This window comes from Cygnus atratus, chromosome 13 (assembly GCF_013377495.2).
Source record: "Cygnus atratus isolate AKBS03 ecotype Queensland, Australia chromosome 13, CAtr_DNAZoo_HiC_assembly, whole genome shotgun sequence".
Classification (NCBI taxonomy): Eukaryota; Metazoa; Chordata; class Aves; order Anseriformes; family Anatidae; genus Cygnus; species Cygnus atratus.
Genome location: NC_066374.1, coordinates 10701232 through 10768861, shown reverse-complemented (window position 1 = coordinate 10768861; position 67630 = coordinate 10701232). Strand labels below are relative to the sequence as shown.

The 67630-nt window shown below is 49.9% G+C and overlaps 1 protein-coding gene across 1 annotated transcript; it reads right to left on the bottom strand.

Annotated features, from left to right (window-relative positions):
- Positions 1-16694: 16694 nt before the first annotated feature.
- GABRE (gamma-aminobutyric acid type A receptor subunit epsilon) lies at positions 16695-44306 on the bottom strand. Its single transcript, XM_035541635.1, has 9 exons — positions 44248-44306; positions 39496-39644; positions 39228-39295; positions 23215-23435; positions 22522-22604; positions 20855-20992; positions 19311-19463; positions 17628-17830; positions 16695-16988 (listed from the first exon to the last, which is right to left on the bottom strand). The coding sequence occupies exons 1-9, from the start codon at positions 44304-44306 to the stop codon at positions 16695-16697; spliced, it is 1368 nt and encodes a 455-aa protein (XP_035397528.1).
- Positions 44307-67630: the final 23324 nt, after the last annotated feature.

The following is a 67630-nucleotide window of genomic DNA, read 5'->3' as shown; positions in this document are numbered from 1 at the left end:
ATGTACTGGGTCTGCTGCAGTGGCCACTCTTGAATGAGTATTGCAATGCAGCCTATGGACAATGCAGCCAGAAGTCACAACACTTGCCTTGTCTGAAGGCAAATCCAACCTTGCAATGCCCAGCAAACAGCAATCACTGACACAGTTTGTGTGTCTTTGCTCTGCGTCTGCCGGGGCTGGGGAGAGGGGAAATGCCTGTCCCAGAGACTCAACCCAAATGCTGGCCAGCCTGGCCCCTAAATGCAAACTGGAGGTGCTAATGTGGCCATCCAGGTTAAGGGTGAAATAGTGGGTGGCTTGTAAACGTTCCCTGCGTTTTTCTAAATCACTTTTCATCCTGATTCACACATGAAAGGAGTGTGGGTGAGTGTGAGTAGGCAGAGAGAGAGGGATGGGAGGGCTGCATGAATTTGGGTAAGCACATCAGCTATCAAACATTGTGCAAAATTGCTGTGAAAGCAAGGAGAAAAGATAAGTTTCATGTCATTTTTTCAGATGATGAGCTACTGCTGTTAATGTTTTCTCTGTTAGTGGAGTTAAAGTTATTCGCTTGGATACTGAGATGAGCAAGGGGTCTTCTGCACCTCATATCTCCTTATCCTAACCCTTTCTTCTTTTTTCTCCCCACTGCTCCACAGTTATATCTCCCTGGAACAAGTCCATGGGTTTTTCCTATAGAACCCGTTGCTTTTTCAGCCCTCGAGAAAGTTCTTACAGAAAACATGCCTAGTCCAAATAGCCACTTCAGACTTGTTACATGAGAGAAGGCAGATAAACACCAGCTACAGAAGCACGTGCCAGCCAACCCCAGGAAGTTGATCAGAGAGGCCAGACCTAGTCTGGGAGATGGGGCTCTGCACACCCTGCCCAGGTGGCCCTGTCCCAGCTCTCAACCCTACAGAGGAGTCCTGCAGCCTCCTGTGTTGTTCAAAGTCATTCTGCTCTGAGAGGCGGGCATCAGCTCCTGTGTGGGCAATACCTCAGCAATCTCAATTCACCCGTTTACAAATAAGATATTCTTCCTTGACTGCTATGTCCCAGTGACATCTCCAAGTCAAGCTGTGATCTCCATGTCCTGTGAATCATCGCTGATAATGGCGATCCTGCTGGCTGACTCCGACTTTTGCCAGCTGTACAGCACCAGAGATTGTGGATACACCTCACACCTACTTCTCCTCTAACTGGGGTCTGGATAACAATTCTGGGGCTGTGGCAGGAGTCTGGAGAGCATTTTCCTTCCACTTTTAATACATGTAGGGCAGGCAAATAGTGGGAATATGGGCATATGTAGTATGCTGCTACCACCAGGAGCTGGGGATCCACCTGTGCTTGTGCTGGGGGCACAGCTTCTGAAGGTGAGGCTGTTTTTGCATGGATGCTATGCTCCCCGTATGCTCAAGGCTGCAAGAACAGCCTGAGGAAGAGTGAGGCAGGGAGAGGTCCCTGGTGCTCAGGCAATGGAAAAAGTCTCTTCCTTCTGGAGCACAGATTGCTGGAGGGATGCTCTTACGGACAGCAGGGTGGTACAACTCACTTTCCTGTGCCTGGAAGGCATTCCTGCCTCCCTGTCCCAGCCTGGGGAATAACTGGCCTCTCTCTTTCCCTTCTTAAACATTCATGCTTTCTCCTGGTGCCAAGACCAGCTTAGGTCTGATTTTTCTCCCCTCTTGCCTTCAGAAGTGTTTACTGCCTGGCCTAAGTTCAATTGTCTCAAGCAAAAAGTGGAAAACTTTGGCTATTTTGGGGCTTCAATATCTCCTCCTGCTCGTCCCTCTGCATCATCAGCATCTTGGTCTCCATCCCTGGGATTTTTCCCTGCCTGGTTCAGAGCTCATGTAAGTTCTCTGCTTGCTCTGTGTCCTCTTTTCCCTTGCTGCAAATACGTTGCTCTTCATCAGAATGAAAATAATATTAAAAACTGTGGGGCTTAGCTGCAGGAACTGGCACCAGCTAAATCTTGTGGTGTGAGAGACCGGAGCCTGAGCATTTGCTGTGTATTACTCAGATGATGCTGGAAGGACTGGCTGGTCCGTGAGGTGTCTTGGGTCCGCTGCCTGCCTCGGCTACATCCGTCTGGTGTAGCTGACGGTGTGCCATTTAGTCGCTCTGCATCTCCCTTACAGCCAGGATCACAACACCTAGTGGGGGTGAAAGTAGATGTTCATTGGCATTTGTCATCTACTCCGCTGCAAGCACCCAGGGGAGACCTATAAATAAGTGAGGGGCTGTGATTCAGCAGCAGCTGGAGAAGCAGCAGCTGCCACCATGTCCGTTTCATGATTACTTCAAAACCCTAAACTCTCTTTTTGATGTGGGGCAGGGAAGGCGGTCTGCTGTGGCTCCAGGGAGGACGGTGTGGAGGTAACCACTGACATAATGACGCAGCCCAGGGGACTGATTGCAGGCTCACCACAGCACCCTCATTTCTTATTGATGTGTACCTGCTTTCATGTTTCTTTCTTCTTGTTTGCCAGGATGGGTTTTCCTGATGCCTCTGGTCGCTGGGCAGAGAGAGGCACTAAAAGAAATTGTTTAGGTCAGGCTTGGGGAGAAGCAAACAGGTATCTGGATGGGCTTTGGAGGTAGCAGCACTTTTGTGTCTGCAATGACAAGGATGGGTTTAGTACGAAACCGAGTGAGCTGAGCAAAAAGCAGAACTGTGTACACCTCAAGGCTCTGAGCAGCAAAATTGCAGCTTGGATTTAAGTTCAGATCGCTGAGTTCAGCTTTGCTTATCTAATTCACTCAGTGCTTTGGGACATTATTGACAGTCACGCTTTTGTAAAGCTGTATGGGCCTGTGTCTGCTGCGATGTGCTGAAGGAAAGATCCTTTTCTGTGCTCACACGGGGGGGGGAGGTGGGGGGGAAGTGTCTGTGTGTGTATGACCTTCCGTCATCTACAGCATCTCCATTTGGGAGGGAGGATATGTGTCCCTTCCTTATGTCAGAGTGTAAGTGCCCTCAGAGTCTGATGAGGTAAAGCTTGCCGAGCAGAGTTGTCTGTTTTCCCACTGATGAAGGTGGGAAGGTGTCTCATGGGACAGCAGGAAGGGGAATCAGTTGGCCCAGAGGGAAGTGAACAGTAACCCTGAGAGCAGGCAAGAGACCTGCAACGCCCTAGATGATCCTGGTGATCCTCCACACGGACCCAACCACAGCAGCACCAACCTCCACCAGTGGCTCAGAAAAACCTCGGCCGTCAGTCCCATGACGTGTTTGCTCCTTGGTGAATGAAGGTGTGCTCTCTACCCTAGGTGAGAATGTGGGGAAACAGCCACAGAGGCATCGCACAGACCGCTTGCTGAAGCAGGGCCAGCAGGGAGCGAAAAGCTCTCAGCCAGGTCATCCTGTGGCTCTCACCCTTACTAATGAACCCTTGTTCCTGATGGCCACTCAGCCCTTCTGCTTTCAATCCAACAAATTACAAAAGAGGTAAAAAGCAAAGAGGAGGAGAAAAAGACAGAATGATATATTTTTGTGCACACTCTCCCTCTCCCTCTTCATTCCTTTGAGCCATTTTTAACCTAAGCTAATTCAGCTGGAAATATTAATAACCCTATAAGGACGCCACCTCCTTGTAATGAAGTGTAAAGGTCACTTCTGCTCAAATCACACAACTCTTTCATTTTGTTCTCTGCGAGGAACAGCTCCTCTCTTTAATTATTCAGTTTGCTTTTATATTGCAGTCGCTGCTCTCTTGTCTCTAATCTCTGACACTTTCCCATTATGCAAGTCCCGGGGAGGCTGGGCGAGGAGGCCTGTGGGCTCGCCCCAAGCACTGAGGGTGCTCCGAGCAGCAGCTGGGACCTGTCCTGGGGGAGGACGGAGAGAATGTGGAGAAAGAGAGGGGGGGGGGGTCTTGGTTTTCAGAGTTCTTTCTTTGATGCTGTGGGCCCACCAGTGTTTCTTCAGGGCGTGGGCGTTGTGAAATTTTTTAATGTTGTGTGGAATTAAATCTTACTTGTAGGGGCCAGTTAATGGAAGTTGGGCTGGAGGGAAGAGGGGGCATTCCTGTCCTCTGGGTGGGACGTTTGGGGCTGGGAAGTGACCTCCGGCTCTTGGCTGCCCGCTGAGGAATACAGTTGCTGACAAGGCCCTGAGATGATGCAAAAACTCTGGCATCAGCACAATGCCCACAGATGTTTCCTGGCCCATGGCTAGGGGTGACAGAGTGAGAGCTCACAGCAACGTGCTACCAATGTGAGCACTCCTAGGACAGGCCATGGGAGTAACCAGCACAAAAATGGATGGTGGATTTGGGGAAAACCACTCTCCGGGGATGATTTTGGGGTCACAGGCAAGATATTCTTGACAGGTGCCCAACAGAGGGCTGGGGGACAGGGCCGGCAGGACCAGGCCACAGCTCCCCATTGCTCCCAGAGGGGCTTACTTTAGCAGTCCCTCAGTGTCCCTCTATCCTGCATGGGAATCTGTGAGGCCCTGTGAGATCTTCAGAGGCTATTTCAGTGGCTGAGAAGATTACTTTGCACTAATTATTACTGTAGCATCCTAAATAATTAATGGCCATAGTTAATTGCATGGACACGAGGGGCAGAAACAATTTTTGTGGTGGCTGTAAGTCCTCCCTCCCCCAAGCATTGCTCCCTCCCTTCAGAACTTCTCCACGGTGTTTTATCTCCGTTAATGTCTAAATGATTTGAGCAACGTGGGGTTTCCTCCATTTCCCTGTGGGACTCTTCATTCTCTGGTCTAATTGTAGCACCACGGCAGCTATTAATGCCCACAAACACACGCAGGCCCTTGGTAGCTGGATGAGTTAAGGTTTATATAACCATGTGAAGAACTGAGAGCTGAAAAGCTTTCCTCTGTGCACCGCATTAATCATTTAACAGGAGCTCAACTGATGGTTTTTACATGTGTGTGTGGTTATTTTCTTTTCTCCCCACTCCCCATGGAGGCCAGCTGTTGCTGGCTGTGTATGGTGCACTTAGCACCAGCCAAGTCATTGCTAAAACCCAAATGATTTCTGCAGACTCGTGTTCACATTAATCTGGTGAGTACTGGTTAGAGAGCCAAATCATAGTCTGTGCTGGTAGTAAAGGAGCATACCGGGACCTCTGATGAGAACATGTAAAGGTTTTGCTTGTGGATGGTAAGAAGTATTTCACGGTCTAAGAAGTTTGATACTGAAATGACAGAACTGGCATGGTTAACTCAAGCTACCATTCTAAACTTTCTTCTCTCTTCTATCAGTCTGTCTTCTCTGATGCTGCCTGAACACTGGACTTCAGCAGCTCCCATCCTTGACACAACTAGTTGCAGAGAATAAATATTGTCCATACCATAAATTTTGTACCAGTACCATCCCTCCCTCCCCTTCCGTGACTGCTCCTGCAGGCCATTAACAGCAGCGCAATGTGCAGTGGCACAGACTAGACTGGGGCACAGTTTGCTCTGCTCAGAGTCCTACAAAAGTAGCTTGGTTCCACCTGCATCTCTACAAAATCTGAACTTAAGCATACTCCATTCATTCATTCAAAACCCCACAATGACATAAAATCCAGAGTTCAAGAGCTGTGACTTCCCAGAGACAGGAGAGGAAAAAACAGCTGTGAATTTTTAGGTGAAAAGCCAGAAACGTTTGACTGTGGTTTTGCAGGTGTGATTTCTGTGCTGCATCCAGGATGAGCATTGGAGGTTACTTTGTGAAGTGTGTGACACCTCTGCTCCCACTACTCCCTTACCAAGCTTGCAAGCATGGCTTGTGGTAACAACATTTGGGGATAGCAAAAAGTCCCAGAAGAGGTAAGGAAAGAAAACTGGGGACAGTGTGCTGACACGCAGGGATGAGGCTGAAAGAGTGTGTGGGGACTATTGCCAGGGTGGAGGAAGTGCCACTTCCCAGAGTCATCAATAAAGCAAATAGAGTCTTCCGACTGAAGATGTGAGCTGTTTTACAATGAAGACACTGGGATTAGGAACAGAAGCTGGGAGAACAAGAGGACTTGTTCATGACTGTAAGTAGCAATGCTCTGGGTAATTCATGTCCTAAACCTGTTTGTTGGAAAGCATCTCTGCTGAAATTGATACGGCAGGTATTCCTACGGTAACCATATGTTATGGTGCCTTCTGGCCCCAGCCAGAGGCATTGCAATTAAGGAAACAAATGCTGTCTTTTTCTCCTGGTCTTGCTTAATACTCCAGATGTCTGGTGCAGCAGTGTCTTGCTCTTTGGTAGATGGTCTGTGCTGCACAGTGACAGCCCTCACCCCAGTGGAACTGCTAAGCTCTGGCATGCAGGGGCTAGTGTAGCTGTCTGTAACCTGAGGGAACAGATGGCATGGCCTGACAAATGCAGACTGTCACCCCCCTTCTCTGCTCCTTTCTGCTGCAAATTGAGGCCTTAAAAAGGATTGATGGGGCTAACAACAACCTCATCTAGGATGACTCTTTGGGGGATTAACGACTAGTCGCTGGGGAAAGGTTTAATGGTCCAGAGAGATCAGCAGTCTCAAGCCAGTTTATTAATCTGCTGGGGCTAAGGCCATTATAGCTTAATGGCTCAGCTTGCAAAGGGGCAGAGGGGCAGCAGTGATCCATCTCTGCACAGAAACAAACCAAACAACGCAAGGAGATCCCTGCAATCCACTGCAGACTCACTGGTGGGGAGGCTGGCTATCCAGCCAGCTTTGCCCCTAGCCATGGCCACTAGCAATGGCCAGTGAGGCAGCACCCTGTGCAGTGGCCTGGACAGTTGGGAACTATTACTGGGAGAGGAATTTTCTTTAATTTCTTTCTAACATGTTGTTCAGAGATCAGGTTTTTGCCCTGCAGCATGAACACTGAGGTTCTTATTATTTTTATCACAGCAAGTCAAAGTACAGAAGCTATTCTTATTCATACAAATGTCTAATCCTACTCTGATTCCTCCTGAGCTGTTGCATTTGCTTTGATTACTTTTTCCCAGTTATAGCTAAAATAAATTTTGCAATATAATAATCTGCCTTTACAATGCAGCAGTCACTGGGATGAGGAGAGAAGGCACTGAGCAGGTCCTGCTAAGGACCGTGTCCCACCTCTGGCTGCCCCAGAGAAGTTAGATGCTATTTGTATGGAGGAGGGGGAAGTGCTATGCCTGGATGACCTAACACAAGGTCTCAAAGTCCGAATCTAATATTATCTCTTCAATCTAGACCCTTTGCAGACAATCTAATTGCTTTGGGTCAGGTTGCCTGAATACAGTGTACAGATTAAGAGATTTGCCCTGGAGCACAGTGTGGACCTGTGCTACTATTGCTGGGGAAAAAAAAAAAAAAAACACAAAAAACTGCTCCAAGGTGCTTGTGGTCTCTGGAACAATTTTCAATTGCCTGTGTGCAGTGGGATGGGGTAGGAGTTGCTGCCTTCTTCTGGCCAGGGGTCCAGGAAATATCACAGCATGCTAGTATGTGCAGCCTAGGGTCAGCAGGCTCTTTACTTGCTTGAAAGTGAGGTCCCCATTCTTCACACTCGCAAGTCTGTTTTAAGCGGCCTACAAAGAGTTTGATCGTCCAAAGAGAGGCCTGGATTTGCCCTAGAATTAGATCACAGTGAGAAATTGCTTCTGTTCTGACATGTTTTTAGGTGGTCAAAATTTTACATTATTTTGGGATATTTTTTTCCTCCGCTTGCTTCACCCCAAGTCATAAACTACATGTAAGAGCAGATGCTTTAACTGCTTTTACCAGAGGCCTTTTGGGGTAAAACTTCTTCTGAACTCATATTTTGCTCTTCCTGTAAATTCATGTATAATTTATATACATTTCTGCTCCCTTGAGAAAGAAGGCAGGCACTAGGGACAGGCTGAATTTATGGGCTTCCTTTTCCGGAATGCTGTGCATGGAAACTGTTGTTTTTTCCTATCTTTTCACTAGTGGGATAGTGTATGTGGACCCAGTTTTCTGTATATTTGGAAGCCAAGACTTCCAAACTAGTTGTGTCTGTTGCTTGAGCTAATGAAGAAAGGGGATCACTGTGTGTCACGCCATGAGCTGTGATCCTACAAGGTCAATAAAAACTTGGTTATGAGACTTTATAACATAAAGTGGCAGGGCTTTATACCACTAGCTCAGTTTACAAGGTGACTGTTCATGGTCTTGCTTTTTATGGCTGTGGAGACTCATACTATTGAGTCTGATAATGATGCTGGCACAAAAACCTATCACTGAAATTAATCCAATATAAAATCTTCTGTTTTTTTTTGATTCTTGAATACCAACACCTATAATGACTTGGGGAGCTGTAGGAGCCACCAAGCAATTTCTTAACATGAGCCTGAAGTCTCTATGCACTCAGTGGAAGTGGAATAGCAGAGCTTCCTCAGACGAGGTATATTCATCCTGCCCTTAGACCAAAGAGGTTTCCTGGGAGACAACAAACCCAGTGAGGAAACCATGTTAGAAATATGCTGAACTATATTTCAGCCTGCCAAGTTTTCCCCTAATATAAACACGTGGACTGGTGCTGAATTTAAATTCAAGTCCTAAGCACTGTAAAAATATTGGCTATGTATAGACCACATAGAACGGTGACTCTGTAACCCCTGAAACCAGCAACATGAATTAATGACTTATCTGAAGTCTCTGTGGCAAACAATTCAGTCTCTTCAGCCAGGGAGAAGTGGGCTACTTTGTGAATATCAATGCAGATCAAATAAAACTTATCTCAAGGACAAATGTATTTGTTCCAAAAACTTGGCTAAAGAAATCAGAAATATTTCTTTAAAATGTATCAGCCCAGAGTAAGTTTTTATCTTCCTTTTTGATCAGTAAAAGATGGTGACCAAGCCAAAATTTGAAATATGTGATAGGATATAGCAAAATCAATGCCGCAGAAAATGCCTTGCAGTTTAGACACATGGATCTGAAGGTCTGACAAAAACATGCTGTCTGTTCTGCAGACGTGCTGTTCTTCATTTGACTTCATATTTATGTAGCCACCCTGGCTTGCTTTGTACTGCTCACAACTGCTTTTGTATTCTCTTTGCTGTATTCACATGTGTGATGTTTGTCTGTTTAATATTGGGCGTAACAGCGAATGTTTAGGGAAAGGGATGGTTATTTTATTTCATGCACTTGGCATAAGTGGGCCGTCAAACTCAGAAGAGCATATACAAGGTGGATAAGTAGAGAGATACAAGTATGCAATTGCTCTTTTCTTCTGTTACTTATGTAAAATGAAAGTAAAAGTCTAACTGTGTTTAAAAAAAAAATCCTCTTTTCTCCTCTGGAGTGAAGTGGTTTATGCCTGCAGCAGAAATAGGTACCTTCTGGCTCTAGGCTGCATGGAGCAGTCCTGGGGCTATCAGCAATGTTGGAATGGGAGAGGGAAAGGAAAGCTGAATGACTCTCAAAAGTTTCCCTGTCTAATTTTGTTTTGTTGCTTTGTGTTCTCTGGATGGTTTAGGGAGAGATGCTTTTCCCTCATCTATAATTTGTTGCTAGATGAATATATTGAAAACAGAATATTGAGAGATCTTGGGAAACTAATGGGAAATACCTGAATAAACTTAGCATGTTCCTCCACTGGGCTGTAGGCTTTTGTATTGCAGTGTCAGAGGGAGCACGCAGGGACTTTGAAATGGTTCCACAAGAGCTATGTGGTTTGTTTTGCTTTTTGGTTTAGTACCTGCTTGGCCAAAGCACTCACACCTGGTCTGACTCACAGATGTAGTCACCTAGCATTGTACATGTTCCTTTTTTGAGGTGTAATAGTTCTAGCTCACAAAATTCTTCCTGCAGCTTTTTGTTCTTATACCTTGCCTTGGCTTTCTTCCCTGAGCTGTTGATCTCTGTTGGATGCTGCTGGGGGCTGGCTGAAACTGTGCTAAAATGATTGGTGAAGGGCATTTACATGAGAGGAACAACAGAAGATCTCCATTATGGCAAGGACAGGTTGCAGTGTCAATGCCTGACTTGGTGCCATGGGTATGTCTTTGACCAGACCTAATGTGTTTCTCCAGGAAGAGTGATATGCAAGGCAGCTGGTACTGCTCTCCCAATTGGGAAGTTTTGTTTCCAGCTCAGCTCTGACTTAGGTAGTGATTTACCCTGGAGGGGATGTAAACACCAGGAAAAGCAGAATAATGTGAGGGAATTGTCTGTGTTTCACCTTGCATCTGGAAAGGGGAAGTGTCAGAATGGAAGGCCTTAGGATGTTTGTCAGGGCCAGTAACACATAAGAGACACAAACCAGCCCAGCGACAGCCTGGGAATGGCGCACTTTCCCCACAGTCTGTTTTACTTGTGTGTGACAGAAGCTATTGCAAAGTTGGCTTCCTGTATTACTGTTGCACATAAGGCACATATTGCCTTCCTTGGGCCTTTCCTGGTGCAGACTAATGAAGAGAAGGAAGCTTATGAAAAAAAAAAAAAAAAAAAAAAGACATTTTCCAGCAGTTGCAAAACACAAGTTTGTTTCTCCCTTGTTTCTCCCTGGAGTCTGTGACTGGGCTTGAAAGAGCATGCTGACAACCATGGGTGCATTTTCTTGTCCACAGTGCTTGCTTTCTCTTGGAGCTCTACAAACCTGTTATGACATATGTATCATCCAGAAACTTCATTTGGGGTTAGCCACCATATGTCCTGTGGATTCACACCATGTGCAATATGCATTGATAAGAAGGGCCCATGCTTTTCCCCCTGCCCCTGTACAGCTAACTGGAACATCTTAGACCTGACGGCCATCTGAGTTTGGCAAAGTGATCTGATCACAGGAGATTGCTGCAGTGTCATGCAGGAGCCAAGGTAGGAACCTTCTATTGTGGTTAACCAGATGGCTCTGCCATTTGATGCCAAAGTTGTCTGCCTTGACATGTGGTGTCCTGTGCCTTGATTTAGAAGGCACTCAAGAGGCCTTAGTTCTCGCAGATAAATGGCTCAGCTTGGAGCACTGTGGCTTGATGTTCCTGAAGCTGCTAATCCTAATTAACAGCTTTTCTGAGTCCATTTTATACCACTCTAGCAGCCCAAGTGGTCTTTAAAGTGAATGGAAATGACCCCATGGAGAGCTCTCTCTGGAGATGTTGCTATGCCGACCTGCTTACAGCGACTATTAAGGTTTCGGTTGCTCTCTCCCATCCTGGAGTGTTGTTACTGTCATATGGGCTCAGATGGTGCCAGAAGCGTGGCTGGGATGGATGAAACCTGGCCTCTATTATTTACTTTTTTTGGAAGATGTGGGGAGAAAGGGGAAAAAAAAGTAAGAGGAGTAAAGTCATGGCAGACAATAGGATAAAGACTCTGCAACAGGAGGGAAAAAAAAAAAAAAGCTGCATAGAACTGAGATTCCTCTGAAAAAAAAAAAAAGGGTCAATTTTTTCTTGCACAAATTTTTCAAAAAAACATTTTTTTTCCTAAACACACATCTTCCCTGAAGGTCTGCAGGCAATAAAGCATTCCTCCTGGTTTCTTTACCCAGTGTGATGGGAACATTGGGAGCTTAGACATGTTCTCTGCAACTTCAGAGTGCACCTCCTGCTACTAATGGGCTGCCATAGGTTGTGCGGTGCTGTCAGGCAATGAATGCCCTTTCTCCAAGAGGAGTTTCTCTTGCTGGGAAGAAGAGGTCATGCCACCTCTCTCCATTGACACATAGCAGCAGAGAAAACAAATATAATGCTGTGGTGTAACAGTCATCTGGACACAGGTCTGGGTTGGCAGCACCCGTCCCAAACCCTGTCGTGCTTGCAGAGGTGGAATTGTTTCTGTCTGCCTTCTTGCCCTGCAGTACAGAGCTTGAAAAATTTTTGGCCATGCTTGTTCTCCTCAATTCAATCTTCCCAGAGCCCATAAATCTGAGCTATTAAGAGGAAGACATCACGAATATATTTTAGCAATATAAAAAGTAATGACTTAATGTAGAGTTCCCCCCCATAGTCTCATGTTTTTAACATTTTGCGAACTGTCAAAGCTTGAAGTCCTGAAGTCCTGTAATGTGTGCCAGAGAGAGAGAAAGGAGGTTTTCCCTTCCTGGGATGGTGAGAACTGAGGTTGCAGAGAGTTTCTCCCCTTCTTCTCAGTCCTGCTAGATCAGGAACAGCCGGAACTAAAGACCACCGGCAAGTAAGGACCATGTGTTGTGCCTGCTCTGCTTTTCTAGGGTTGGGTAGAAAAATAGTGCATTTCAGCAGAAAGGGAAGAACATCGTTTTTATCAATGACCTCCCTTTGTATGAGGCACCATCTGTGCAGCCCTGCCATGCTGGCCTGGCATTAAGGGGAAAAAGAAATTCACTTGAGAAGTGGCCATGAGCTGTGGGACCCTTTGCCCTATGTGGGCCTGGCTGGGGCAAGCAGGCCACTGGCAACTGCCAGGGCATGTGGGCAGCCCGGCCTTGCTCACAAACTCAGCACTCCCTTGCCGCAATTCAAGTAAAAATAACAACACCTCCTGTTAGCACTCAAAAGGTGGAGGAAAAAAGAATAAAAAAACACGTTAGAAGCACAATGATTTTATAGTTTGAGCACTGGCAGCAGCTCCTGGGCCTAATGGTTTCCATGACGATGGGGAGGCCCTGCCGCGGCCCTGCTCCGCACGTGGGAGAAATTGTCCTGGGGATGGCAAAATGCACACTGACGTATCGGGAAAACTCTGGGCAGCCCGGGAGCGGTGTGGGGCAGGAAGGAAGCCAGAAAACAAGTCCTATCCCCAGACAGGCCCCATGTGATGCTTTCTGTGTTAGGATGATTTTGCTGTGGTGTTTTGGGGGGAGAGCTTTTCAATTAGCATCAATACTCCCTTTCTTTCAAAATTCCCCCGACTACCAACATTTTCCCCCACTTTATAGTAAGAATTTTTTTTTTTTCCTGGGGAAATGAAAATATTAATCACCTCCAGTAATTACAATGGGAGGGGAATGGGGAACACCTTGTAGTCTTCTTACACCATGTGGATAGACAGTATTCTTGGAGACAGATAGTCCATAGTATTGTTTATTATCTATAATAAATAGCATCCCAAAAACTCCATTAAGGATCAAGCCTTAGAGTACCAGGCCCTGTACAAACATACAATAAGAGAGTCCCTGCCCTGAAGAGCTTACAGTCTAAAAATGGTCCCTTATCTGGTATAATTTGGAGGGAAGGATAGGAATTGAAGACTGCGATATGAGAAATCAACTTTTTTCTTTTTTTCCCCCTGACTTATTTCATCTTCTAAACAAAAGCCATAAAACATAAATGCTGAGATAATCATTTCCAGTTCCCCTCATTAGCCAGATGTTCTCAGGCTGTGTCCCCTGGAGCAAGCTAGTCAGACTCTGGTGAAAAGGCAACATTTGTCCCGGTCTGAAAGATACTACAATACCACAACCCCCCCCCCACTGTGATGGCAGAAGCTACAGCATGCAGGGAAAGGCAGGTGGCTGATGCAATTTTGGGAAGGGAGCAGTGGGGCTCGGCTCCCCCTGCCTGGCTGAGCAGGGCCACGCATGGCTGCTGAGTGTCTCTGTGCCCTGAATTCCTTACACCTGTTTTCAGAAGACTGGAGCTTTGCAAAGTAATTTCGAAAAATGGTGGCATTTTCTTTCTGTCTTTTCTTGGCTTTCCTTTTTTGAGATATTGTTGAAACTTAACAACATACTTGAATTCATGCATGCCTTTATTTATTGAGCTATTTATGATGGGCACAGATTTCCCTAAGCCAAAAAGCCCCCTCCCTCCTCCTTCCCCATCCTTAGTAATCAGCTTCCTTGTGCTCCAGCCCACGCTAGGCTATTTTCCTCTGTCAAAGCCTCCATCATTGGTTAAATTACCTAGGTGTGTGTTGGCTTTATCTTTTTTTGGGGTGAAATCTTATAATCTTTCAAGTCTACTTTGCCCAAGTCCCTGTCATCCTCTTAGGTCGCTTGTACACTGTGCTTCTCTCCTGACTCATTTTGTTAAAGGTCTAATTTCAACGTGCTGCTGCTCTCAAGGCTGAAGTCTTTCCTCTGGTGTCCATGATGATCATCTCCATCTATCAAGGCTCCCAAGAGCTCTGAGGCTCCAATGAATTGGAGATGTTTGGACTCTTTTGGACATGTACATTGAATTTCCCCTTCCAGCAGTCCTTTCTTGCATGTTACCTTTCCAGATTTTGCTGCCTGCGCTCACTGCAGCCTACGTTGCCTGTACACCTTTTATGCCATCGTACTGTTAATGAGCGTACTTGGCACAGGCCCTGGTTTACCGCCAGGGCGTCCCCTCCCACACACACACCAGCAGCTGCCTTCTGACATGTGGAGACACGCTTCACTCAGAGGCTGTCATGGGAGCCAATTTTAATCTAGGATGCTCTTTCCTTTTGGCTCCCTGCAGAGATCACAGGTCCCTGTCTAATCCAGCTCCCTGTCAGTGTACAGTTGAGTCATAGGAGGCTTTTCTATTGCCACATCTAATAGCACTTTGCTATCAGGAGCAGAACATCAACCCGCCTGGCTGGGAGTCGGCACTGTCACCCAGCAGCCCTCCTTGTCTGGAAGTTGTTTTGATTCTTTTCTTAGACTTCTCCCTCTCTGTCTCTCTCTCTCTAAAACATTAATTTCCTCTAATTAGAACCTCCTTAACAATTCTTTTTCCCCCTCTCCTCAGTTAATTTCCTCTAATTAGAACCTCCTTAATAATTCTTTTGCTAAATCAATTTCCTCAGTTAGAACCACCCGCCATAATTTCTTTCCATCCTTTCAAAAGCTGTCGGAGTAGCTAAGCAAATTATGCTTCTGGGTAACCTTTATCTCTTACTTGGTATTTTAAAAGAACTGTAACAGGTTAGACAGGCACAATTTCCCTTTCCAGAGCTATGCTGGTCTGACCCCATTAGGTTATACTTAGCTGAGTGTTGTACTATTGTATGCTTAATTAGGCGCTCTAGCTGTTCCTCTGCAACCAAGGTAAGGCTGTATTTATGAATGAATTAAACATGACACTTCATTATTCAGATCAGATTTAACAGTGTCAAAATCCATCTTTAAAACAGATCAAATTGCTGTCTAAGAATACATAAAACCTCCTGCCCCTGTTAGATGTCCTGCAAGCCAGCCGTTCCTAACTTTTCTTTGCAGCCATGCCAGCTTTCTTCTCACAACAAGCCTTTTAAGTAGCAATTGTTTCTAATATGTGTGTTTTAAAAATAATGTTTTTGTCTGTAATTTACACAGCAAGTAAATATTAATGTCACATTGCTTTTCACAATCATGCTGTGGGCCACATCAGCAGTTGGTATCAATGGGGAGGCAGCTGATGTACACATTATGGACCTTGGACCTGAATTTGCCTTTCCACATTATACGATTTCAAAATACAGTTGAGTCAGTATTTTGCATTTCTCTAGCCCTTTTCTTTGGGGTTGTTGATGAATCCTGTTGCAGTGGACAGGGTCCTGACAAGCAAACGAGACCACTAGGAACCAGCTCTTTCTGTCAGACCTTCCTGAGAACTACCACGTAACACTTGCTCCCCTTCCTGACTTTGGGAAGAAAAGGGGTAGGACTTGGTGGCCCTCCAGCTGGAAGGAGCCATACAGTTTTATTGAAGTCTATCTTTTCTTTTAAATATTAAAAAAAAAAGATAATCTGAGCTGCAGGAACTCTCTCTCCCCACCACAAGTAGGTGCAGCACTGCTGATAGTGTTCCCTTCTCAAGTACTGCTTTCTCAGGTTAGCACCTATTATCATGCACAGGTCTGATGGTTTCAACAAGTGTCCTCGTGAAAGAGAGCACTGCCCCACCATGATGTATGGTAGAACAGGGCCCAGCTCACACGAAACAGGCCAAAGACAGCTAACACTCAATGGACTTACGAACCTGCTTCTAGTCTTCACAGCATAAGGAATTTTCTACAAGTTTTGGCTATGCTGAACATAAACTACATACCCCACTCCAAGTCCTGATCACAAAGCAGAATACCAGCATGGGCCCTGAAAAGTCTGCTCCAGTAAGGCAGATAGGCACTCCAAACTTATGAGGTGCTTTTCACCACTGTCTGAGGAAAAATGCCTCACTGAGTGGATGCCTTGGTTGCTGCTTGGTACAAGTAGTGAAGCAATCCACGAGCGATATCTCCACAGATATCCTATGTGGAGCTGGTGGAGGCTTTCGGCTACTCCATTCTTGTCTGTGCCACTGTCAGCTTTCTGGGCAGGTTCAAAACATTTTCACCAAGCCCAGCTACTGTGGGAAAGCTGTATTGCCACCCTCATTCACCCCCCTTCTCTCTTTCTGACCTAGAAGCCCCCAGGCAAGCCCCTAACACAAAGTCTATTCTGGTTGAGATGGTCCAGAAGTTGTAAAATCTGCTTTATTTCCTTTGCAGACTTAGCTATGCAGAAAACTCCATTTATAATCATTTCCCATGAATTTTTGCAGTGGGAGTGGATGGAAAAAAATAAACATTAAGGATTTAGTTCTTGACAAAATCCCTAATGTTTTGGGAAATAGAACTTTCTGGGCAATCTTACAAGGAGTAAAATGCTGGTGGTGCTGGAGAGAGGGTTTTTGGGAAGGGAAGATTATCTAAAGAGATAGGATTGGGGGCTAAAAAAAAAAAAAAAGCCGTCTGGTTCTTCTCAGAAGAGATGAGAGAGCAGGATGAAGGAATTCACCAGGTTGGATTGTTCAGAATGACAATCGACTAAATGGAAGAGACACCGTTCTCTATGCTCCTTGAAAAGCCTGTCTTCTGGCTTCCAGTCCATTCCAGCTGAGAACAAAGGACAGCTAGAGATAGAGATATGCAATCCAGTAGACAATGTTGAAGAGCAGGAAGGCGGTGGGGAAGAAGACACGGGAGTAGGAGTCCAGGCGGGAGATATGAATGCGGACCCTCCCCTCCCGCCACATCCCTGTCTGACAGTCCTCAATGCAGCAGAAGAACCTCTCACATTCCTTTCCTTCCAGGCACGGGGAGCCAGGGTCTTCATCTTCATCATCCTCTATCTCTGGGGGCCAATGCATGATGTTGTTGATGTTGATGGCAGTGAAGGATGGCATCACCTGTGCGCCAGCAGGTGGCTGTAATGAAGAGAGATAAGTGGATTAAAGAAAAAGGCAAGAGATCACGTTTTAGACATCCAAACTTATGCAACTGGCAATTAGTTCATAACATAGGCACAGTTCAATGGAGGGAGGTGACTGATCCCCTCCCATCTCTGCACCTGGTTGTAGATAACCACCTTGGCATGCTGTGAAGATTTGGCAGCTCCCTGCATGAATGCGAGTTTCCTCCCTGGCATCCTAGGGCATGGCTTTAGGCAGCAACTTGCTCTGATTCCCCAGCTCTGCCACTGATAGTCAGCAAATGGGCTGTTTGGTTTCAGCTGTGCTAGCCTCCTCCTTCATTCCTCTGATGTCAGCTATCTCTGAAGGCAGAGCACACAGTGCATATGTCTTCTGGTTGCTCTCACCTGCTGGGGCCACCTCCTTGTTTTATGGGAGCCTTGGTGTTGTTTTGTTGTTGTTGTTTGTTTTCGTTGTTGTGGCTCACTTTCAGGTGCTCTGACCCAACACACACGTTGGTCTGAGGACTCTATGAACACAGCAGAGCCCACACACTAAACAACTTCAGCAGTTTCCAGTGCAGGCTCAGGAGGGATATTCCTAAATGACTTGGGGTTGTAACAATAACTAGCTCTGCTAGCCCCTTCAACCTACCAGCCTAGCTTTCCTGCTGTTGTGCTCCAGTGGTTTCTTGTTTCCCACCAAGTAGTTGAGTGTAGCGTACTCCATGAGAGCTGCGAAGACGAAGATGAAGCACACGGAGACGAAGAGGTCCATGGCTGTGATGTAGGAAACACGGGGAAGGTGCTTGCGGGAGATGGTACTCAGAGTGGTCATTGTTAGCACAGTGGTAATACCTAAGAGGAAAAAGAGCTGGTTTGGGTAATGAAGAAGAACACTTCTGTCTTCTGCATGCACCCAGTCCCCAGAACACCTCCATTTCCCTTCTGTGGGAGAGAAATGCCTCTGGCTGTCTGGTCCCTTTTTTTGCTCTGCTTAGCCAGACTGCGGTCCTGCAGTGACCTCTGACCATGCTCCACTGTTTTTAGGATGTGGAGGAGCAGCAGCAACTCTTCCCGCACTCTAGCACTCCTCTAAATCCACCTGCCACCCATTTCTGTGCTCACCCCAATGGCTCTGGGTAGGGGCATAGCAAGAGCTTTCCGTATTTTCCTGAGGTATTTGCATTAGCAGCTGCGATGTGACTTCCCATACATTTGAAATGCCAATGGAACCGGTCCGGTTCACATCTCCCTAATGCAGGCTGACGGGCTTCAAATGTGCCAGGGATCATTTATATAAAGTACAACAGGGGCTGTTGAGAGAATACATTACTCTTGATGTGCAGAGGTCACTTCCCACAGAGAGGGCCTGCCTTCTGGGGGAGCCTGCCTGTTTTTTGAGTCATGCGCCACAGTGGTGTCTTTTTGCCTCTTGTTGTTCATTCCTTCCCCAGCCATGGACTATGACATACCTTCACCTCCATTGGAAACAACACCCCAGTTCGTCTCCTGCCCTATTCATGGACACAAAATGAACTGGTTTTGATAGGGAGGTGAGGATGGCTGGTCAGAATGGATGGACTCCGAATAGCCCTGCCTGATGCTGACAGCCCCTCTCCCTCCCCGCAGAAGCCTGCAGGCAGGCTGGGAATACAACCTCCAATTAAGGGAAAGTCAGCAGGGCTGGTGGGAAGGGCAGCGCTAGGAGGCAGAGCTTGCTGCAAAATTCAGATAAAGCCAAAGCGCTTTAAAGATTTGTAAAGCCCTCTCTAGCTCCTATCAGAGCAGGATTCAATCAACATAAGCTTTATTCTACCTCAAAGAGCCACTGCAGATTGCAGAGCAGATCTAAGCAATAGGTAGATCTTCCTACCAGGCTTGCAGCTCCTGCCGGAGCTTGGGACTCTGTGGATATGGCACAGCAACTTTGCTCATTACCCTACAGCCTTCATGTCACTGGACCTACTGAGCCCTTGGGAAGTCACGAGGAGACACAGAACACATGCATGTGTCAGGGGCCAGCATTGCAATGCCACAGCACACTCCTTCCCTCTCCCCTTTGGAGCATGAGAACACCACATTGTCAGCTTGGAAAAGGCCATGTTCAGGTCTCAGATCAAGAAATGAGAGTCTTGTGCCATCCTGAAATAAGCCAGTAGTCCAAGCAAGCACAGCTAGGGATTTAGTTGAGCTTGAGAACATTGCTACAAACAGGTGGATGAGTGGTACTCTTTATGAAGCTGAATAATGCTGAAGTGTTTTAGGAGTTTCCATACTCCAACACTATCAGTCTGCTAGCCTTGCAGCAGTCAGCATGCAAAAATCTGTCTCTTACCCAGAGAAGTCCTGGCTGGTGTAGAGTCTCTCTTGATCCAGAAGGAAACCCAGGAGAGAACAACAGTCAGGATGCAGGGAATATAGGTCTGAATGGCAAAATAACCCATACGTCTACTTAGGTCAAAAGAAACTGTCATCACCATGTATTCCCCTAGGAAAAAGTGACAGAGACATTGGAATCATAACACGTGGCTTCCTAAAACACAGGAATAAGAACACTTCAGAATTTGGAGTGTTTCTGTGGCTACCTGTCTGGCAAGCTGGCTCTGTGCCTGCCTGACTTTCTGACTTTGTGACCAATTTAAGAGCTGACTTTGTGCTTGCCTAACTGTCTAGCTGGTTGTGTGGCCACAAGGCTGCATTTGTACTGGCCTTGCTGTGTATCTAAGCACACTGAACAGCACACCGAACAGCACACCATCTGGGAAAGTTTCAGGGAAGAAATTGAAGAGAGTATTCAACCTCAGCTGATCGCTGCAAGGGCTTCTTTTTTTATAGAAAGCTATTTAGCTGTAGCAGACTACATGGCCTGACTTGTCAACTAACTACCTGAGCTGCGACAAAGGAGACGTCCTTCAATCACTTCCATTGACTCTGATTCTATCCTTGGAAAAGACATATGGTACTACACATCCTAATTGCTCATTTGGCAACTTACAGCTGAGGTTCTTCCTCTTTTTCAGACTCTTAGTGTGTATTGAAAGAAAGCAACCCGACAGCTCTAGAGTTAAGATGGAGCTTGCAAGCAATTACCAAGAAACAGAATTACAAACATCAGACAAACACTAATGCATTCAAGACACTTTCACTGCACCACTCCTATTCTCAGTTTGTGCTGCCCAAGTTAAAGGCTGGCTGCCAGCGTGGGCAATAGCAACATTCTCTGGGTGGGAGAAACACTGCTTGAACTTGCTCCTTCAGAGGGCTGAAAAATATAAGCCAAAATATGACCCCACCTGAAGGAACCCAAAGAGGCTTTCCCCAGTAGTCTGTAGGAGGGAAAGGGGATGTGAGCTACTATGAGGAGGAGCTGAAGGGCCCCCATCACCTCATTTCTTCACCCACACAGCAATGTTTTTGGCTCTTAAATTACAATTCAGGTGCTTATCAGCCTCACACCACTTTACATAAGGAAAGACTGAGACAGGATTAAGACCTGCAAGTTCTGATTTCTCAAGACATGTTCCAACTACAGTCACCCAGGGATCTACACAGCATGCACATACTCCAGCTAGAGGGGATCTGAACTCCATCTCCTCTCCCTTCTGACCCTTTGATTAGGGATTCGTTCACATCAGCATTGTCACCCTACAGTTCACAGATGTCTGTAGTTCCGACCTACACCTGCTTCAGCTTCCCCTCACCTTTCATCTCCATTACTTCTGCTCCTTCTAGCAAAGGTCCATCTTTTCACTCTTATGTTCCTCTAACTGTGCTCTTGTGACCTCTCTTCCCACCCATGGAGCTGTCTGGTGACTCCTCTGCATCCCGCGAGGTCTCCGACACACTGCTGTTTCTGTGGGCTGTCTCCCTTTGCCTCACCTGCCCCAGTCCTGAGAACTTCCGAGGTGTTCCTCAGCCCCGTGAAGTCAAACTGGTAGAGCCTCCAGGTGCGCTGGTCAGAGACCTCAATGGAATAGCGCCGCCAGCGATAGACAATCTCCTCACGTGGGTAGCCATCTGGGAAAAGGGGCAAGGACATAGAGTACATTATAGAATCACAGAATAGAATCATGTAGGTTGGAAAAGACCTCTACGATCTTCGAGTCCAACCATAAATCATGTGCAACCATCCCCTACACCACCCTGATTACAAACGCACTTGCATCTCCTTCCAAATGCTTTGCTAACATGAAGTTTTGAGGCAGGTGTTTCTGATGCCCTTTGGTCAGATTACCTTAGGCATCCCCACATGCAACGGGAGCAGGGACTGCAGCTCCCTTTGGGGGCCACTTTGAGTCCTAGGGAAGGGTAAAATAATGCTGGAAACGGAGCCTTTCTAAGGACTGCAATGGTGGGAAGTAGACTCGGGTTGTGTAAAAGGACTCTGCCAGCCCGAGATTTTTAAGTGTTTTAGCATCCTGAGGCAGCAAGGGGCTGCCAGTCCTCATGGCTACCCTTCCTTCCCAGGCATGAGTACACCAAGAATACAAAGCTGCAAACATGAGAAGAAGCATGGCTGGGTCTGCTCCGACAGTCTCTGCACCTCTCACCCTGGGAGCTGATGTTTGTAAGGAGAAGAAGAGGTAATGCACCCCGGATTTGCTCCATGGAGAAAGAGACCTGGCTCCTGCAGGCTGGAGCATGGCTTCTCCTGGCTCTGGCTTTCTTGGCAAAGACACGAGCCTACTGTCAGGCAGGGACCTCAACACCTACAAGAAAGCTCCTCAGAGGAGGGAAGGAGCAAAGCTTGGCAGCTAACTAAAAGTGTGCTTCTAATTATCAAGAATGTATGGCGTGCACTGTTAATTAGCAAAGAACGAGGGGTGGCGGGAGATGCGGTGGTGTTATCTCCTCAGCATGCTGCCTCCCTCTGAAGCACCTCAGCACCATGTGAGCTGCATCTCTTCGGTGGCAGGGGAAGTGGGAGCGGCCAAAACAGGGCCACTGTGACTAAATCAGATTTCCAGCCAACGCACGAAGGCAGGAATCTCTTGGTGCAGAAAGGCAAAATTACCAGTGGAGATGTGCCAACATTGGCAGCCCTGTCTACTGATGAGAATGTACAAATGGGGACTGAGGGTGTGTGCGTGTGTTTGTGAGTACTCCTCCTTTCAACTGCCTTTGGTACAGCAAGTGGGCTTCTCTCTGAGGGTGGTGTCTCCCTTGGTCTGGAGAGCCAAGCTGTTCCCTTGGAGAGCAGAAGAGTGACGATGCAATGTAGGACTTGTGTCACTGGTCTGCCAGCTGAAGGGATATATCACGTTTAGGAGGTCAGAGTGACCAGCAGGTCAACGAAATAAACACCTCCAACTGTCCGCCCTAATTAAGAAGAAACTCAGAGGTTTGTGAATCTGCACCTGAATAACTGCTAGCCCAGGACTGTGGGGATGCTCCAGGTAATGGTGGGTAATGGCCTAGGAAGAGGGACGTAGAGATCAGGTGAAAACGTAGCTAAAAGAGAAGATAGTTTCCTCTGAAGAGAGTTTTACTCTACTGAAGTTTCTCTATTTGCCTTCTAAAACTATTTCTGAAATATGGATACTCACAACTAGAGAAAACCAAAGGGCAGGAGTGAGTGTCCATTGGGAAATTCTGCAGCTGGAGCAGGCATTCAGCCTCGATTGTCAGCCTGAGAGAGAAAAGAAGGAGAGAGAGGGAAAAGAAGGCTGAGATTTCGTGCTGGTGAAGGTGGTTTGATTTCAACACCATAATGTGACAAAGGGATTCTCGCTTCCTTGAAAGAGAGACACTAATTTGTTGAAGATCAGTCTGTTTGCAGGAACATTTCAAAACAGCAGCAAAACAAAGCATATGTTTGGATATTTTCAAACTGAGGAAAACCATCTAATTTTCACATTCAAAAAGCCTTTTTGTTTAGAGAGCTTTTCAGATTCATTTATGAGAGTGGAAATTTATGGGAACAAAAGCCAAAAGTTTATTATCAAACCAAAATAGCTGGATGACCAACACAAACATTTCAAGGATTTTGGTTCGGGAAACCTGTGATACTTTTGACTTTTCTATTGGTATGGTACAGAAAAATGGTTTGATTTTTTAGGGGGACCCTTTGTCTTGGGAAGAGGAGGCCCATTCTGTGAGCAGTACTACATGTGTGAGAACATCAGCAGTGGGAGGCATCTCCGCTACTTTGTCCCAGGACAGCTGGATCTCTCCTCTACCTTGATCAGCTCCCTGGTCCCTCACCTCTTCAGCCCAGCTGTGGTGCCTGCTGCGCCTACCTGAGCGTGTAGAGCACTTTGCCATCGTTCCAAATGCGGAGGAGCTGATTAGGAGTGGTTATCCAGTGGGAATCAGCCCGCTTGGAGTTCCTAAAAAAGGTGTCTGGGATCCAGATGCGGCTCACCATGTTGGTGTTCAGCGTGAGGGCCTTCAAGGTGCTGTTGAAACGGAGACGCCGGTCGTACCACGTCTGAGCAAAGAATATATCAATGGTGTATTCCTGTGGAAGAGAAGGAAAAACACACTTTTCTGAGAGGGACTCAGGCAAAGCAGCGCCCTGTGCCCTGGTCTGGAGGGCACCGGTTTGGAGTCACAGCCAGAGCATTTGCCTCTTAAGTTTGGGAGCTGGTGTTGGTAACCACCGACAGCTTTCCTAGCTCATCTCTTCTTCAGGGTTAGGACATGCAGAGCACACTTGAGCGGGCCCAAGCACTCTGTTGGCTGGTGGGCTGAGCCGTAACATGTTTGGCCTGACCCACAGACAGCCCAGACCATCTGAACAAGGGCTTGGGCTTCCTCTTGCTAGGTAACACAAAGAAAACACTCCTGAGCACAGGCACGGAGGGGCAGAGTGCACGCTGGCTGAGCCCAGTCCTAAGTTAGGCTACACATCTCACACACAGGCAAGGAAAGCTGCTTGCCAGCTTATCAGAGATGTACAGCCAGTATTTTTCTATTATTTGTTAGCATACAGCCCAGCAGCGCTCCGTACATGTAGCAATAGTATTGGTGTACATAAACCTGGTGAAAATCAAGCCTTTGAATACAGAACTTATAGTGTAAATCATTTATATAAAAAAACTAAGGCACTAAGGGTTCCTGGGCAGATACCCCTTGCTGAAGATTAGAGAAGAAAGCTGGGGAGGAGCTGCTATTGACGCAGCTCTTTTTTTTTTTCAGTGCAGCCAGTTCAAAATTTGCTTGAGTATTTTGCAGGCAGAAAACAGAGTTTCCACCAGAATGAGAACCTTTGGTTTTGGTGAGAGGCAAGGTGTCTGAGCTCACCTAGCTAGCACTGGCTCACTAGCTCCCGCCTGGATTGGACTGGCACTGGTCCACATCATTAGCCCACTGTTCTGCGGCTTGCTGCCGCTGCGAGTCAATTTGCTCCTTACCCTCTTTTTCAGCCTGCCTGAGAAGGTGCTAATTAGTGCCGTGCAGGAGCATGTCTGGCACTCAGTGGCTGTCTGAACCAGACCCCCAAATCCAGGTCCACCAGCCCATACTAAAGGCTTTCACCTGCTTCTGCCAGCTCTTCTCTGACTTGGACTTCGCTCCCTTTCACTCCTGTTAAACAGCCATGACCACAGAGGCATTGTTTCCCCCTCTCCTGTGTGCAAAGACGAACAAAGCCTGACTTGCCATCTCCCTCCCACTCTCCTCGACCCTCTATTGATTTATCCCCGTGGAATTTTTATGACTGCAGCACGTCCTCCCTCTGCTGCCCTCACTGCTGGTTCAGAGCTGGCTTCTTCAAACGGTGCCATTAAAATAGATGTGGTGCTCTTAGGACGCTCCCTTGGACATCGTGTCCTGCTTGGGGGAGGCAGGGCAGGGCAGCTCACAACTCCTGCTTCATTTTCCTCGCCCTCGTTCCACTGTCAGCCAACCAGTGATGAGTGATTGCTACCAAAAACGTCCCTTGCATAGAAATGAGATCATGAGAAAAGAATATTTGCCATCAGGCGGTCAATTCACTCTCTAGGCTGATACTTCACCCTGGTTAGACATAGGGATGAACCAAAGTGATGGGGATGAGGTCCTAATGTAGCTCTAAATAGGGACAGATGCTGCACGTTAAGCTAAAGCATGATAAAAGTGATGGCATTGTCTCGACAAATGATTCAAAACAGACATGAGGAGGCACAGCACTCCCTTTCAGAGGCACAGAGCTAGGATAACAGCAGCCCTCAAAGCCAGGCGCACAAGCACATCCACCCTCTGAACACAGGAGGTGGGGAAAGCCCACTCCTGCATTTGAGTGCTCTGTGTTGTCCTGGGTGCTACTTGGACACAGAGACACGTCTTAAGTGGCGAAACAGTGAGATGGAGCCCTTAGGTGGGCAAAGAAACATTAGCACAGCAGGGACAAGATTAGGTAGTGGGAGCCCAAGAAAATGACATTGAAGGTGAAATCTGACTTCATTCTGCTTGGGGCCATTTTCTTTTCCTTGCCAGCTGTTGGGGACGAAATAATACATTTGACATATTCTCCCCCACCCAGACAAACCCTGTTTGAGCCAGTAAAGCTCACATTGCTCCTCCTCAGGAACACCTCCGGCGTAGGAGAAAGCAACCAAAACTGCAATGATAAATCCAGGTTTGATGCCACCATCATTTTCACCTCTTAACTGGAACAACCTGTGAGAGCTCAATTCAGAGCTGGCTGCTCAGGTCAGAGGCCCTGCTGTGAAATTCAGTAGTCAGGTCTGGGATAACCAGTGCTAAAGTCCTGGGAGAGCTGAGGGTCAGATATCCCGGGGTTTTAGCACTTGCTGTCAAGCCCAGGCTTTCAGAAGGGATCAGCATTAAAGAGCTCCTCTTGTGCCATTGATAGCCTGCCTTTGCAAAAAGCGCAGCACACAAGTCATTCAGCTCCTCTGTAAAATCTGAGCTGTTATTGTCACTGTCCTGTCGTTTGATCTAATTTTGGTGGCTATTATAAGCACAGTTATACACGAGGAAGAACTTATTGACTGAGGTAGGTGCCTTGCCTTTATGCGAGGAATCCTTTGGGAGATGTTGGTATTTACAAATGGATTTTCATTCAGAATTAGCCGAGGCAAAATTTATACACGCATGCCCTGGCCTTTGGGCATCTCACCAATAATTCCTTCTAGCTATTATTATTCATAATTCACTGCCTTCCCTGGATGGCCAGTCCTCTGACCCATGGATACCGTGCTTGCCATATTCCTCCTCCTTCCGAGGAGGCCTCTGTGGACACCTTGGCTAGTGAGGGGGGCACTCTGTGGTCGTATGAGGACCTTCTGACTTTATCTCCATGCTCTCTTCAGGAGATTTACATGGCTGGCTGCAAACTGCCCAAAGCACCAGCCCTGGGCAACAAAAACAGTTTGGAGAGATGCTTTTTCTTTGCACAGATCCTGCCTCAGAGGTCTCACATACACTGTTTGAATGAGATGCACTCCACAGAGCTACACACCCAGAAAGCAACCTGCTGCTCTCCTAGGGACTTGAGGGCAGGATGATTGAGGGCTCAGCCCCTAAAACTTATGGAAGGGCTGTTTCTTGAACTCCCGCACCTGCAGGTTCTCTCTGTCACTGCTTCATGCTCAGGCATCAGAAGGAGACTTCTCTATACCTCAATTTCCCCATGTGGAAAAAAGGCTATTGTAAAATACGCCCCCAACATTACCATACCATCTGCTGTGCGGCACATGGAGGCTGTTAACTTCTCTGTAACAGCATGGGCTTTTTAGTTCTTTCAACAGAAGGAACTAGAGAAAGAAGAGGGATCATTTTAAGAGTTAGGCTGTGCCATTTGGATCACGTGTAGTAGCACGCACATGTTGGCATGCATGCCATCTTACACCAAACTTCAGTCATAAAATAACAACACAAATTGCCAGTAGGGCAAACGCTGAAGACTGCCTACCCTGAATACTATCACGTGAGTTTATCTAAAGCCAAGAAACACCCTGCAGCATCAGCATTGCTGGCTGTGTGGGCCTGGATCCAGCTCAGCCTTACAGCATGTCCCTGCTGGCTCTTGGTCACCCTCATCACCTGGCACTGCCGCACGTCACTGATCAGTCCTCGTTCTCCTCATGTGGACGGCACAGATGCTGGTGGAAACCCAGTTCCAGAAAAAGGTAAAATTCGAAACATTCAATTTAAAAAAAAATCTGTCCTGTAAAAAAGCATTTGGGGAAATAAGGGGGTGTCACATAAATACAGGAATATTTAATCTTGAAAAGAAAAAAAAAAGTCTAAGCAAGAAGCTATGGAATTTAATTGTGAAAAGTCATTTAAGAGAAAAAGCTGACATTTTCATTCCCAGCAGTTCTACTTGGGATCAAGTCCCACCCTGCATTCAGAGATGATGTGAGTTAGGGCCATCCAGTTTCAGACTAAGAGCTTCAACTCACAGGGTTAGCACGACACAACCTGAAATCCGCATTCTGTATTTTCAGGTTACCTTGTACACCAAATAAACACAGTTGTACAGTGCCAGGAGATCTTGTGTTGTGTAATTTGCAAATGGCTCAAAGGAAGTTTGTGTGTGCAATCCAGCTGCCACCCCTAAAGGGTGCAATTGATGGGGTACAGAGGAACTGGCACCCCATAGTCCCCCTGTATTCATCTATGAGATTCTTCTGTTTTCTTTAAGAGCTCAACTTTCTGACAAATGCCAAAGAGAACAGGAAAGCCACAAGATGAAGATGTCTTCCTAAATAAGGATAAAGTTACGGATTTAAAGATTTTTTTTTAACTTCACTTTTATTTAACAGCAACAAGAAAACCTCCAAATAGAGGAGAGAGAAATCTGGAAACAGGTTCTTTCATTTTCCTCTACTTGAGAGAAACCTTGGAAAAATCCTAAATAACAGCTAGGATGAGAGATTAATATCCTAGCCAGTCTCATTCTAGCTTTTATTGTTCTGATATTTTTCTCTGTTCGTGGTGCCCAGTTCCCCCTGCACCTCCAAGCAAATCCCTGGTTGCAGCGCAATAAAGCAGGCTGCTTGCCTGGGGAGCATGGCGAGTATTTCGGTGGGCTGATGTGAACCTGGTGGGTCCGTGCTGTCACTTGATAAAACACTTGCTAAACAAAACAACTATTTTGTGTAAACCCCTCAGGATGCTGCAGTTCAGCGAAATCTCAGGAGTTATTGGAGGAGACCCAGGAATGGGATATATTTCCTTCAAGGGCTGGTGGGTGTCCCTGCACGGCTCAAGGCAAGTGAGGAAGCTTCTCCTTCAGGCCAAACCTCCCCACCCACACAGCCTTGCGCAGGCGAGCGTTTTCCTCTCCACGACATCCCACGCATCCCTCCCCGCCTGCAAACAGATCTAACGGCACCTGGGCTGCTCGCCGCAGCCAGCTCCACGTCACGGGGAACACACAAAAAAGGTCTAGAGAAACTCTCCACGCTCTAAGAACCAAATAAAATAACCTTATTTCAGAAAACTCATCGAATGTGGTGCACAACTTCTTGTCCACGCAGGGTGTGGGCAGACGCGTGCTGCTGGCATGACACACGCAAGCACTGGTAAAAGGCAGCGAGCACAAAGTACATCTGCTAACAGCACAGGTAATGCCTGCCACTGAGCTCTTCAGCAAGAGGCAGTGTCAGGCTTCTCTCAGTCCTGCCACTGACCCGCCAGAGATGTAGGACACCTCGCTCGTGGATGGGATGCCTCCCTTTCCCTGCTCCGGGCCAGGTGCTGCTTCTCAATGCAGGGTGTGCTGGAAAGGAAGGAATAAGCCTCCGGGGCAACAGGGCTGTACAAACCTCAGCGTGCAGGGAGGCTGAGTTTTGTCTTCCCAACACAAAGAGCAAAAGAATGAGAGTCTAAGTTCCATTATGCCTGCAAGATCCTCCTCCCTCCAAGTCACAGCCCGGAGAGCTTTCTGACCGTGACGCCGTAGTGACTGGGGGAGCTCACAAGGACAAAAGGAGCAGAGCTCTGCTGATCTGTGTTTTCAAGGTGACACGCTGAACTTCCCATCTGTTTCACTTCTGCAACAACACCAGCAGGGCTGTCCTTGTCTGAATGTCTTTCGCCTCTGCCCAGGGAATCTCAGTTGAGACAGTGTTCTTTTTATAATACCAACTTGCTGTTAAAAAACATCACCATGTCCTGCGCTCTTGCCAGGAGCCTTCAAACAGGACTTGCTGTACATGCTATGCTGCCGACTGCAAACTCCCCAGTCATGGCTTGCTCACCCTTGGAGTCTCCGCAGATGGGAACCAGACCGGGCTTTCAAATCCAAGTGCTGCCCTCTGAGATTTCTGCCTGCCAGCCCCCCACACCTCTGCTCGTGCTGCTCCCACACACGTGCAGGCAGGGGCAGCTTTCCCAGTCACTGCTAGACACAGAGAGACCTACGCTTTGAGACACCCTTTCCAAAGCACAGCTCCCTGTCCTGTTAAAGCTTCCTTCATGTAAAACTGGCAACAAAGGTGAGGATGAACCATAGAGGTACCAACTCCACAATAGGTAACTGGATTTCTGACGTTCCCCGGTGCTGCAGAGCATCCAGGGCTGGCAGATTAATCGTTTCCCTGGCACGGAGTGCTCTGAGCATGTTTGAACACTGGCTGCTTGCTGGCCATCCCGCTTTGGAGTGACCCTGCTAACCAGGAAAAGCAGGCTTTTGTACCGACAACAGCCAACGACCCCAGAGTTTTTCTTCCCCCAAGCCCTTCCTCCTGAGCTGTTCCCCTGTAACACCACTTACTGTCCTTCAGTGATGCTATCTCCTCACGTGAAACCCCCAAGACAGCTGCTGATCTCCGTGGTGCCTGTTCCTCTTTTTGTGGGAGCACAGCCTGGCACATGGAGCCCGGCCCTGTGAGCCCCAGGGGTGTGTGACCTAGACGTGTGCGTTTTAGCATCTGATTAACAGTCATTACCCAAAGGATCAAGGAAAGTCCTTGAGTCGAGACATGACATCAGCCAGACTCGGGTTTATAGAAGCACGGTCTGTCTGCACTGTCCCTGACGAGGTTATTATTGAAAAGGCAGAGGCACAGACACGGGATGCTGTATGCAGATGGGGCAGAATTAATTACAGGGGAAGATACTGAACACTTCAATGAAGTATTATGCAAAGCACCACAGGGAAGAAGCTGCCTCCTTTCATTTTTTTCCCAGCACCCTCAGGACAGGACATGGTCTGGGTGGAAAGCTATGTGCGAACACCTCCCGATGCACACCAGGATGGAGTCCAGTTACTGTGATCTCCAGAAAAAGCCAGGGCTGCTTGCAAAGCAATGCCACACATACCCAAAGTCTTGTCTGCCTGTCAAACCTTGCTGATAAATGCTGAAATGCTCCCCACGATGCTGGGCTTGAGGCAACTGTGTGCCAGAGAAGAAAGCAGGTGTGGGGGGAGAAGAGGTGAGGACAGAAGCAGGTAGGATAATGGGAAGAGAATACCTAGCACTTTGGGCAGGCGCTCCTGTTTGTTTGTCCTTTATGCTGTTGGGGTGTTTGACAAAGCAAAAAGAAATTTCCTTTGAGAGGGCTAGAAGGGAAACCTTCTCACTGCATGCTGTTAACTCCCAAGGCTGCTCCTTCAGCACAGCTTGGCAAAATTCAGCCGAGAAGCCGGAATTCCTTTAACAGCACCTCCCTTTACCCCCCCATCCTACTCTTCTTACTCCTTCCTCCTCTCCAGACTCCCCTCAGCCTGTAGCTCACCACTCTGCCTCAGCAAGAAGGCATTACTACCCTGCCCGTGCTCCGCCACGAACAGAAACAGCACAAATTATAATGGTCTTATTCAAACATCACACAATTTCCCACCCCCTTCCTATCTTCTTATGGGACTTTGCTTCATCTCGTAAGGCTGCACGCTCTCCAGGGCAGGGACAGCTCTCTCTGCGGACTGAAACATGCCGAATGATCTCAGCAGGGTGCCAACTGTCATGCAAAGAGCGCAGTCCCTCCCACTCCGGGCTTAGTGACTGAGAAATCCCTGCAGAAGCCGTGCTTTCAGGCCAAGACGGGAAGGAAAAGGTGGCAGGGAAAGGGAGCTGTTAAGAACTTTACTTTCTCTGTGGATCAGAGCTGGGAGCATTCTCCCAGCGCAGGAGTTGCATGGCATGGCACAGCAGGGTGCAAAACCAGAGGGGGTAAGGATGGGTGGGCAATGTCAGGCACCCAAGAGACAGGCGCGTGTCCCAAACCCTGATGCTACACCGTCCTCTCACCAAAACAGGTCTCGGAGAGCACCGTGCACCCCTGCTGCCCACGTCCCTAGGATGCTGTTCTTTGTACAGAAATGCCTGTGCTGGCCAGGAGGAAAACCAGTGTTGGCCTGTAAAATTCCCTTTCTAACCCTCACCCTCCAGGTAAAAATAAATAAATCAAAAAAATATCTGTGGAAGTTCTACTTCCACAAAACGGGAGGGGTTGTGCCCTCTGCACAGACCGTCACTCCTGACGCTGTTCTCTGCTGGCCCAGGATGAAGAGGCAGCGTGCTCTGCTCCACTGACTCTTTCAAGGAAACCTATTTCATGTTGTCTCTCATGCCCTCTTGCTGTGCTTGCCAGCTTTCTCTTCTGGCCCTGCCAGTTCCTCGATTTAGCTCCTTCTCCCTGCTTCATTTAGTTTGTCCTTTCTCAGTTCTTCTTCTCAGGCTACCACAGAATCATGGCCCTTCCTGTGCACGGAGATGAGATGTAACAGGCACAATATTCAGTGTTTGACATCAAGGCATAGAGAGGTTCTTGATGCATATTGCCTCTGGTCACCCACAGACACTGAATCCTGAGGAACAGCCTTTCCTGCACGTTTCTTGCAGGCAGATTTCACACCAGCTTTTTAGGGGAGATGGTAGGACGGCTTCATCTAGTGAAAAAAGTTTTGCTGAAAATAAACTAAAAGTGTCAAAACCTAAAATGAATTACCTCAACCGCATCATTTCATTTAGAAGCTTTTTTTTTTCTTCAGTAAACTAAATAATGTTTTGCTTTACCCTTACCTGATTCACTTCAACTTCTATTTTCAAACACTCATTTTGATGCTTTAGTTAGAGGACACAATTTATCAATATACAGAAATCAAATCAGAACAATCTGAGGATACGACGTAAATGTTTTGATTGTCTATAAACCCGTTTTCCCTCAGAAATGCTGAGGAACTTTGGCCATTTGTCCCAAGTGGGGGAAGAAACCAAGTGATGCTCCCCAGATGGCGGCTGTGCACCCCAGACCAGAAACCCCGGCCTCTCACCAGCACGCTGACTTTGCTCTCACCTCCTACACCTTAAATATCCAGAGCTCTCCCGTGCAGAGATCTAAAGCCTTCAGCTCAGATAAATCAACCCTGCCTTAAAAATAATTCAGCCCACCAAGTGACAACTATTGGTACAGCTCAGAGCCTATATCTTTCAGATTTGACGCAGTAGTGCTTTCCCTTTGACTTGGAAGAATCAATTTAATGAGGTTCAGAGCACAGATCAGTACCAGAATCAAACACGTCCTTCCTGGCCTGGCCACAAATACACATCTCAGTGCTGAGATGCTGAAGAGCAACTCCATCAGCTGATACTGATGTGCTTGCAATCACGACGGCTGCATCCGTGCTCTCCTCCACGAGCTGCAGCTGTGTGGCTGCACTGAGCCCGTGTCCCACAGGCACATCCAGGTGACATTCCCACCTCCCAGACATGGGGGCCATTGCCCATGCCTGTGCAGCCTGGCAAAGCCTCTTTTGATGTTCTGGCAGAGGGCAAAGCTCCTACTGAACCGAGAGACAGGTCACACTGCAGCTCAGGTGCCAGCACAGGGGATGTCCCTCCAGTCCCCTGCCCCGGCCAGAGCGAGGAGAGACCCAGGTGCTGGTGGGGACCTCTGGAAAGGGAGACCCAGATGCAGCTGCTGCAGTCACGACCTCAGTTAGAAAGGTTTTCTGGGGAAAAGGGTGAGGAATTACACATCGCAACACTCCCAGGTCGTGCCTGCGAGCACTCAGGCTGACTGCAGCGAGCATCCTTCCCTGCCTGCGAGGGCTCTGGGCAAAAAAAAACTTACACTAAGACTGGCTGAAGAAATGGGAGTTTTATCCAGAGGCTGGCACTAAATAAATGCAGAATTGAGCCATTGCTGCCAGCAGAAGGCCAGAAATCATATCTGTGGAAGACTTTACAGAAGCCACTCACTTAATTATGCATGTTGAGTTACCCTGCGTTGCCTGAGGTCTGGAGGCTGCCAGAGCGAGGGGCTGTGCGAGGCACCTCTTTGCCAGGGCTGATGCTGCAGTGCAAGGAGCCTGGCTGAGTACAGCCACCATCCCCATTTAGCGCCTAACTGGGGAGCACAGATGTTAATTAACTTTGGGGCTTTGCTCTCCAGAAACGCCTCTGAAGAACAGCACTTTTCCCCCCAGGAGCCAGCTGTCCAGATTTTCTTATTTTATTTTGCTCCAAATTTTAGAGGGGAAAAAATACAGCTTTTTGTTCATCATCCCTGATAACAGACTCCTTGTGTTTTCTGCACAATAAACAGCCTATAAATAAAATACCAACATGGATGTCAAACAGAAAATATCTGGAGGGGATTAGTGTATGTTCTGGATAATAAATGGAGCCAGTTGAATTATTCATAGTGAATAAATCAGCCCTTCTCTGGTTTGGGAGCAGACCCTGAAACTTGTGGAAGCTCTTGGGATGCACTCAAGATGGGAGTAACTTATTTATTTCATTAGACCTTCTGTGTGGCTCATGATTTGTCCCACAAGTCATACATGATCGGTGCTGTTCCTCACTGGCCTCATGTTTGCCTGACCTCACCACGTGAATATGAGCAGCTACACGGGCAATGGTCCCTCTCCTGACACCTGGGCATGCAGGATTGGGCTCAGGTGACCGTTCCCGAATGTCAAGGAGTCAAGAGAGACGAGCCCTCTCCAAGCAAATGAGTAGTTGTGAAGCCTTTATAAATGTTCCTCCAGCTCCGGCTGGGAGCTGCGCGGGGCCATCACTCAGGCGTGGAAACCAATGGCCAGAAAAAGCACCATGGCCCTTCACAGCCATTTCCCACCACTTTAAATTTCCGTGATATACGTCTTCATCACAGACCAAAACCCGACCTTGCTTGTTACATGAGTGCACGTCCCATGCGACTCCACGGGATTTATGCTGACACCCGGCCCTTGCCGTGCGCTGGGCAGGCCAAGGGGAGCGCATGGCCCTTGGCAGAACATTGCTGCGTGCTTCAGGCGTTGCAATCCATCCCAGACGTGGGTGCTTCTGGGCTATTGCCTCCTAAACAGATGAATTGCGAAGCGTGTTTAAGTCCTTTCAGTTGAGAAGTGCTGTGCAACTGCTGGAGTCTATTATTATCGAGGGGGGGGGGGGGGGGGGGAGGTAACAAATTTCCTTTACCTATAGGCTTATCTCGTGCTCCAGAGCAACACATTCAAGCATCTTAAAAAGTGAGCCATTTTCATTTCATTTCCTCCCTACTTATTCCAAAGCAGCCGAAGCTAAGTATAATCAAGACTTAAGTGTTCCTCAGAGCCAGACAATTATTACCGGTCTCGGTTTCCCCATCTATTAAGAAGAAATGAAGATATTAACCCAAGCCTTGCAGCAGGACAGCAGGGCTGTAACCCAGGGCTTCCCACGGCAGCTCCTACCCTCGCTGCCTTCCAACAAAGCCCGGCCGCCGCTCCTCGGGATGCGGCTCTGCTTTGGCGTGGAGCTGCTGCTAAGTGCCTAAGGGCTCTCAGCGAGGGTGGCTTAGCCCTGCAGAGCCCAGCTCCCCTCTCGGAGATCTTTTCCTGCACTGCTGGGACAGCTCAGCCGATCACAGGCAGCTGCCGATGTGCCGCACGCTCCGATAACGCGGCACCGATGGGGATTTCGCCCAAAGAGCCGCGAGCCAGCCTCTCAACCACCCGCAGCTCCAAGTGGGGAGGGAGCCGTCCTTGGAAGGGGCTGTGTGGACAGCCCCAGCCTCCCCTCTCCGCTAAGCCAGCCCTGCACGGAAAGCACCTCGACAAAGAGCCCCGGGTCCCCAGGGCGGCTCGGTGGCAGCAGCCCCCCCGCGCAGCGCTGCCCCTCGCCAGCTCCTCGGGATTTACATGAAAGCAGTCAGTGGGGAGTTCTCCTCAGTCACGCTGTGCTTACACTTCTAAATTATAAAGTGTGTCAAATGAGGGTTTAATTTATATTTAACAAGACAACGTTTGTAAATTAATTATTCATCAGCTGATAACGAATAAACATTCCCCCTTTTCTCGCCCCCTCCTCGCCTTTATTTCCCAGGGTTTTCACAAATGCACCACACATGCACATCTATTAAATCTATCCTGCGATACTTCAGACATAGGAAAATACGTTCTTCGCTCTCAATTTCGTTAGCGTGTTGCATGGTAACTACTGCAGCCAGGCTCAGCAGCATGAATTTAGTAGTGCGCAGCTTCTCCTTCCCGAGGAGGGAAGGGGGGATGTTCAACACGTCCAGTTGGACATATCGCCCTCCTCAGGCTCCAGGCACCCCCTCGGAGGGGGGGCTGTGAAGGTCATATGCTGCAGTAGTGGGGACAGGAGCTCAGTCCAACCCTGTGGAAATCACAGGTACTTCTTGGGCAACAGAACCTGGCCCTTGGTGAATGACAGAGACCTTTCTGTCTTTGGTATCATAAAGTAATGGGATTGAGGTGGTGCGCAACCCCAGCAGAAGGGCTGTCATCAAGTCTGGCTACAGGATTTGGCACATGAGGGCATCTCCTCTGCTTCTAACACCCTCACATGTACCGCGGAGGAGTCTCCAGCCCCGAAACTGCCTCTGATCCCGGACACCCGAAGCAGTGACAAGGCCAGTCCCTAGGTGAGAAGCATGTGTCCCTTCGCATGGGCCAGGAGGCACCACGCTCTCCGTGTTGCGGTCCTCAAGCCTCATGCTTGGATTTGTGCAAGAAAGGAAGAAAAGGACAACTGCAGTTAGGGCTCTGGGAGGAATGGGAGAAGCTCTGAGCGGGACCTGCTCCATCCTCAAGGTAGGAACAGAGGCACTTCCTTCAATCCCACCCGTGCCGCCTCTCACGGACACTTCACGGATGTCCTCGGGACCGAAAGACACCCAGCCCCAGCATTTGGCAACTGCCCTATTTCTACAGAGTCATTTCCTGAGAGTCATCCCCAGAGGAAGAACTCTAGGTGCCCTTGACACCAGTTATAATCTATGGCCATAATGCCATCACAAAACAAAACCAGGAGTAAATCCCTCCAGCAAACAACCAGTCAGCGAAAAATCTGAACCCAGAGCCTCCTCCCTCAGTCCCTGATACCGCAGCCCTCCCCGGCACCTCTTCCCGCAAACACGCTCGGAGAACCAAGGAGGGTTTTTGTACCAGGCTTAGCGATACGCCAAGGACACCTAAAACCCGTCTGCATTAATGGGAATCTAATTGGGCATCCGAACCCACAGCACAGCTTGGAAAGCTGCGGCGCTGTGGGGGGATAACTCATTGGCTTGACGAGCTGCTGGCCGGCACCCAGCGGCTGCAGGCAGCCCTGGAAGCGCTCCTGGCCGCGCACCTCCTTTCCCCAAAGGCACAAGCACAGCTCCCCACCGCCCCAGGCATCCCCAGGTGCCCCGATGCCACCCAGCCACAGCGGGTTCAAGGGCACGGGGACGCTGTGTATGCCCCTTTGGAAACCCCAGCCCATGCGGTGACTGGGACCTGATGGAAACACCAGCTTTTCTGCACCCCTTTGCTTCTCAGCCCATCCTCTCTGCTCAGCCAAGCCCTGTCCCTCTGTGGACCACAACTCCTAAACCATCTTCCTGCCATTTAACCACCTCCTTGCCTTCTTCCTGGTTACTGCCCCAGGGCTTGCAAAGAAAGCCATTTTCGCAGGGAGGAGAGAATGTAAAATCTGCTCAGCTACCTAAATGGGAAACAAGACTACCGTTCTGGTCTACAACAGATACCAGGAAATCACTTTACGTCTCTTCCCCCTCCGAACCTGCCCGTGTTCTGCTGACTCCTGAATGTTAACGTTATTTATGACAAGTGATTGATGACGGGGATGCAGAATCCACACCCGGCGCAGGACATTTTCAAATCACCTATTCATTTTTAAGGACCGGAATCAGTTTTGCATCCTGACGTGATTTATCATGTGGAGGTTGAGCAGTGGCTACGCAGGACCAGCTTCCAAGCACCGACAGAGCATCACCAGCACAAAGGCAGCCGTGAGTGGTTAACCCTTTGAGGGGCAGGGGAAGATCACAGGACACCAACATCTAAACTATACTGCTTAGACTGGAGCCTTCCTTTCACCAGTGCATCAGGACTCTCCTGCAGCATTCAGCTTTGGACTACACTAGCCTAAGCTAGTAGCCACAGCCATGGCGCTGTATTTCTTAAAAGGAGAACTGGACTTTTATCTTCTACATGGCCTGGCTAAGTGTGACCTGAAAAAGATCAATGCGACACGTGCCCTCCGACGGACCTGCAGCTTACCCGAGGCTCTGTACCTGGTGCAGGCACCACAGATGCTCAGGCAAAGCATCTAAAAGAAATCTCACCGTGGGCTCTGGAGAGACCTAGCTCCGAGTCAAATTCTGGTTCCCTTCCCATGGAAATGTGCAATGCCACGACTGCAGCCAGTTGTGACCAGCCCCACAGGACCCCACAAGCCCTCAACGCCCATGCCCAGCAGTTTCCTGCCCTGCCCAGCAGCTCCTCGCTGTGCTGGGTGCACTGACACCTTCCCCGGGTGGGGAGGCTGCGGCTGGGTAAATCAGCTCCGGGCAGCAGCACTCTCCCCGCGATTCTCTGGTGTCTAGTAAGGGTTGAGTCCTCGGAGGGAATCGCTGTTCTCTCCACCAGTTTTCACAAAATACTGGAGAAACTGAATATGCTTGAAACCCCTGCACCTGCTGCCAGATATGGCTGGTATTAGCCCGGCGGATCAAAAACCACTGAAGGGCTGGGATGGATGTACATACGTTCTCACATATGCATCACCATGGCATAAGCTTTGTTTCTTAGGAAACCAGCATAGCAGCAGTGTCTGGTAGCCCCGCTTAGGAGAAGGGATAAACTCTGGATGCAAGGATGGATTTTCTAAGCCACTCTCTGCTCCCCACACAGTCATGAGGAGCTCCAGGAGGAACGGAGTTTCCAGGAGGGGTGGAAGAGGGGAAGGGAAACAGATGAGGAGGAAAGAGGAGGCATGAGGACGTGCACTGTGGTTTGGCTTGGTTTTCTTGGCACATCCTTGGGCGGTGCAAAGCAGGTGTCTGTGGGCACCAGGGATGGCACCCACCCGGCCTGGGCTAGACCCGCATGCTGTGGGTCTTCTCCCAGAGACCAGGCCCACAGGAACAAAGACAAAAAGGGCTGCTTTGAATGCTTTTTGGAGTGAAAGTGGCACTACGTCTACAATGCCATTCCTCCATCCCCAGACAACTTTGCTCAGTGGAAATTTTCTACTTGGGAAAATAAAATAAACATATACCCATCATGAGATTTTTTTTTATTTTTTTTTTGGCTTAAGAGAAGCTGGTTTCGTTTCTGCTCCATTTTGCATGGAAAGAGAGCCTCCCTACCCCGCTGTCCTATGAGCCAAAGCTGACAGAAGTCAGCTTTGTTTCCTGCTAGAAAAGATGAAAAATGACTTCACACTGAAAACAATAATGGAAGTTTCCTGTTAAAAAAAAGCAATCAACAGTTGCTGTCATGGCCTGGAGGCTCTGCAGAGCAAAGAGCACCTCTGTTGGGTACTTCCAGAGCTCCCAGTGCAGCAGGGGCCTGAGCCGCACGCAGAAGCCATCACAGGCGTGGTGGCATCAGTCTAAGGTAGCACAAGCAGAAGCAGAGCTCTTGCACCTGAGGCACCCTGCTTGCACCTCCCAGCACCACAGGCTGGCCTGAACACCCAAATATTGCACCTTCCGACCATTGCCACAGCAACCACTGCTTTCTCTCCCCCAGCTATCACAGCATCGCCCTGCGCCCTCCCTGGGCAGCACAGAGCCAGCAGGCAGAGGCATCCATCCATGTGTCACTGGGGGAGGACGCAGAGCATCTCTTCCCCAAGCCTGTGATGATGTCAGGGTCACTGAGCTCACCCAGGGCACCCAGAGACCTTGCCCCTAACCTGGGGCGGCCACCAAGCCTTCCTAGCTCCAGCTATCAGCCTGTCAGAGCACCTCTTCCCGAGGGAAGCAAACAAATCCACCTTTTCTTGCAACACCACCACCTTTGCACCACCACGACATGCCACCACCAGCGGTGGGCCAGCTGCCCCCACAGCCCGCGCTCCAACCCTGCAGCAGGGGTGCCACCACTCACCATCTGGATGACAGACACCGGCCCGATGCTGTTCACGTAGATATCCACGTCGATGAACGTGGGCTTGACTGTAGAGAAAATAAAAAAAGATGTGGATGAGCTCGGGGCCAGGACCACTGGCTAGTGAAGGGCTGAAGGCCAGGGGAGATGTAGGTGAGCATCAGGGAGCAGAGGGGCTCCATCGGACCAAAAATCCCAACTACAGCAGCTACAAAGGCATGGAGAACATGGGACAGCGCCGGGCCAGGCTGTCAGTGGGGACACTTACTGCCAATGTCAGGCCTCAGCTTGTTGTCGTAGTTCTTCAGCAGTGAGTTGAGGATCTGCGTGGCATCAGTCTCCTGTGTCTTGGGGGTGAGGACCCAGGTTTTATTGATGCTGAGGTAATCGTAATCATACTCCTCTGTGCTCTCACACCTGGAGCAGAGAGACAAAAGGAGAGAGACATCACTGTGACATCTCTCTGGTGCACTGTGGGAGTGGGGGCACAGCTGGCTTTCAGAGATACTGAAGGGGGGAGGAGGATGCTGAGCGCATGGAGCTCAGGGATCTCCTCACAGCGATGCTCTAAGACACCTTACCTGGCACCTTTGTTCACTTCACAGCCCCCAGACGGGGGCTGCCTGTTAGCTCCAAAACCTCAGTTGCTCTCACTGCCGCTTGCACCTGAAGCAGGATTCAGGTCAGTGACCAAATAGCATTTTCGGGAGCAAAGCATTTATAATAAAGGCACTTCGGAGAAAAGGGGTCCTAAAACTACCAAGCAGACAGCATGCACGTCTGGCTCGCCAGGCACCCAGCCATCTGCCCTGCACAGATCCTGGGAAATTAAAGCCTTATGCAAACTCCTCTGCCCTCGGGCCATGATCTGCCACAACCCATTCCCTGTGCTCACCAACCCTTCCTCCCCAGCCAGCTCCCAATTAAAGATGCTCCACCTTTCTGATCGTCCAGTTCCAGGCCAGAAAAATTGTGTCCTCCTTCAGACGCAATGTACTGAGTGACAGCTTCTCCCCCTGCCTTTTAAGTATGCCCTCTCCAAGCCGTTTGTGCCTCTAGTTTTCCTAAAGGAGTTTTCCTACACCCTCTAATTAAATTAGGTCCACATGGTCACAGGGGAAACTCCAACCACCTGCCACCGATCTGGGCAGCTTGTTCGCAGGATCATCCCTGGAAAGACACAGCCATATGTGGGAGAGGATGCCGAGCAATCCTGCACCCGGCACCCCCCTCAACGTCTGCCGTGCCGACGTGTCACCTGCTGCAGTGCCTGCAAGGGGCTCGCAGCGGGAGCTGCCACGTCCCAGCTGGAGCCTCCCAGCGCCGAGCAGGCACCGCGGGTACACGGCTCCCTTCGGCGCCAGGGGAGGCAGAGCCTGGCAAAGGCGCTGGGAGAGAAGAGAATGCATTAAATTGACACGTTGCAGTTAATTTATCAGAAGCTCCTCTGCTAAATCCCCAGATGAAAGTTGCTTTCACAGCCACTTTAAAACTCTTCACATCTCCCCAGCTTTCAGGCGCTGGGACGCGGCCCCTGGCAAGGGCTGGGCTGCGCACAGCTGCCTGCCTGCCACCGCACGTTAGGTGTTGGTACATCAGCCTGTTGTTCCCCCTCTGATTGCATGCTGCACTTCCTAACGAGGCTTAAGGAGTCTTAAGCAAGGCTGTCAGGATGTGCGTCCCTATCCGAGCGGCAGCGCAGGCTCACTGCCTTCCAGATGCAGCCGAGCTCCTCGGTGCCCGGGGGCAGCAGAAGGCACAGGGACCACTGCTGCGCCCACCCCAAACCTGGCCAGAGCTGGCTTCTGGGGACAGGAGGGACACGTCTCTGCCCCCAGCCCAGCAGGGGAAAGCCAGCCTAGCTCCTTTTCCTCGCTGCCTCTAGCAAAGTGGGAACAACTACAGCAAAACCTCCTTTCAATGGTTGCTTGACCCTACTGGTAGCCAGCCCAGGACAGGTTACCTGCCGGCACTGAACTCTGCCTGTCCTGCTGTCCCACCAAAACCCAGCTCGTGCAGCCCTAAAGGCTGTAGCAGAGCTCTAAACATCCCCCTGGGGCTGAAAAAAAACCAGACTGGTTACTCTGATCTTAGACTTCTAGATTTCCCCCCATTTCTTGTTGCTGCTGAACACCCTGAGGTTTGGGGTAGCATTTTCAGGGAGTCACATTCCCATTACAGATGCAGTGACACTACCAAAGATATGCCTTTTTTGCTAATGCAGCTAATCCTGGGCTTCTAAACCCCACTAAGCCATTTTAGCATAAGCAAGCCAGCTTTTGCTGGAGAAAATATGCTTTTGCTGGGTGTATGCACAGACACACATAGAGCAACTCTTGCTGGTCAGGAGCGACTCTCGTGCCACCCTACACAGTCCCTTGCCTCCTCCCCAGTTCAAATCAAGAAGCAAAGAGTCCAGGAGCTATTGCAGAGGAGACAAGTGAGGGACAGAGGGCTGTGCGTGTCTCTCCAGCTGCATCTGGGAAGTCACACTGCAAACCCACAGCGATGCCCCGTGAACACTTGCTGTCCGGGTGGCTCCGTCTCCTTGCACAAAGCGACTCTGGCTGTATGACAGGGGAAAGCCAGCTTCCATATGTCTCCGTGCAGCCAGGAGGAGAGGCAGAGCAGTGTTTCCTCATCTCTGCTTGTGGAAATGTCAAAACAGACACCTTGCATTGCTGCCGCACACAGCCCCGGGGCCGGGATGCAGCTGGGAGGAGAGCAGGCACAGGAGGGCTGGGGGCACCGCAGGGCAGGGCAGGGGACTGTGCGGGGACAGCCCTGGTCTGGCCGAGGCAGCATGGCACAGAGGTGTCCTTTTGGATGTATCCAGGTGCACAGATGGGGTTGGACAACCCTCTTTGGGCAGCCCTGGGCTTTACTGCAAGACAGCACTGTTTGCCTTGCCTCCTGAACTGGGTGTTACGCGAGCAGGCACCTGTTTTTACTGCTGGCTCCGAGCACACCGATGGGCAGATTAAAAGCAGGGCCAGAGAAGTTGTCCCTGCTGGCAGCCACCTCCTGGCAGGAAGGTCCAGGAGGAGATGCTGACCCCAGGCTGTGACTGTCCCACCCCTCTGCCAACAGCTCAAAGCCTCAAGTGCTCCACAGGAACAGACAGCAACAAAAAGCAAGGACATTTCACCTGGGTGAAAAGCACGGTGCTCAATCGCAATTACTGCATGCTAATGTGTCCTTGTCACCCATACCGATGCCTCCAAGGGCTTGCAGGCACAGGAACGTTCAGGCAAATTAATCTAAATTAGAAGCAGGCAGAAAAATTAGGGACAGAGGGCTCACTAAACGGTACCCTACCTGTTTCACATGTCAGCATACCTCTCCTTTCCCAGCTCGCTCAGTGAAGCCCTGTTGGTCAAGCCTGCACAGCTCCAGCCATCCATCGAGCCCAGCTTTCTGGTGGTGTAATGCTGTGCAGGATCCTGCCTTCAGGGCTCTGAGCTGGGCGTCCTGGTCCCAGCTGGGGCAGTGCTCTGGGAAACGCTGATGAATTAGCCTCTGTGGTGGGGAAATCGTCTGGGGATTGCTGAGTCACCCAGCACAGAGCATGCAGCCCACCCCAGCACCAGGGACAGGTCTTGCAGCACATGCCAGAAGAGCTTGCACACACTGCTTCGGTGTGGTACCTGCACCACGCGCCTCTGCCAAGTCACCCACCCAAATGCAGAGCAGCCTGCACCCAGGAAAATGCAGCAAATGCAGGACAGGACCCTGGTACAACTTGCTCCTTTTCTCCTTTTTCTCCCCCAGGCTTCCTCTGCTGCTCCATCACCTCCACACCATGCACAGGCGCTGCTCCTGGCAGCTCGGTGAAGAAGCAGGCATAAGGGACAGGGCAGAAGGGAACCTGGGCCAGTTATGGGGCAAAGCTTCCCACTCAAAGGCACGTGAATACAGGACTTAAGAGCGCTGCCAGCTGATTTTACCGCTTACAACTCACCCCATCAAAACACAGTGCAGGTGGCACTGTGCTGCGGGGACAGCAGGGCACAGGAGCCGGGACCACCATGAGCCCCTCGTAGCCCTCAGCCCCCCAATTCCTGCATGCTGGAGAGGCTGAGGACCAGCGTACGAGCCACGGGGCAGCTCTCGCTGCCTCCACGCTGGCGAGGCTGTGCCTTGGAGGACAGCAGCAGGGACAGGGCTGCTCGCACCGGAGTTCGGGGAAGCCTTGGCAGAGCAGACCGTCAGTAGCAGGATTCATGCTCCCTGCCCCTGCCTGCATTTGTAATGGGATTTGATCGGCTTTAAGGCGGCTTATTCTGCCAATTAGCTTCAGCCAGTGAAATCCCTCTTCCCCGGAGCCCCGGGGGCAACAATCTGCTGACAACATGTTCTTTCCCCGATCCAGCCATTAAACTCACCAGCAGGGCTAGCAATTGTTAAAAATAAATAAAAAAAGAAACTCGAAAAACCCCTTGTGCGTGGGGCCCTTCATCACCGGTTGCATTACAGCGCTCCGAGCCGCTGGCCCTGGGCGAGCACCGTAATGTGCCAGCCCCACGCCTCCGCTCGCCCCCTCGGCCGGCGCACCCGGGGCCAACCTGTGGAGCACGGCAGGCGCCTGGGTTTTGGGGTGGGCTTTTGGGGGTGCCGAGGGCTGGGGTGCCGCGAGGAGGGGCTACGGGCTCCTTCCCAGCCAGCGCAGCTCCGCCTGGGGATGCCCCGGCGATGCGCGGAGCCCTGGAGTCGCCAGGAGGTGCCGAGCCGCCCCCGGTCGTGCCCCGGCTGCCCCCCAGACGGGGCTCAGCCCCCGGCAGGATTGGGCCGGCGAGGAGGCGGCGGGCTGTTGGAAACGGGGCGTCCCCTCGGTTCTGGGCACCCAAAGCGGGGACCCGAAGTGCAAAGCATCTCCCGGGCGAGGCGCAGAGCCTCGGGGGCGGGCAGGCTGGAGCGGCCGGGGGCACGGAGCCCGGTGACGCCCCCCCCCCCCCCACATCTCCGCGACGGGGAAACTGAGGCAGGGCGCGGGGCGCACCGCGGCCGGCGGGGTACACACCTGGCGGGGCGCAGGGCCGGCCCGAGGGCCAGGCAGAGCAGCAGCACCGTCCCGGGCATCTCGGCGAAGCGAGGGCCGGCTCCGGGCGGGGGGGGGGGGGAGCGGCGGAGGCGGCGGCGGGGCCCCCCCCGTGCCCGCTGCGCCGCGCTCCAGCCCCGCCGCCTCCCGCCCGGCTCCGCGCTCGGCGCCGCCGGGGAGGCAGGGGAAAGTTGGGCATCTCTTCGGCGAGGGGAGGAGGGGCTCCGTGCAGGGTCCTAGCTCCACGCTCGGGGGCCCGTGCCCGCCCCCGGAGGGCCGGGCAGCAGCTGAGGGAGGGGGGGGGAACGCCGAACCTCCCCCCCCCCCCCCCCCCGAAAAAAACCTGCCGGCGGTGCGCCCCCGGGGGCGAGCAGCGGCGGGTGGCGCGGTGCTCGCCCTGCCCCTCTGCGGAGCCGGGAGTCTTCGCTTGTTGTCGATACGTGCGAGATAAGGCTAATTAAAACAAATATATAATTTAGGGTAATTATTGTTACAGCACGCGAGGCAGCGGTCCCTGCCGAGCTGCCGAGGAGACGCAGCCGGCAGCGGGTCCTTTCCCACCTGTAGGGCCGCTGGCCCGTGGAGAAAGGGTGGGAGGGTGTGGGTAGGAGCAGGGGGTGGCTGGGGCTGCAGGGGGGCTTTTGAGCCCTCTGCTCCTGCTTCCCCCGGTTTCCAAGCAGCCTTGGGCAGTTCTTTTCACTGCTGGCATCCAGCTTGTAAACAGGGATAGCAGATTCCTCCTTGGCGTGTTCTGGGCGAGAGTTACTGGGACCCAACTTTGTTACAGCTACATGCAGGAGCAATAATCGTCCTTCATCATCTGCTTACAGCCCGTGTGATGCAGGAGCCTGTCCCCCAAGGGGCATAGTCCTGCCTCTCCCGGAGGATCTGGTACCGTCGATCACAGCTGGGGACTTGATGCCATCTGATGTACTGCAGTGGCACCATGGACAAGTGGCTCTCCCAGCCCTGCCACGGCCTTTCCCACACAAGCACAAGCAAATCGCTTCCTTTTCTCTGCATCATGCGTGTAACCACTGCCTCGTTTGCTCGGCAGGACGGGGAGATGTCCCTTCCCCACATGCATTCAGTGTCTAATAGCCAGGGCCGGTCTCGGCAGGGACAAGGGGGCTACAGCAGCACAAACAGTAAATAACAGCAGCACACCTGGGTGATTTTTCAAGGCTCTTCCTACGCAGGCTCTCCCTTGCCGATTCTAGCAATGATCACCTTAAGCCCTCAAGCATGAGATCTGAGCAGCATCAAAGCCGTAGGAGCCAGCTGCAGGCAGCACAGCTCCGAGATGGAATTTCCTTGTAGCGGAGCAGCTGCAGATGATGTTTCTTGTTAGTGCAAGCACAGGAGCTGCTCTGGGATGGCGGGTTTATAGGAAGCACATGTCAAAAGAGTAAATAACAAAATCAAAGCAACAGCAAAGGTGAAAGAACCCTTTAAACTTCAAAGCGAGGCACCCGATTGCCCCAGAAGTTTTGCAGGGATCCAGATGAAGCTGAAGTTGGGAGGGATGCATCAGTAGCCGCGGGGAGGATGTAGCTGTTGGAAGGTTGTGGTCCTGAACGGATCACAGAAAACCCAGGGGTTTGTACATGTGCTCTCAGCTCCCCCTCAAGACGCAGGATGTGAAGTGGCACGTGGGGAAATTCGCTGCACAGGTTCGGTTTCTACTTGCACCAAAGGGAAGAAGGAAACATGTCAATGGCGTGTGTAGGAGAGCAAGAGGAGAGCGCTGCTTTTCAGACAAACACCTTATTTACCAGCAGTGCAGGCTGAGACAGGCAGAAAGCCTTTTCAAATTCAGCGAATTATTTTGAACAGGAACAAACCACCCTCAGTCTGAACGCCGAGAAGCACGAGATGTCCTGCACCAGTGTTTGGGGAGGAAACAGTCCCTGTTTTCCACTGTGAAGAGACATTTGTTTTAAGGTCTTCTGTCCGGGATTCTCCCAACTTAAACAGGAGACGAAATGTTTCATTCAAGATGCTTTTTGTCCCTTCTGGTGCTGTTGGACAACCCAGCCACTGTCCTTGGTGCTCGCTCTCCTCGTGGTGACAAAACAGGGTTGTGCTGTGACCTGGCCACCGTGTGCTGTCCTCTGGGAGCAACGCAGGTTCCCACCCCGGGGCTTCCTGTGGGCCTCCTCCCTCTGTTACCGAAGACGTCCCAGGAGAAGCTGGTTACAGGGTCCCTTCAGAAAACTTCTAGGATAAAACCCCATCCAGAAGGCTAAACTCTCTTCTCTGAACTGGGGCACATCCTGTACACCAGAAACATTTGTTTACTGTACCAGGGCATTTGTTCAACACCACCGAGGTTTTGTCTTTTCAGGCTCACCGGGCACAGCAGCAGATGCTCATCTGGGCTCACACGACATCAATAACCGCTCCAGCTGGGCTCTGGCTTCCCACCGACACGGACAGCGATGATATATGAAGCAGACAGGACAGAGTTTGATTTTTGGGTGCAGGAGTGAACTGGCAGTGCTTGCGGGTAAAAAAAAGTGTTTGGATCCCGAACAAATGTGACGTGAACATTTTCCAAGGAGAATGAAAGGAGTGGGAGGACAGCCCAGGCCATAGCAAGAGTTGGTGCATGCTGTCCTGGAGGGCGATGAGAGCACTGATGGGAGCAAGAATTTTGCTTTCAGCCTTGGCTGCTACATCAGGCCAGGCCTGAAGGAGCCCCCGCATCCCCTTCCACCACAGACAGTCCCTCATTCAAGCTACTTTGTTAGAAAAGATCACTAAATGGATATGTGATCCGATCCTGGGTGTCAAAACGGTTCTTGCTGTCATCCCGGGATGGGAAAGATGCCATTGCCTGCTTTTTCTTTATGGCTCTGCTCTTTTGGCAGGCTCCCCAGCTCAGGGCTTAAAATGTTACATTCCTCCTCGGGATCAATACGTGAGAAGAGAAAATGTACATAGGAGAGGGTGGGGAGGGGAAGAGAGTTGGCAGTACTTGGCTAAAAACTAAAAAAGGGAAAATTTCAGCAAATTGAGCACCAGGTGCCTCAGTGCAGTTTCGAACAGGAATTTGCAGCTATGCCATCCATCCATCCATCGGATGCCACGTGTCCAGCACAGGACCAGGAGCTTGGTGAGCAACCACCAGCATCGCTCCCAGGCAGGGTGTTCCAAATAGCTTGCAACTCCTGACACAAACTTTGGGGACAAGGTTCCTGCAGCTGCAGGAACAGGAGCAATTGCTCCTCGTCACTGCAGAAAGGCACCTGCCTCTGGACCGAGACAAGCTAGCTCCTTGTCAACCTGCACCACATCAGTTCAGGGTAGGGGAAAAGAAACCAGGAAGGTCAAGGACAGAAGATGGTGCTCAGGACCAAATCCCATGCAGTCCCTAACACTGCCCGACTCTCTCCATGCCTGCCGGGAAGCCAAGGCACACCGTCATGTCATCCGCCAGCCTGGCAGGATTTGAGAGAGGCAGAGAGGGAGTCCCAGTTACATTTTCCGTTAATACCCTTAGGGCATTTCTGCCTGGAGATGTGGGGATTTCTTTCTACACTGCCTCGGGAATGTTTATCCAGTAGTAAATAACGCTCACTTGTGTGGCAGGGTTCAGATGCCCGCAGCGAGCCCACGTTCTCACACCTCTTTTCCTCTTGGAAGCTACGAGGCACAGCAGGGTCTCTTTGCTTCCCTTCCCTGCGAAGCTCTGGTGTCACACCAGCAGGAGGGAAATGTCCTGATGCCCTTTTCTCTCAAGTGCCCGAACTTGAGGGATGCTTTTAGGAGGGGCTGATTTTTGTCGTGCCTTAGGGAGGCAGCACGTGGGACGGTGTCGTTCACGGAGCCACCCCAACAGGGGTTAGTGAGAGCTCACCGGGGAGGTGGCTGCCCTTTGCTGCCAGGCTGCTGGACCTGGTAATTGCCAGCGCGTCGGGAATGAGAGATCTTCCCCTAATACTCACTAAGCTCCAATCTTAATCTTGTTCGTCGCTGTCAGGTCTCAGGAAACCGGGCCGATGCGCTGAAAAGAGATGAAGTAAAAAGATTCGAGAGGAAACTGAAGCCTCTTCAAAAAAAAAAATAAAAAAACGAAGAGAAATAATCTTCAAAGGTTCCCACGAGCCCGCACACCCTGACCTGCAAGAGCTGCACAGATAAACACTGCGAAAGCAGCCGGAGCCTTGCAGGGCTTGTTTCTTAGCCTGATGTTTTGTGAGAGAGATGATTTGAGGCTGGAATCGGAAAGTGGTAATGGGAACCAAGCACACCAGGCTGGGCAGTTATGGGGTGGACAAGTAGGTGTGGGAGCACACAGTAGGCTCCCCATGGGGTGCAGTGCTGGGGTCTCTCTCCTCCGGGTATTCCCAAACAGCCAGCACCCCGCAGCAGAGGTGGATTCCAGAGCCAGGTACTCATCACCTGCCACGGGTACTTTGGGACGCCTGGGAAGGCAAACCATCAGCTCCTGGGGGAGCTTGGCAGCAAATTTCCCCTTTGTCTTCACACATGGGTTTGGTGGACAGGGGGATCCTGCCTTCCAGGAGGCTGTTAGAGAATGCCTTTCAACAGCAGTCAAATCCACCAAAAAAAAAAAAAGGCAAAAAAAAAAGCAAGCCATAATTACACCCACACAGCTCTCCACACACTGCGCTAAGCTTCACCCCCCTGTCAGAAATGCACCCGCACTGATGGAGTGGATATGTTGATTAAAAATCCCCAAAAATGAATAGATCAAGAGAAACCTGCCATATCCCTGCAGCAAGGGTGAAGCGCTTTTTAATTAAGGACAAAGAGATGCAAATGTCCTGAATCATCACAAGCAAATAGCAAAATAGCACCTGTCAGAATATTAAAAAACAAGCACTCAGCGTTCCCTTGTGATCAGCTCGAAGGAGGCCTCGAGTTTAAAAAAAATAAAAAAAATCCCACCGAGAGTTGAAAATTGTAACAGGCTGAGATAGAGGGAAGGGCTCAATGAAAACAAGCGGGTGCTGCTCGCTGCTGATTCCCGTGCCAGAACAGAAGGGTCAGAGCCGTGCTCCCGTGTGAGACCTGCCCGTGCTAAAGGAGAGAGGATTTCAGTTTTTCAGGCAATGAGAGCAACAGAGCTGGGGTTAGGAGCTTGGCAATGTGACCCCTGCAAACCCTTCTCATCCTTGTTGAACTGAAGTCTCAGGCCCCAGGGCCAAGGGGGACACAGGGACAGGAAAGGCAGTGAAAGGAGCAAGTGTAGGGAAGCACGGCAAGGGCCGGCGCAGCCCAGAAGCAGCGACAAAGGGCTGTGAAAGGAAGGCAGAGCAAAAGGGAAATGCCTGGAATAATAAGTGACGGACGGATGCCTTTGAAGGGGACTCGGGTATCTCGGGTCTTCAGCCTGACCTACTTAAAACTGTCGTAATCTGATGAAGGAGCATCCTCCGGCTCTAAATATAAACTTCGCTCCTCTTCATTTAAATCCCTTCCCTCTGCCACCGAGGGTAGGACGGTGCTCAGCAGCTGGGCACAAGGCGCTGCGTGTATCCCATAGGTCCTGGGGTCATGCAGAAGGGTCTCCCACCAGCTGGGGACCCCAGGGGGGCTGCTGGGCTCTTTCCCCATGGGAAACAGCCACAGAGCAGCAGGGGCACCAGCACGGGGCCCAGCAAGGTGGCGATGGCATCGCATGGGCTTCTAGCAGCCTGTTTAGGAACAAGGCGACACTGCGCATTGCCTGTAGGGGAATTAAAGGTTGCAGTGCTGTCAGGTAGTGATTCTTGGTGCAAGCAACACAAGGGACCTGAAAGTAAGGAGTCTCCTGTTAGCTCCTTGCATGCGTGTGGTTTGCAGTCAGACATTTCTGTGGTTTTAAACGAACCACAAATCTGGTGCACAACAGAGGCTTGCAGCATTTAAACAATTAGCACACTTAAGCAGAATTTGGCAATTAGTTTAAGCTAAAAGCAAAACAAACAAAACCACAATCCAAGAAAAAAGAGCAGCAAAACATTTTCCAATCTGTTTCGAAATGAAATGTTCTAAGAATACCAAAATGTCTCACCAATCCATTTTCTAAATGAATTGCTTCAAGTTTTTCCACCTCAGCACACCATCGTTCATTTAAAACCTGACCTTCTTTAAATAAAAAGGGTAGAAAAGGAACCACTGTTTAGGTTTGAACAAAAAAATACCAAGATGACAAGATTTTTTTTCATTTTTTCCCCATTTCACAGGAAAGCCATATGGGGGGGGGGGGGGGGGGAGAAAAAAAGAAAAAGCTTTTAATTCAATCTGAACTAAATTCACTCCATCCCACAGTCTGCTCTGGAGCAATTTCCACATCCATAATGGGTATTCCCCAGGGAGCCGCTCACTGCAGCCCCTTGGTGTGAGAGTGAAGGGGACAGCTGAGCAACTCGGCAGAGTGCCTGGGGCAATCTGGTCCCTGGCATGAGCTCGGGGAGAGCTGGCAGATCAGAGCAAGACTCAATACTCTTTTATCAAGGGCTTTCTTCGAGCCCTGCACCTCCCAGCTCCCCGAGAATACCAAGTTTCCAGCTCATAGACTCTGGGACTGTACGAGCTATTTGGGAACCTTTGTGTGCTTGAACCAACTTCTTCAGCTTGGTGGTGAAAATGCATGTGGAATTAGAAAGGAAAAACAATTACGTTAAAAAAAATGTCATTACAGAAAACTAGCAGGCTACACATCTCAGTACCACCAACAGACCGAGATGAGCTTGTTCCCTTTGTGGAGACAGGCCCCGTTAATTTTCCTGGCAGGATCTCCCATACCAAGACAACAACAAAAATGTTTGCTTTTATTTATTTTATTTTTTTTTGACAGAGTCTGTGAACACTGGGAAGCTTGGGGTTAAAAACAACCTCAATCTGAAATGCTACATACATTAATTTTTGCAAAGCTCAAGTTTAGGGTAAAATTTGAACTGACACATTCTCCTTGAAGGAGGAAGAGGGGGCTGAAGATAATATTTAAAAAAGAGAAAAGAAAGATCAGACAGGCAAAGTGGATTTTTTTTAAGCTTGCAGGAAGATACTAAGCTCAATAATCAGACAAGAAAGGCAACGAGCAGTTATCAAAGCAGCAGCCGTTTTAAGAGCTGCGCTCATCTGAAAGCGACTTTTAGTTCTCGGGAAAACTGCCGCCTCAACAGCTGTCCCAGTTAGAGCCAGCCGGAAATTTCCCAATAAACCAACATTTTGTCAGAAAATAATTCGCTGAGTCTGAAGCGCTCGGAGCTGGCTGAACTTTTGTTGGATGCCAACGTGGGGCTGCGGCGGGGGCCGGCGCTCAGCTGGCAGCTCTGCGCCACCAGCGGGAACGGGGACAGGAAAGTCAATTTTGGGGAGCAGCTGCAGGTGCCAGGAAGCGCCTAGTCCACGTCATTTATGCTTGGGATTTGGTATGAAAAAAGATAAAAAGGCAACTGAGTTTCTTACGAACTTGAACTCGAGCCAGGCGGATTCGTTCCTGCCTTGATCCCATATGCCTGACCCCATTTTAGGAGCTGGCGACTGGATCTGCCAGGAAAAAAAAAAGGAAAAAAAATACTGTGGAGAGGCCAGTGCTGGAAGTGCCTCCTGGCAGGAGGATGGCCATGCCCAAGTCTGCCTGGCTCCGAGGCCAGCAGGTCACCTGGGGGCTCTCCATCCTTGCGGTGGCCTCATCACGAACCTCCTGATACCTCCTTCCCCCTCTTCTTCATTTTTGTAAGCATAGCAAAGGCAATGACTACGGGTGTTAGGCTTTTCAGCCTGCATCTTTGAAAATTGGTGTGTTACTACTGGACACCTCATCGGGTCTGTTCCTGCTGCCTCACTGCATGGGACACATAAAAAAGAGGAGAAAATCCACACAACTTAGTCTAGAAGACCCTGCCCAAAGCTTCGCACAAGTATGGAGAGGTGTTTGCTAGCTGTATTTAGATTATAAATTTTAAAAGACACCACACAGGACTATTCAGGCCCCCTGCCACAGTCCAAGGCACCTGCTGGGGCCAGAGAAGTCCCTGAGGAAAAAGCTGTGAATGACTTGTATGCATCCTGACCAGCAGGGAAAAGCCTTTCTGAGAGCAGTGGTCATTAATAGCTAACAATAATCAACCTATAATGACAGTGAGAGCTGAGGCACACACCCTGTCACATGCATCTCCAAATGAAAACAGAGCCCCTCCCAAAAGGGATTTCTTCTTTACAACACCTAGAAATGATAATCTGCAGCACAAGCAGAGTTTTTCCCAGCACCAGGGAACCAACCAGGGCAGTTATCGGGGCACAGAGCCCGTCTGCAGGCACTGGTCCCCCTGCCCACACGGCAGGCTGCTGTTCACAGCATGACCCATCACATCCCTGCTCATGTCCCTCTGCACCCAGCCTGCCCGCTTGGAGCTGCCGCCCTCTCCAAAGCCAGAAAAACCCGCATCTGCTGCCTTCCCCATCTCATCTCGCAAGCTGTGAGATCCCACCCCTCTCGCTGCCTGTCCCTGCTGACAGCCGTGCTTCCTACAGAGCAAACGGGCTTGAAACTCAGCGAGCAGAGACATTTGCATTGATTTCCATGGCCTGGATTCTCCGCCTGGATTCTCCCGGTCCCCACAGCCACCCCATGCCTCCGGAGCAGGAGCACCACAACCCCATCCTGGAGCTCTGCTGTGCTCCTGTTTGCTCCCAGAAAAGAGTGGTGACAGTGGCTCTCACTCCCAAAAAGGGTCCCTACAGCAGTCAGAAGAGCACCAGCACAACAGGAAGACTGTGCAAGAAACTTGAGTGTTGTTTTTTTTTTTCTTAGAGAAAATGCTTCTATTTTTGACAAAAGGACTTTTTGAGGTATGAAACCTCTTATGAAATTTCTCCCACGTCGGTGCTTTACATAAACTATTTTGCTGCATTTGTGTTATTCATTGCACGCACTTTACACCCGTGTGAACTAGTTTATCTCACGAGAGCGGAAAGCGGAGCCTGGCTGTAGGACATTCTGCAAGCCCCATCCTCAGCTGGGCAGAGGGGCTAGGACATACGGGAAGGGCTTGCTCGCAAATCGTGCCCATCTCTAACAGAGCTTCAGCCTGGTGCAGCTCATCCGATGGAGTAGAGCCATGCTACAGAGTGAGAAAAGGGTCTCATAGCACAAACATCACCTCTAGCTCTGCAGGAGCAGGGTGTAAATGGGCCAGGGAACACCACTTGGATGCACCAAGGCACAGCCTCTGCCAGTGGAAGCTGCAAGGACGAGCAGCATCGCACCGACGTGCTCCTGAAGAGCCCGTGGCCACAGAGCACGGTGAGAAGACATCCTCGGAGGGATTAGCAGGGTGAAGAGTCCATCCACTGCATTAGTATCACAGCCTTAGTTTTTTTTTCTCTGGGCCTGAGATGTCAGGGCTGATAGCGGTGCAGTTTGTTTCACACCAAATGTACAGCGACAGGTCAGGAGAACAAGTGAAAATGCCACCTTTGAGGGGAATTAGATCATTAAAATGTCACAGCAGTATCTTGGGAAGCCAACCGGAGATTCCAGCTGCAACTCCTTGCTCCCTCTGCTAGGAAAAATAAATAACACCTGCCAAGCAAGACCAGGCCTTTCTTTTCTAAAGAGATGACTATTTTTTTTTATATCACCATTGTTTCACACCACTCTGCCAGCAAGAGAGTCATGAGCTCATTTTCCATTGCCACAAAATCCAGTTTGGGGGGAATAAAATTTCCTCTCCAATCGAGGACTAATGGATGAAGGCTACATCCTGGGGATAATGCAGAAGTGAAACGTGTAAGCCACTCCATCTCCCATCACATCGGATAAACATTAAATTAATGGCAGAGCTATAATGGGGTTTATTCCCTTTTCTAGCTTTTGTTTATTCCCCTTTCTAGCTTTTCACCATTGCTGCTTTCTTTCTAGCAGCAGATTACCTCCTTGTTTCTGCTCCCCACCCCCCAAGCCATGCTTCCCACCGTGGCTCAGGTCACCCAGGATGGAGGTGCAGAGCCAAAAAAAAAAAAAAAATCTCACAGCAGCACCCAGCTCAGTCAGGCTGCCCTCAGGCTCCCTGATCCATCCATCTGGTCACAGGACAGCTGATTGCAGCTGCTGCCACCACTCCAGACCTTCCTCTGCATTCCTCTCCTGCTTTCCCTCTGGAGGAGCAGCTCCAAACCTTCCCAGATCTCAACAGACTCAGGCTCTTGAAGTGGCAACCTCTCTGCGCTCCCTCCGTGCTGTGCTTCAGTGCCTAATTGTTCTAATGGTTTCCCAAAGCCCCCATTCATCTTCTGCCATAATTCAGGTCTTTGTTCCGCACTGTGGAGCGGAGGGAGTAAAGCAGTGTGAGGACAATGACAAATCAGACTCCGAAGGGCAGATGACTCCTTCCCTTTGACCATGCACACAAGGAAAATCAGAGCTACCTGGTCTATCGTTTGTCAACACCCATCTGGTCCAGGCGAGATAATAACCACAAACGTACAGAGCTGGGGCGAAAAGAATGGGGAGGGAACATGCTATTGTGGCTGCCTGAGTGGTTCCACTGCTGGCACAGCAAAGCCTTTTGTCCACTGATTTTTTTTCCCTTGCAGATTACTTTATTGGTTACCTTTTGTGTCTTCCCTTCTCTTCCCAAGCATCTCATTACTAAGTTTGGAGGATAGCTCCAGAAGTTTAGTGCTGGCCAGGAGAGGGCCATTCAAAGCCAGGGCTTTCTGGAGCTGAACCCCGACTTCTCTTTGTTCTGGAGCTGGACCACATCACTAGAATTCATCGAGGCAAATTTTTAATCTCTTTTCCCAGTACTTGGGATAACCAATGTTCAGCCACAGACTAGCCACTGGGTTCATCCATCTGCAAGGTGATCTCTGTGCCGCAGGATCGGCCAGTGAAGCCCCAGCTCATCCTTTCCTGTCCTTGATTAGATGACGCTATGATTTTCTAATCAGGAGAATCACAGATGGCAAATAAATGAAATGGTGAAAAAACAAATTAATATTTATTTATGCTAAAATGCATCGTCACTTTTATTTGCAACATACCATGCATCACAGATTGAACTTCCCTGACCGGCTCAAGCCCTTAGTGCAGGAAATAAGCTAGGAAGATTTGGAGACAAGCCATACAAGCAGGTTCAAGGCGGAGAGGCACCTTAAGAGCTGAATATATTCACATCTGAGGCTTTGATTCTCCAATCCTCCTCCTGGTGATTACAAGGAGGGGAGAGAGGGATTGTTTAACTTTGAAACTCCAAAATGGCCTTGGTGTCCACAAAGGTTTTAGAGAGTGCTTGCAACACAGCAAGAGCCAGGGATTAAGCTCTAAATCCATGTTTTGTCCCTGAAAAGCTGTCCTGTTCACTAATAAAGTGAATTCTCTGCTCTCAAGAAATATTTATCTACATCATTAAAACTCCCTGCTATTGTTGGGCACGACTGGCAGCCAGCAGCAAAACCGTAAAAACCCTTTGGTGTGAGATGGAAGTGCCCCTGCTGAGCAGAGCAAGGGCAAGGGGAGGATGGGAATAGCTGGGTGTTGATGGGGACAGAGGGGCCTGACAGCACCATTAGCAGCCCCGACCAGGACGGCAGGGAAGCTGGGGTCAGGGCAGAGCTGCAGAGGGAGGCTCGGAGATGGCAGCTCCGAGCACCCCGCTGCCCCCATGGAGCTTTCATTGGTCCCTCCTTTATGTAAATCTCATTTACTTCAAGTGCTGCTAACTGAGAGCTGCAGCCTGACAACACTCAGTCAGCTTCTGCAAAAAGCAGCACTCTGCAGAACAGGCTCTGCTCTTCTATAGCTCCTTCTGGGGTGGAGAGCACCGAGGTGCTACAGGCCACGCTCCCACGGCCTGTGGACTGAGCTCATGAGAGGTCTCAGTATGCTCTGGAGTCATCCAGTCTGATTTTTAAAAGTGCTGCCATTCACAGAACCCGTGCTCAGGTGCACTGCACATCCCACTGGTCACAAAAGGATCCTGGCATGGGAGCACCCAAGTGCTCTGCTTGGAGCAAACATCACCAAAGGCACTCCAGGAAGCCCTAAGTTGGGCACTGAGCAACAGGCACACATCTGAACGGCACAGAACTGGTACCACATTAACCCCCACCTTTTTGGGCACATGTCCATCATGTTGCTGCTCCACACCTCTCAGCTTCTGCTCAGGAGCAGCTGTACTCAGAGGTATGAAGAGAAGAAAGCACACTGTGCCTTTGCCTGCCGTGCTCAGCACAGCTTGTCCCTGCCAGGTCACATCCTGCAGCTGTGGCTTTGCAGCTCCCCTCAGCCCCCAGAGCCATGGCTCTTCCAGCTGGAAGAGCTCCTACATGGGGATAAAGGGCACCAAGTCCAAGTGCGTGATTGCACAAAGTAGGGAAAGGATGGACAGGAATCCAGGGCTCACCTTCTTTTCTAATGCAAGCTCACCAGTGGACATGCAATGAAAGGGTAAAAAACAGACCCAAAGCCTAACTGAAAGTTCTTCATACCACAAAGCAGCAGGGAAACTCCTTTCTGCAAGACGTGGTCATGGCTGTTATGAGTTTACAAAGCTACTGGGCCAACTGACAGAACAGCAGCAGGAAATCCAGTGAGAATTATTAAGCACAAGGACACGTCTTTTCCTGGCAAATCCCTGAGCCACAGATTGCTGGAAGCTGAGAAGGAACCCCAGGGAAGCTCTGCAAGATGCTTCCTATAATCTCAGGCTTTCACTGTCATGCATATGCTGTTTGACTGCTATCAGAAACCGGATACTCTTGCGACAAGCATTTTGGCTCTCCCAGTGTATCAGCTCTTCTGTGCCCATAAATTGTGAGCACGGGAATCACCTGCACTAAAGCTGGGTTCAGTTTTGGAATACCTGTCTTCCCCCCACACATAGCTGGGCAATAATTTCTCATCAAATGACTTATTTACTTTGGGTGCCTGGAAATTGCATGTATGTAAAGTGATGCAAAAATCCAGGTCAAATTCCCTGAATAGCTTCCACCACCAAAAAAAGCAACAACTGTTCTGAAGGGTTGGGCAAATCACATGGAAAAGGGTTGGAGTCCTTCCGAAATGCTCCTTTTTGTTGCTATTTCCAAAAAAGCTTCTATTTCAGGCACTTTTTATATACACGAGCAAGAGGCTCCCTGCAAGCATGAGAAGTGCAGACCCAGTTCCCTGCCCTCCCTGGGGTTACGTGCCCCCAGAGCTCCCTCCCCACCACTGCTGCAGGACACGATCTCATCCTACTGTGGCCAGTGCAGTTCTCTGGAGCTGCCCTGAGCATCCATCCGGTTGGGGAAGGGTCTTGAACAGACAGGAGCAGATGCCAACTCTGACATAATCCTCACAGCATCGTTTGCTTCCTGGGGATGCCAGATTACGGAGCTGAAATAGCACCTTGTGCCTTTGCCCTGTGCCTCAAAGGCTGACTTTCTGTGCCTGAGCTTAGGTGCCAAATGATTCTTTCACCTCTGAAGGAAAGTTGCCCCCAAATGACCACCTTATTCCAGGCAAAGAAGGAGATGCAGGATTTCAGACAGGTGTCAGCTCTACCGAGGAGGGTCCAGATAAATGCTCAACCCACATCCTGGTGGTAGCAGTGCACCAGCTTCTCCTTACACAAACAACTCCACCTGCAGACCTTTGGGTGTCCCCATAGGCAATTTTTAGGGGGCTGCAGAATCAAAGCCCCTGACCAAATGGCCAGAGTGATTTTCACTTTGAAATTAAGTCAGCACAACGCAGCTTTTGCTGATGGCACATGGCATCTCCAAACTGGGAGTCTCTCACCAGAAGCCCAGGGCTTGCCTGGCAGAAGTGTCTCTCTAAAACCCCCGTTCAGGCTACCCCATATTCACAGGGGCTAGCATTGTCCAGGTTTGATTTTCGCAGAAACCACAAGCACTCATGATCAGAATACTGTGTAATAAGCACATAGATATCTGGCTATGAGGGAGGCTTCCAAGGTACTTTGGCTAAGATAATGCACATTGATCCAAATTTTGGGAACAGAGAGTTTCTTTGATCCAGATAATAGAAAGCATAGCAAACGTGGGGTTGCTTTTGAAAGCAATTAAGGATTTCTCCCATCAGACCTACATCCATCCCTCTCCGTGACCTCTGGAGGTGCTGCCCCCCACAGCACACAGGGTAAATCCCTTTCCCTGGGCAGCTGTAGGGGTGACCATCACCCCTCACAGGAAAAGGATTTCTCCTCTACCAAGCTGTTTTGGGGAGCAAGGTGACATTAGAGCATCCTGATTGCATTAAACTCCTGTTGGCAGAATGCTTCACGAAACCTTCATTTTTAGAAAAGTGTTTTCTCCAACTAAATTCCACCCCATTTTCCTCAGGCAATAAATGAATTTTGTTTACAAAGTATTTCAACACGACTTGAAATTTCATTTATGGAAAACTGGTCTTAGACTTCTGAGGCATTAGAAACCATGCTGAAATATGGCAATTTCAAGCACTTACCTGTCTCCTTCCCACAAGTCTCCGAATCAAAGGTTGCCATGACAACGAAGCCCACTCTCAGTCCAGCAAAATGAATTGTTTTTAAGTGACGTCATTATTAGCCGGGACCCAACAAAATTACGCAAACGAGCTCCCCAGACAGCAGGGCTGCAAAAAGCTCGAACAAGCAGCAGAACAATTACACTCCAAACTTAGCACAGGAAGGGAAATGTCACCCAAATCCTACTCATTAATTCTTTAAAACCCTACGGAGGTGGCCGACCTCCTCCCAGCACCCCTGATGGGGTGCAGAAGAGGAGCAGCTCTGCCCTGCCACAGGCTTCCTTTCCACCCTGGGATGTGGCACAGCCACCTGCACGTCCCAGCAGGCAGCCACTGGTGTCCCCAGTACACAGGGGATGGTTTGTGTTTTGTTGTTCCTCACCACCCTGAGCTCCTGTGACCACCATGTAATCCACCCAAGGTTTCTACCCCGGTACCCAGACTTTGCACATCTCTGCTCCTCAGCCAGGCCACCACACCACCTCCATGAGATGACAAACCTCCAGGATTTCCTCTGCCCAGGACCATTTACAAACCCCACACCTCTGGGGCAGGGCTCTCCCAAACCAGCTGCTTAGAGAGATGCCTCCCTTTATAACCACAGTCAGCTGAACCCAATCCTCTCCTCTCCTTCTGAGTGAAGCCTTCCAACACCAGTTGCCTGAGGGTTCACACTTGATAACGAGTGTATTCTGGCAGCAGCTGTTCTCTGGGAGAGGGAGAAGAAGGAATTGGAATTGGAATTGGAATTGGAATTGGAATTGCAGTGGGAGTGGGAGTCACTCAGCGCTGCATTGCTATAGATGGTCATTCAAGCTTAATAAATCCTCCTTATCAACCCTGTCTCAATGCCCCTTGTAATTTAAGCTGGATGTAATAAGGCAGTGTGAAGGGAAAGGCCAGCTTTATGCTCGAACTGGGGATTACAGTCTGGCGCAGATACTTAAAGATTCACAACAGCAAGGAGAAATTGTAAGAGGAGCCTAAACAACTGCCCTCGAGTGCCGGGAGATAGGCTGATGAATTACAGTCCTTTCCAGCACGGGGCTGACCTGATGTATAGCTGAGCTGGGATCCGACCAGAGACTTACTGCTCCTTGTGCAAATGTAAAACCTGTGTGTGCTGGAAAAATTACACAGTAACTTTAGAGGAGGTTTCTGTCTGTACCCTATGTATTTTTATCTCCCTCTTTTATTTATTTATTTATTTTTAAATCATGAACATCGCATGATTTTCTTTCTTTTTCTCAATAAACTCAGCAGTGCCATTATGTCTCCTGTTCTCTCCCATTCCCCACAAAAGCCTAATACCTTTTCCCTTATAAGCAACTCGCCAGGCAGCATGGAGCAAGAAGCTTTCTCTCCCCAGTTGCCTCATTACCAAAGCCAGCCCAGCCCAGCCCTTCACAGGCCTAAGCCTGAAGTTTATGGCACCAGATCAGAAGAGGAGTTTGTGGTCTTGAAAGCCTGGCTTCTTTTCCCTGGCCGTGCTATCTGGGTAATAAAAAAAAATACTGCTTCTTCCTACCAGCCTTGTCTCGCTTATGTCCTTAGACTATCACGGCTGCAATACCGCCTCTGCTGAAACCACTGCTGTCAATTCCTAGATTGTTATTTATCAGGGATCCCAAAATGCTTTTATAAAATGCCTAATGCTCGGCTAGCTCCAACGCCTCTCCCCTTCCAAATGAAACCACCCAGTGCTGTTTTTCAGATGTTTTCTCTCTGGGAGCTGAAAGGGTGGCTTTCCCACTGCCAGGAGCTTTCGTGTGGTTGAAACCCATGCCCACAGCTCCGGGCACACCGCCTGACAAAGGAATATGAGCATCCGCAGATGGAACTGAGCAAGTCCATGCTGGGAAGTAGCCCGCCTTGCTTCTTGGGCTGCTGCACCTGCACTCCTAACGTGAAAACTGAAGGTGCTGGGGGCAGGCAGGAGAGAAGCCGCAGCCACTTCTTGCCACCTCCAGTTCCCAGGAGCGTGTGCTTCAGGTGCCGAAGCCCGGGACCCCCCACGGGGCCCCCGTGGCCTGCCAACGTGTGAAAGCTTAAGGGAGAGTGAATCCCAGCAAGCCACAAATCCATCAAGCGCAAATGTTCTCCGTGGAGTGGGGCGACCGCAAAGTCTCAAATCATGTTCCTGCTGACATGCTGCTGATGGATGAGCTCGGTCAGGAGGAACCGGGCTTTGCAGGAAAGAAGTGCCATTCACTCACAGGCAGCAGCACAGCGATGGAAGAGCCCCATGAGTGGGAATCCTGCAGTGTCAGACCTACTCACATTATGGGGAGAGGGAAGCAGAGTTGAGAGCTCCTTCCAGAGGGGGAACCCCGATTTGGTGTTGGGGTTTCTGATCCCACCACCCAAATGCATGAATGCTAACTCCTGGCTGGCTTTGGGGCTCTTGCCCCACCCCAGGAGGAGGTGGTTTGTAGAAGAGGTTTCTGGAATAGCCACAGGGGCTGAGGACCCTTGAAGGGCAGAGGAAGAGCACGGCATCCCAGGGGACATTTTCCTTCATCCGGCTGAGTGGGGCTCTGGGCTGTGTGGCTGTCCGGGCACAGGGGACACATTTATCTGCTCCCAAATGTCCTTCGCTGCAGGAGCCGTACATCAACAGTTCCCCCTCTGAGCGCTGCTGTGGTATAAGCACCTAATAATAAAAGCTGGCTATTGCTTCCCTAAGACACCTGTCAGCCGGAGTGTTAAGTGCCAGGGTAATAAATACTTGCTCTGCTATGCCTCTTTGCGAATTCTCCTGGCTCTGCCTGTTTTCATTAGTATTTCTTTTCTGTGGACACTGCAATTACACTCTGTTCCTCTTCAGGGCCCTTGTTCCAGGTTCAAATAGAGAAGTGATAATGCAGGGAAGCTTTTTACATCGCTGTTTATTTTTGTCTCCTGAGTCAGGAAGATCTTTTCAGGCTGGGTCCAACCCTGTGCAGTTCTGGTGGAGGGAGGACTCGGGGAAGGGGGTGAGGGCTTCAGGTTCCAGCTTTTGTCATTGAAAACATAGTGGAATTCTTCCTCGCATGTTCTCGACGAGGTCACAAGATATGCTCCTTCCTCGGGAAGACATAAGTATGCAGCTTGTACCGCCAAGACCCGTGATAACCATCCATCTGCCACGGCAGCTGCGAGCCCGCTGCTCCCAAGCCTCCTCTGTCTTCCGACTCTCTGAGCGAGAGGGAGGATTCAGCTGAAAGCAGCAAATTCAAGCGTGCAACTTTCCTGCTCAAGGTTGCAATATGTTTGGAGGGATTGTCCTGCCGGCAAGTCCCTGGTGCAGCTTCCAGATGGTGCTCAGGGAAACCAGGGAAGAGGGGAAGGAACCTCACTCCTTCAGGAGTGAAAAACAACTGGGTATGGCACTGGAATTATTTCCTTCTCCTGCTATTTCCCACTGGTAATTGGGGTGGGAGGTCCAAATGAAGTCCCTACACCTTAAATTTCCTTGCTAGCAGACAGCACAGTCCCCTGGGCACACACGGCTGCTGGCTGAGTGCCATGGCACGGTCAGCTAGGTGCTATTAAATCTCTAGAACCAGGATTGCCACAACCAAAACTCCCTGCTGCAAAGGTGTCTGGACCAGGGTAAATCCTAAGTCATGCCTGGAAGCTGTGTGGGTGACCAAAGTGATGCTGGAGGTCGTTGTAACAGCTGAGCAGCGCAGCAGTGTGGGTCGAGCTGCCCCCTACCTGTCCTTGCTATGTGTTCCCTCTGCCACATGGCCACGGACATTTGGGCTGAGGGCCTCCTGTGTCCTTCTTCCCACCAGGGTCTCCATAAGGCATGATTTAGCTGAAGAAGTGTACGTGGTGGGTGGTATAAGCCAGTGTCTTGGGCAAGGCCTTTTCTGGTCACCCCTAGAGCGGCAGAAAGCTTCGTTCATGTTGTACACGGAGAAATGCCAGAGAGTTTTACTAAAAAACCAAAGTCTAACCACAGGCAGCTCTGGGGGGAACAAGCACACCCCCAGCTCTCCCCCTGCCCACCTCTCACACCATCGTCCGAGCTTTGGGTCAGACCCCCAGCTCCCCATCCAATTGGCCTCAACCATATCTTGTGCCCTCCACTCCCCTGCTATTGGAAAGGAAAGCATTTTAAACATGATATGATGGAAGTCAGGGAATATTTTCCCCTGAAATACTTATTTTTTCCCAGGTAGCTTTCCTGCTCACCACTGGGACAAACTCTCCAGCTGTGCAGGTAGCCCAACGCCCAGAGAACTTGCTCCCCAGGCTTCCCATCACTTGCCTTTGAGAAACAGACCCTGGAAAAAAAACAATAGTGCAGCGCTTTTTTAAAATATGATTTTTTATTTGTTTTGATCAGAGTTCAAGAGAGTGGGTAGAGTGGAAAAGCAGAGTGATTTAGTTCAGTGAAAAGGTCTAGTCCTGCCTGGCGTGTTAGGCCAGGAGGTTAGTAGGTGGTCAGAAGAGTCCTCCTCGTCCACTCAGCTTGTCGATGTCGTTCATGTTGTTCTGGTTTCTGATGTTTTCTAATCTCTCTTCAGAACTTCACTGTAATTTTTGAAACATTTTTCTGTTGCTTTAACTCACTGAAAAAGCTAAAAGCTGAAAAAAATTGCAGGACTCAAAATCCTGCCAATTAGAATGGGCATTTTTTTTTTCCAGCAAAGGTTGAAAAATACGATTCAAAAATACAAACAGGCATTGAACAGTGCACCAAAAAGCATTTGAAACACAAATCTCAGAAAGAGAGAGAGGGAAAGAAAGAAAGAAAGGGAAAACACTGAGAGAGAAATAGAGAGAAAGAGGAAGGTCACAGTTTCCATGAGAAATCCCTTAAGAAAGTGGCTACCAGCTAGTCAATAGAGAAAATAAAGTCAACAAAAAATTAAAAAGTGTATTTTTTTTCTAGTCGTTAATTATTTACAGCTGTAATAACAGGATTGTCATGCATCAAACTGCTGCCAGCTAGATTCTTTCTCATAGTGAAGTGAAGAGAGTCTCACAAGATGGCAAACAAAACAGAAGACGTACCAGCGGCACGGATTCAACCTGAGGCAGTGAAAATGAGCGTATTTTCTGGCGATTTGTTGCAATGCGTTCTTTCTTTCGATGGGCTGCCCTAGTGTGATGCTAATGCAATTCTCCCCAGTGGTGGATGCCATGGCTCCAGCAAAAGAAGCAGCAGGCACCTTCACTGACCCAGAGCCAGGTGACAGTGAAATTCTCCTTGACATTGGGGTACTTGCGAGGAGCCCTTTGACTCCAAACACATCCCCACAAAGGCAATGTGACAGCGACACAGGTTTCCCAGCTCTGCTCTTTTTTTTTTGCGGTTGCAAAAACCAAATTGTTCAATATATGATTGCCTTTATGTTTGCTGGGTTCCCTGTAAAGAGACAGGAGGAACTGACAGACTTTTCAAGGAAACGGAGAGCTGCCAGCAGTGTAACGTGAGCCAATGGACTTATAAAGTTGACAGGACCTTCAAGCAGCAGGGGAGAGAAGAGCCAAGAGCCGTCAAAGACAGCGAGAGCATCCTGGCTCACGTAGCAAACTGAGGACTGGGCTTCCCTCTCCAGGCAGACAGGATCTTAAAAGCTGCTTTGCAGAAGATGCTCCTACCTGCAGCATTTCTCTGGCCATCGGGATGGCCAAAGTGGATCCAGCCAGGTTTTGTGTTCCCTCTAGAAGCAGTCTCAGGGTCGGGACCTCAAAACCCCTCATGATGCTCAGTCACACACACCCTGGTTTTGCTATTGTGTGGGGCTAAAGGCTCGTGGGATTCAGCTGTTGGAAAAACAATGCTGCTGGGAATATCCGAGTGTCCGGGGCAAGAATAAAAGGGCTGTGTTGGAGAATTTGTGACGTGTGGCACTAAGTTTTCCCAAAAGATGCTGGGCAGTGCTGCCAGCAGTGACCTTGGTCCCAGGTCCCAAGAGAGAGAGTTTTCTCCCTCGCTCCCTGTGCCCCCCAGACCTCCCAGAGCCACCTGAGGACGAGCAGAGGTGGATGAACCTCTTTGCAGAAGATTTAGCAAAGAGAATGAAAGGGAAGTGAAACAATTTAAAGCTGCCATTTTCTCTTTCAAAGAGAAAAAGCTTGACTTTTAGATATACTTTGTGAGCATAAATATACACACACTCCCACATATATATGTAAAAACCTTGGCTAACTGAACAATTACAAGGTCAAACAGTAAATATTTATACCTTGAAGCTATCAATCCCATCCGCGCTGTGGCATCTAGCCAAAAATGCCTTCAGGGGTAGTTTAGCTTGATACAGAGAGAGGCTTGGTGAACCGTTCAAAGTTTTTCCCCCTACTTCTGCATCAATAGAGCATTCACACTGCATGAGTGTGCCTCTCACCCTGGCTGAGCCCTCCCCACCACCAAGGAGGTCTGCAAAGCCCAGGTGGATACTTGGCGGGGCGGGTTAATGTGTGCTAGATTGCTCTGTTCCCCCAGCTGTTGCAAAGGAGCACTGCAGAGAGGCTGTTTTTATAGCAGCCTCTGGGAGAGGAAACAGCTTCGGGTTTTAGAAGGTCTCAGAGAGCTTCTCAGCATAACAGAGGGTCTTCCCAGACAAGATGACCTGCAGCAGGAGAAATACCTTCCTGACCTGTGACGCGGCCCTATAATTCTCCCCAAGGGGGCAGCTGAGAGGAATCTAAGATGTGGACACATGAAATCAAGGCAGCATAAGAGAAACGAATGTAGCTTGTGTTCGCAGGATGGCTGCTTGCAGAAACAGGCTGTTCGGGCCCTTGTTGGCATGCCAGGTTTGTGTCTGGGGTCAGCGAGCACGGGGGCTGCTCACACAGGGAGGTCCTACAGCAAATAAAGCAGGTCCCCACCAGTGCCACCGAGCTGGTGGAGATCAGGAGGGGATGAGCTGTGTTGGCCTCAACAATTTGTTGTACAGCTTATAGGGAGCAGTGAAGCTGCCTTTGCTCACATTGAGCCTGGTGCGTGGAGAAGAACCAGGCAGCTGTGCCCCGGGTGTCACAGCCCTGGCTGGTGATGTTCAAGGAACGTTTTCAGAGAAGTCATATGGGGATAGCTCCATCAGCCCTTTAGAAGCACGGGTGGCACCCAGTGACCCCTTCTCCCTGTCCCTCACACCTGCAGCACTGACCTGCTGCTTGCAGCCACCACGAGCTACCTCCCATGACCACCTGGAGGACCTCAGCTCAACCATCCCCTGCCTTCCCAAGCGTTCAGAGCACCCCAAAAACACACCGATTTGGCCCATGTGTGGTCTCAGAGGAGGGCAGGGGCAGGGTGTCAGTGCCAAAACATCCACCTGACATTGTCAGGAGGAAGGCAACCGCAGGTTGGGACTACAAAGCAGGAGTACAGGCTAACAGATCACTTTGGTCACTCTTAAAGCCTTCTAATTCCTTCCTGGGAGACTCTCATCAAGTCAGGGGGCTTTGAGCCTTGCAAAAAGAAAAGAAATGTTGGAGTATCGAGGTTCACAGTGAAATGCAGAGCCCACTCCATGCACAACTGGCTTTCTGTGGAGTAAACTGTCAATGGCTGTGTACATGCCCATCCCTACACAGCCCAGTTATAAAAGAAGGGCCCCATAGAAGAAGGGCCCATCAGCAGCCTCGTGTTAGCTGGGAGGGAAATGTCCCAGTTTGAGCCTCTGACAGATTTTAAAAAAAGAACATTATCTTCTCTGTGATGTCTGCTGGCAGGAGATGCTAAACCACTTATTTATAACTATCTTCCCGAAATGCTTCCCTGATTGGAAGCCAAACTACAAATCCTGTTTGGTTTGTTGTCTTTAACCAAAGGATGCCGGTATTTCTGCTTCCAGCTGGCAAAAAGACTCAGGGCCAGTGCCAGGCTTTGGTGGGAATAGACTTGGCTTTCAAGGCATGCTAACACCGATCCAGGGAGGGAGCCTTTTATCCAGCAGAGAGCAAAGTTTTCAGAGCTGGGGAGAGCAAAGATGGGCCAGCAGGTGGGTGCCACCAGCAAGCCAGCCTGGTGGACTGTGTCCTGCAGAGGAACAAGGGTCTGGGGGCAGCAGGATTGAAGGAGAAGTGGAGAAGACAGACAGGAGGTTCACCCTGACAGTGCAGCAGGTGGGATTGCCCTCAGGCAGAGGGGATTTTGGGGAATGCCCAGGCTAGTGGAGGGGGCTGAGGAGGAGACTCAAGTCAGCGAAGTCACTGGATCCCACATTTAATCTTGCCTTTGACATAATTCCATTAGTAAACACAATATACTCTTTGTTACCATTTTATTGTGTTTGTTTTGCTTTTTATAGGGTTTCTATTTCATTCACTTAGGCCTGAGTATTATAGTGACATGAATGTTTTATGAGATACACTTCATCTAGCTTATTTAAGAAAATGACATCCAAGTAGTCCCCCAAACAAACAGCCTCACGGCCAGTGAGCACAGCGATTACAGCCGGGGAGCTGGGGGGTGGCAGCAGCACCCACTGCTGGAGGGGACAGTGCTGGCATGGGGGGAGCACAAGGGGCACGGGGGTGCGAGGGGTGCAGGGCAGTGCTGGGGCAGTGCCAAAGTAGCGGGGATGTCCCCCCTGCCCAGCAGATTTGGGGACAGTGCATCCTCCCTCCGCTCCTCCAACCTGATGCTGGGGCTTTCCCCTCCTCGCTGCCTGCCGGGGAGCCCTGGGGATGAAAGGCACTGTAGAAATGTCACGGGCGGTTTGGGGTGTGGATGGCACGGCTAGAGCTGGTTTCCCTCACATCTGCTTGGAGGATGTGCCACGTCTCGCCCCACGCTGCCTGCTGGTGGACGGGACACGCCGGGGGCTGAGCTGAATGTCTCCGAGCTCCTCTCCTTGTGCGCTGCTGCTGAGCCAGCAAGAGAGGTGAGGGACGGGCAGGACTTGCACCAACGCCACGCACACTGCAGGATGAAGCATC

Bases quoted from the DNA above. Each gene is read 5' to 3' on its own strand.
- GABRE (XM_035541635.1), bottom strand. From the start codon at position 44,306: ATGCCCGGGACGGTGCTGCTGCTCTGCCTGGCCCTCGGGCCGGCCCTG. The intron at 19,464-20,854 runs GTGAGGCAAAGG...ACTTTTTCCTAG, and splicing joins AGTTCTCAGGACTGGGGCAG to GGGAATACATGGTGATGACA. The intron at 16,989-17,627 runs GTAGGTTGAAGG...TCTTCATTACAG, and splicing joins ACAGCAGGAAAGCTAGGCTG to CCACCTGCTGGCGCACAGGT.